At 42.7% G+C, this 71851-nt stretch overlaps 2 protein-coding genes across 2 annotated transcripts; both read left to right on the plus strand.

Moving 5' to 3' along the window:
* Positions 1-1732: 1732 nt before the first annotated feature.
* IL17RC (interleukin 17 receptor C) lies at positions 1733-35325 on the plus strand. Its single transcript, XM_039333362.1, has 19 exons — positions 1733-2156; positions 8461-8479; positions 9149-9310; positions 10350-10424; positions 10512-10621; positions 14832-14949; positions 15045-15089; positions 16582-16727; positions 18070-18129; positions 19884-19947; positions 20093-20277; positions 21742-21792; positions 22936-22981; positions 24700-24818; positions 24928-24987; positions 27037-27094; positions 28927-29022; positions 30433-30471; positions 33232-35325. The coding sequence occupies exons 1-19, from the start codon at positions 2064-2066 to the stop codon at positions 33822-33824; spliced, it is 2139 nt and encodes a 712-aa protein (XP_039189296.1). The 5' UTR covers positions 1733-2063; the 3' UTR covers positions 33825-35325.
* Positions 35326-39919: 4594 nt separating this feature from the next.
* CRELD1 (cysteine rich with EGF like domains 1) lies at positions 39920-60248 on the plus strand. Its single transcript, XM_039333361.1, has 11 exons — positions 39920-40168; positions 43171-43324; positions 43640-43722; positions 45823-45933; positions 47262-47353; positions 49429-49605; positions 51957-52052; positions 53625-53708; positions 55239-55334; positions 57788-57934; positions 59091-60248. Exons 2-11 carry the CDS (start codon positions 43190-43192, stop codon positions 59309-59311), a joined length of 1242 nt encoding a protein of 413 aa, XP_039189295.1. The 5' UTR covers positions 39920-40168; positions 43171-43189; the 3' UTR covers positions 59312-60248.
* Positions 60249-71851: the final 11603 nt, after the last annotated feature.

Raw genomic sequence — 71851 nt, forward strand, 5'->3', positions numbered from 1 at the left:
TGATGTCATAAGTTTATACCCCCTGCATTCTATTACAAGGACCAGAACTACAAGTCTAATCCAGGCCCTATCGCAGTATGCCTCAACCATGTCAACTTTAACATGTATGAACTTCAATGCTGGCTGAGAAATTTTGGGAGCTGAAATCCAGACATCTTCAAGTTACCAAGTTGCGAATCACTGTCCTACGTGATCACGGGGTAGGCCTTTCTACTAAATTTAAGCCAGGAATTGGCAGCTTCTGATTCTAAAGGACCCATTTTGACTTCAGGTCATGCCACTCACACAAAATGGCTGCTCTGGAATTTTTTTTTTTTAATATAATTTTTATTAAGAAATTTTTACATAGGTAAAAGACAAAAATGAAGGAAAACTGCATTATGAAATGAAGAAAAAATAAAAAGAGTGAAAAAAGGGAAAAGTGCAGAAAACAAAACAGTAGAAAATAGAAAGAAAAAGAAAGAAAAAGAAATCGGCAACTTCTGAATCCATTTTAACAATTATGTACAAACTTTTTGTCCCCCCTCCCTCACTAATATTGTAAAAAAATCCTTCAGCACCTTGTTCAGACTTTTTCAATCATTAAATCCATAAGTCATCATTTCACTTGTTTTTCATTTTCAACAAAAAGTCCACAAAAACTTTCCAGTCTTGTACAAGAATTTACTATTTTCCACAAAACTGCTTTGGATTACCATATAGCTATCCGGCCACTTACCAAATTTGAGAACACAATTTTCTTTCTCCTATTTTGCCTAAAATCACATAGTGGCAACAATGAATTGCACAAAATGGCATGTTATCATTCTTTTTATGTCTTGAAAATTGGATCCTATCCTAAGTTAAGGTAGGTCTCAATCTGAAGGTTTCAAATCACAATGTGTGATTCCTTTTGTTTGTGGGCTTAGTGTGTGGTGTGACCTCCACCTTTACAACCTGTTCAATAAGCCAGGACTAGAACAAATTCCCGACACATAAATGTTGTCAGTTTTTGTCCATATCTGAAAGCTTCATTTTTTGCCAGCTCAAAATCTGAAACTTTCCAAAGAGATAACATCTGGATTTTGTCTGAAATGGTATAGGGCAGGGATAGGCAACCTTGGCTCTTTTATGACTCTTGGACTTCAACTCCCAGAATTTCTGAGCCAGCATGGCTCAGCTTAGAAACCTCTCCCTTTCCCCTCAGCATGGCTGGCTCAGGAATTCTGGGAGTTGAAGTCCATGAGTCATAAAAGAGCCAAAGTTGCCTATCCCTGGTATAGGGTTTCCTGCCTGAGTGGGGGGTTGGACTAGATCAGGAGTAGGCAATCTTGGCTCTTTTATGACTCGTGGACTTCAACTCCCAGAATTTCTGAGCCAGCATGGCTCAGCTTTGAAACCTCTCCCTTTCCCCTCAGCATGGCTGGCTCAGGAATTCTGGGAGTTGAAGTCCACGAGTCATAAAATAGCCAAGGTTGCCTACCCCTGGTCTAGATGAACTCCAAGGTCCTTCCATTATTATTATTATTATTATTATTGTTGTTTTGTTTTGTTGTTTTATTATTTGCTCTCATGGCTTTTGGAAAAATGCTGAATTTAGCTTGACTGTGATTTAGGTTCCCATTACTGGCAGCCTGGCATTCAGCCTAGGTTCTTTGGCACATCCCCTGGATTTCAAGGGAAGTTCTTGCTCCGCCTCTTGGATTTAATTCTTCTTTGACGTAACCTTGGTAGTAATTGCAAAAAGGGAGGATACAGTATTTATTTACGAAGTCAGATCTGGCAAACCAAGCTAGATCGTCCCGAATTGGGCAGCTCTTTGAATCTTCTTGCTCCTGCTGATTGTGAAGAGATTAATGGCTAACTTAGCCAACCAGATCCTTAACCTGCTTGTCAGCCTAACTCCAAAGGTTGGAAATGCTGTGTGAAGACGCCAATTCCTTGGAAGAAGAAACAGAGAAATAGTGTACCAAGGCAGGATTTAAAACTTATTCTGTAGAAAGGCAGATTGTGCCATGGGAGGCACAAAGGCTGTATCATGCTGGTAATGAGTTACAAGAAGAGTGATTGTTTAGCTACCTGAGATGCAGTTACTTGCCTTGGTGCTGTTCCTAAGTCACCTGTTTTCTGCCTGCTTCCTCCTTGCGAACTCGCTGAACTCTGTCAGTTGCTCGCCGGTAAGTAAAAGTCTTGTCATCCTGGTGGGAGGAGGCAGCAAAGTTTAGAATCAAACAAAATAATCTCTAAGATCTGTTCCCTTCCTTTTCAGTGCGCTTGTATTTTGCATTATTGCTGTGTTGCTAACCGGCATTGGCATTTTGGCATCTGCAGTTGATCAGGTCTCTGACAGCTTGATTCTCTGTGGAGAAGCATGTTTATACCCCATTAGCATAGTGTACCTGTCTCGGGTGTCACTACAGCCAGTGGAAGAGGGATTATTGACAAGAAGGGTTATAGTAGTATCAGCTCGGCCAGCAAATTCTTGTATCATGATATAAAAGTTTTGGAGCCTTTCCTTAACATTCCTTAGCAGAATCAACAGTTGCTGTGATGTAGAGTCCTTGGTTTTCCCAGTTGCAATGTATGGCTGTGAAAGTTGGACCATAAGAAAGGCTGAGCGCCAAAGAATTGAGGCCTTTGAACTATGGCACTGGAGAAGACTCCCACAAGTCCCCTGGACTGCAAGGCGATCAAACCGGTCAGTCCTAGAGGAGATCAACCCTGACTGCTCTTTAGAAGGCCAGATCCTAAAGTTGAAACTCAAATACTTTGGCCATCTAATGAGAAGGAAGGACTCACTGGAGAAGAGCCTAATGCTGGGAAAGATTGAGGGCAATAGAAGGGGACGACAGAGAATGAGGTGGATGGATGGAGTCACTGAAGCAGTAGGCATGAGCTTAAGTGGACTCTAGAAGATGATAGAGGACAGAAAGGCCTGGAGGAACGTTGTCCATGGGGTCGCGACGGGTTGGACACAACTTCGCAACTAACAACAACAAGAGTCCTTGGTGCTCTCTGAGCTTGATGTTTCATTACCCAACTAGGTAACATCATCAGTGCTAGCTAACCAGGTGTTACCTAACTGGGCAATGAAATATCTACAAGCAAACAACCAAATTCAGAGAGCAGCAAGGACCCCACAGCAACTCCTTAAAACAGTAGTATCATTTCTAGAGCTTAGGTAGCAGCCATATGATGCTAAGAAATGACACAGTTATTTTAAAGAGTTGTAGGTACATGCTATGGTTGTACTCCCTTGTGGACTAAAGGAACTGTTCTAAATAATTTCTGAAATGCTGCATGTTGCTGCATTATTGGAGGCTTTCAAAACAGACTGGACAACCATTTGTCTGAAATAGTATGGGGTCTCCTGCTTAAGCAGGGGGTTGGACTAAAAGACCTCTAAGGTCCCTTCCATCTCTATTATTCCATGTTCTATGTTCAACCCCGAGTTACAAATATTCTATTCTCTTGTTCTTGCTAGAACAGGTTGTTGGCTAGCAATGCCTTATCCTGACTGTTTTTGATACCTTGAGTTTGTGTGTCGTCAGAGGTGTAGTGATACAGCAAACAGCAGGATAAAGCTGGACAAGTTATTTCCTGGGAACAAGATAAGGCATATCAAGGAAGAATGAACAAAACTGAAACTGTATTCCAAACTGATGTTGCAATACTTAATCAAGACAAAATCTGCATTTGAAGGACTACAAATAAACTATCACCATAAGTGTGAAGATGCTTCAAGAGTGAAGCCACTTGACTGGACACACAGATCTTTTGCTTCAATAGGATTAGTAGCTGAGTAGCCTTCAAAGTCTGAATCTTCTCCATGAGATAGGTCTTTCCTGCTTTGCTTTGTAATGAGAGGCAGAATAGGAGTATTCCCCAATTCCATTCCTTCAGGGGCAGAAAAATTAAAGAAGATTCTAATGAATAATAGTTACTGGATATGAAAAAGCGGAAGAGTTTTTACCTTCATTACAAGATATAATAATAATAATAATAATAATAATAATAATAATAATAATAATAATAATAATAATAATAATAATGCTTCCATCCTGCGACGATACCTGTAATACCATCAAACATCCACATCTGCCTATCCCAGGTCCTGGGTAAGGACTCGATAGGTAGACAAAATGCCAAATCCAGTCTGAACATCTGGCTGACTGTGCGATGATTGATAATAATAATAATAATACAGTTGGAAGGGACCTTGGAGGTCATCTAGTCCAACCCCCTGCTCAGGCAGGAAACTCTATATCATTTCAGACAAATGGCTGTCCAGTCTCTTCTTAAAAACTTCCAGTGTTGGAGCATTCACCACTTCTGGAGGCAGGTTGTTCCACTGGTTAATTGTTCTAGCTGTCAGGAAGTTTCTCCTTAGTTCTAGGTTGCTTCTCTCCTTGATTAGTTTCCATTCATTGCTTCTTGTCCTGCCTTCAGGCACTTTGGAAAATAGCTTGATTCCCTCTTCTTTGTGGCAGCCCCTGAGATATTGGAACACTGCTGTCATGTCCCCCCTCGTCCTTCTCTTCATTAAACTAGACATACCCAATTCCAGCAGCCGTTCCTTATATGTTTTAGCCTCCAGTCCCTTAATCACCTTTGTTGCTCTTCTCTGTACTCTTTCTAGAGTCTCAGCATCTTTTTACATCGTGGTGACCAAAACTGGATGCAGTATTCCAAGTGTGGCCTTACCAAGGCATTGTAAAGTGGTATTAATACTTCACGTGATCTTAATTCTATCCCTCTGTTAGTGCAGCCCAGCACTGCATTGGCTTTTTTGGCAGCTGCAGCACACTGCTGGCTCATATTTAAGTGATTGTCCATTAGGACTCCGAGATCCCTCTCACAATTACTACTATTGAGCAAGGTACCACCTATACTATACCCGTACATTTGGTTTTTCTTGCCTAAATGTAGAACCTTACTTTTTTCACCATTGAATTTCATTTTGTTAGATAGTGCCCAGTGTTCAAGTCTGTCCAGGTCCTCCTGTATCTTAAGCCTGTCTTCTGGAGTGTTGGCTATTCCTGCTAGCTTGGTGTCATCCGCACATTTGATGAGTTCCCCATCTATCCCCTTGTCCAAATCATTGATGAAGATGTTGAAGAGCACTGGGCCTAGAACAGAGCCCTGGGGCACCCCACTACACACTTCCCTCCATGTAGATGCATTTCCATTGAGGACCGGTCAGCCAGCTACGAACCCATCTAGTGGTGATGTTGTCTAACCCACATTTTTCTATCTTATCGAGTAGTAGGTTATGATCTACTTTATCAAATGCCTTACTGAAGTCCAAGTAAATTATATCCACAGCATTCCTCTGATCCACTAATTTTGTCACTTGGTCAAAGAATGCAATAAGGTTTTGTTATGGGACGAGAAACATAAAGTTCACCAGTAGTTCCAGAGGCATTATATCAGACGGGCGTTAATAGATGTTTAGACCAAAATTCGGCAACAGAATTATAGGCAAGTTCCCAATTGGATCTCAACATTAGAAATGTACATACGCCCAAAGTTCATTCAGTTGGGGAAAGTAATAACCTATAAAAACATATTAGATGAGAGAGGAGAATTAAAATCGAGGAAAAATCTTCAAGATGCAGGGATAGAATTAGAATGGTGGGCGTATCTCCAACTACAAGGTATATAGGAAAGACAAAAAAGAGTGGGGTATAAAAATAGAACCGACAGAACTAGATAAAATATTATTAGGTTCCCGAGGATAAAATGATTAAAAAAATATATCACTTTCTCTTAGACCAGGCAATGTACGAAGAACAGGTCAAGGAGACTATGCTAATTTGGAGTAGAGATTTTGGTTTCACTATTGACCTGAATATTTGGCAAGAACTGTGGGAAAGATATAGGAAACTCACTTTAGTTACCTCATACAAGGAAAATCTCTACAAGATATTCTATAGATGGCATCTCCCACCTACAAGGCTAGCTAAAATGGGCTCAAATATCTCACCTTTATGCTGGAAATGTAAAATAGCAATTGGATCATATTATCATATGTGGTGGGAATGCCCAAAGGCTCGTGAGTATTGAAATATGATACTAAGTTGGCTAAATGATATATTAATATTGGACTTAGAGTTAAAACCTGAACTATTCTTGTTGGGAATAACTACAGAATAGTACAATAAGGGAACAATCTATTTGCTGTTACACATCTTGACAGCAACTAGGCTTGCATTTGCGCAAAAATGGAAGAGCAAAGAAATTCCTACAGAGGAAGAGTCATTATATAAAATATTAGTACGTGCGGAAATGGACAAGCTCACAATGGTATTGAAAGACAAATGTGGATCAGTTTATTTCAAAACCTGGGATAAATTTTACCGCTGGAGGGATTCGAGGAGGACGGTTGGGATTAAAGGTTAGCGTTAAGATAGAAATATATGTTATTTTAGAATAAGTACTGTATATAAAACTTAGATGTAAAATTAGAGATGAAGAATTGATTGTAAAATGTGGAACAACTTGGTAAGAATCTATATACTGGAATGTCACGTTACATCCAATGTTTTTTAATTGTATTATAAATAAAATTTTAAAAAAAGAATGCAATAAGGTTTGTCTGGCATGATCTATTTTTGACAAACCCATGTTGGCTTTTAGTAGTGATTTGTTTGCCTATAGATCAGTGGTTCTCAACCTTTCTAATGCCGTGACCCCATAATACAGTTCCCCATGTTGTGGTGACCCCCAAGTGGGTGTGGCCACCAATAAGAGGGAGTAGGACAGCTAGGGAAAAGGGAAAAAAATGGCGGACAGCGTGGTTTGGCGACCCCCGTGAAATGGTCGTTTGACCCCAAATGGGGTCCCGACCCACAGGTTGAGAACCACTGCTATAGATGTTCGCTGATTAGTTGTTTGATTATTTTTTCCAGAATCTTCCCAGGTATTGAGGTCAGGCTGATAGATCTGTAATTTCCTGGATCCATTTTTTCCCCCTTTTTTGAAGATGGGAACTACATCAGCTCTTTTCCAGTCCTCTGGTAGTTCCCCAGTGCTCCAAGATCTTTGAAAAATATAGTTCAGTGGTTCTGAGATCAACTCTGCCAGCTCCTTGAGAACCTTGGGGTGTAATCCATCTGGTAACGGTGATTTGAACTCGTCTAGGCTGGACAGGTGCTCACTTATCATTTTCTTGCCTATCTTATCTTGTGTTTCTATACTGTTTTTTATGGCACTATTTTTGATAGATTGGTCTGTTTTTTCCCTTTGTGTAAAGACAGATGCAAAAAACGAGTTAAATAGTTCTGCTTTCTCCCTATTGCTTGTCACTTTCTTGCCACTTTCACCCACTAATGAATCAATCATTTCCTTCACTTTTTTCTTGTTTTTTACATGTTGAAAGAAGCTTTTTTTATTATTTTGACTTTGATCGCAAGCCTTTGTTCATTATGAGCCTTCGCTTTCCTCACTGCATCTTTGCAGGCATGGGCTATTTGTTGATATTCTGATTTAGTTATGTGCCCCTCTTTCCACTTTCTATACTTGTCCTTTTTATCTTTCAATTTATCAGAGAGTTCTTTATGCAGCCCTACTGGTTTATTTTGAGAGCTGTTATTTTTCCTCTTTGTTGGTATTGAGCTATTCAAAATAACTCCTCCAACTTCCTCAAAGTGACATCAGCCTTTTAGGAAAATCCCAAGGTTTGTAAAAGTTAAGGCGAAACACTTTTTTTTTGGCCAGGGTGAAAGACTTTCATAAACAACACTTTCTGGAAATACAAATTAATTGCTATGCCAAGATGAAAGACAAAATTGAAAGGGAACGGGAACAGAATCAGGTGGAAAATGGCATTTCTGAATTGCTGGTTGGGTCACATCCTGTATATTACATCACTGTGTGTTATTAGAGATCTCACTGCAGTGAGTTATTGCAGATCTCACTTATCCTAAGTTAATTATGTGTGTGTAGTTTTGCTGAAACATGTTGCACAGATAATTGGTTCAGAGGTCGTCCAGGATGCCAAGATCAGAGAGATGCAAGAGATTCAAAAAAAAGATATGACAAACATCAATTTGTTGTTTCGTATATCAGGAGAGAACCTCTAAACTCTACCAGTTTAGGCAAGTGTCTATTTGGCCTGAGCCAAAAGCCACCTCGGGGTGAGAGTAAAGAGCTAGCAGGCAGTTTATGAGTACCCACAAATAGAGGAACAAACTACAGTTCTGGAGAGATGCAAGTAGTCCTCAATTTACAACCACAACTGAGGCCAGAGTTTCCATTGTTAAGTAGAATAGAATAGAATAGAATAGAATAGAATAGAATAGAATAGAATAGAATAGAATAGAATAGAATAGAATAGAATAGAAACCAGTAAAGTAAATCTGTTGTTTTAGTCTTAGCCTGGCTGGCTATATTGTGTAATGGGAGCTAGGAAAATGGGTTTATTTTGAAAATATATATCCCGGTCATTAAACCTGCTCTTTCCTCTCTGTCCTTCTGCAGGGCCTGGGTTGTCAGCTAAGTAAGTATATGTTCTGGGTTTTTTGTGTGTGTTAAGCAGAAAGTTCATTTTCTCTCAAATTAGTTCATTATAATTGCGGTGGGTAACAATCCTCATCTCAGTCGTGCTGGTTAAGAATGGAAAGAGTTGTGGTCCATGACACCTGCATGGTGGCAAGGAGAAGAACAACTGATCTCTAAGTCATATGTGTGGTTCAACAAGGTTCATGATAGCAACCAATGTGGCTTGTCTGGAAACTAGTCAGACAGGATTATTTAGCTCTTAAGAATCATTTGGTTGCGTTTTATGATGATGATCCTGCAATATCCCTTTCTTTCGTAGATACTCACATACCAAAGGGGAGTCACTAATTATACCTTGTGATTTCATGCCAATAATAGGCAATGCCTCCTCACGCCAATAAAACATGTTGGAGAAAGAAGGGAAAAAATGGGGGGGGAGATGGGCATAACAGAGAAAAGCCATTTGGAGCCCCCTCTTAAATTCTTGGGTTCCACCCCTATCTGCAGCTGCAAAGTTAGCAGATATTCCTCCTCTTCTGCAGAACATGAACTTGCAACCACTGAAGACCCCCGCCGTTCGGTCTGCAAAGCACAGGGTAGGTTGGGCAAGGGAATTTCCTCTACTGCCCCCATTCACTTTCTCTCCCCATCCCCACCTTGCTTTCAGAAAAGGAGGATGTTCTATGTATACTTGGTGAAGCCAGATCAGATCCAGAACTAGATCCAATCCTAGATCTGATTCAGATGAACCCAAGGAACACTCTTTGGTGCCCGGAGGAGGAAGACTGCATTCCTTGCGTGCAAGTGACACTAACTCTTGGATTACTGGGTAAGGGAGGTGACTCAACCATCTGTTCATAGAAGTGTAGTTGTGTCACCTGCTAGCCTTGGGTCCTGGAGGTGTGGGGGGGCAGGAACTTGTTTTTTGGTGTTGCTTTTGCATTGGTCGGCCAGATCCTGAAGTTGAAACTCAAGTACTTTGGCCACCTAATGAGAAGGAAGGACTCACTGAAGAAGAGCCTGTTACTGGGAAAGATTGAGGGCAATAGAAAAAGGGGACGACAGAGAATGAGGTGGCTGGATGGAGTCACTGAAGCAGTAGGCATGAACTTAAATGGACTCCAGGAGATGGTAGAGGACAGGAAGGCCTGGAGGAACGTTGTCCATGGGGTCATGATGGGTCGGACACGACTTCGCAACTAACAACAACAAGGGCAGGGCAGGGCAGGGCAAGGCAGGGCAGGGTTGAAGAATCTGCCATGAAAAGCAACTGAGTAGCAGAATAGTAGCAGTAGCAGAGCTGTCAGAGCTGAGTAGCAGTAGCAGAGCTGTCTTCATCTTTGACAAACTGCCCAACCTCCCATCAATCTCATTGTGACAATGCAGATGCTTCATAGATTTTCTCTAGAAGTTAGATGGCAGATCCCAACAGGAAAAAAAAGCTCTCTCCCTGTCATGGTATAGTGATTTCGACAGAGGAGAATATTTGTAGCTCAGGGTTGAAATGAGGGGTCCTTGATACTCTCTGAGCTTGGTGGTTTTCTTGCAGGCTAGGTGACAGCACAAGGATCATTAGTTGTGGGACTAGGGCAGGGGTAGGGAACCTTGGCTCTTTTATGACTTGTGGACTTCAACTCCCAGAATTCCTGAGCCACAAATATACATTGAATTTGAAAGATTGTCTTTGCAGTGATTGGCAACAACAATATGATGATTCATTACACAAATAGCATAAACTGCTCTAACAATTTAGACTTGCACCCAAGGACGGTTGAGTCTGTGGTTTCACCGTGTTGCTTCACCTGTTATTTTTGGCAAAATAGATGCATTCCAATAACCAATGCCTCATTCCTTTTGTTTCCTTCTAGAGCCAGCTGCATTGGGTGCAAAACAAGATGGAGGAGCCAGCAAGATCAGCGAGCAGCCCAAGGGACACCCTAAGAGTGAGTAGGGTCTTCTTGACAGCAGCTCGTTACCAGATGGAAACTGTCCTTACTTTGCTTTTGATCCTGATCTCTTTCTGTCTCCAGAAATCCTGCGAACACACATTTTCCTCATGGCCCAGACCTATTCTTCTTCTCGTTGTGTTGAAGTGGAGGTTTGGCTTCCCGACGATCGGGAAAGTCAAAATAATTCCCTGGTAAGGCACACCGATTCCTAGAGGCATCCTCCCTGCTAGAGGTAGGAAGATCTAGTTCAGTGATGGTGAGCCTTTGGGGCTAGATGTGTCAAAAATTCACAAAGTCCTAACTCTGTGGCTGGGTTATTCCCCCTTCTGCCACAAAAGACAAACAATTCTTTACATATTTATTTATTCTTGAAAAAAAATGCAGTCCAGTCATGGATGGTGCTAAATATTGTATAAAGGAATGTCAAATAGTTACAAAAAAGAGAAAGAAATATCAGTGATAATGAATGTATGACATGTCTGTCAAAAGAGACACACCATGATGTTTTGGGTGACATGTCATACATTCATTATCACTGATCTAGTTATTTATTATTATATGGATTCCAGTACCTTCTCTGGAAGGATTTCTTGCCCTTGGCCAAACATACAGAAACATAATAGACAGGTGGTTGCAAACTCTACTGTTGGTTATTTACTACAACTGTCCAAATGACAGGGATGCTGTTGGCACCATACACATACACTGGAAAGAATTTTCCAAAGTCAAGGAAGCTCTTCTTAATAGAATCCCAAAGTTTCCGAGTCTGGAGTAGAAAGCAAAAGAATAGTAAGGGGGAGGTCCAAGGGTCAAAGCAGCACAGAAAGTTTGTCAGAACCAAAGAAAGTTGTGGGATTCAAGACAACATTCAAGACACACAGAATCTCACAGCCATAGTGACGCAGTGGTTAGAATGCAGTATTGCAGACTAATTCTGCCCACTGCCAGCAGTTCGATTCTCACTGGCTCAAGATTGACTCAGTCTTCCATCTTTCTGAGGTCGGTAAAATGAGGATCCAGATTGTTGGGGGCAAAATGCTGTCTCTGTAAACCTCTTAGAGAGGGATGTAAAGCACTGTGAAGTGGTATATAAGTCTAAGAGCTATTGCTATTGCTGTCTGGGTTCCCAGAGGGTTGTTGCCAACTGAGAGGCTTGGGTTTTGCTATTCTGCAAAGTAGAGCCACTGACAGGTGAAAGCAACCAGAACCACTTGTGAAGAGTCTCAACGCTAGTTTGTTGCTAGTTAACTTATGTTTACAAGACTCTCACCGGACTGACTTCATTGCCCTGGGAACAGCAAGATAAGGCTTCAGAGATTCTGGGGGAGATCAGGCAGATGCTGCTTCCTACAGTGCAGTGACTCCAAACTTCAGCCCCCTCTTAACTCCTCCGTCCAGTCTAACTGGAGATTCCACCACATCCTGGTGTCATTCATGCATACAACTCTTTTCTCTCAAGAAGACTTGTAGAGCACCTTTGCTCTGCTCTCTTCTCCCCACGACAAGTCCTTGTGCAGGTTGAAGGCGGCAGATCAGGCTTCTCATCTTCAAATGCAATGGCTGCTTCGGTTGATCTCCACCTCAGGTGCCTGCAGTTCCTGAGGCAATGGTTCATCTGGTAATTCTGGAGCAGGTTGCATATTGTCAGTCATTTCATCTGAGCTCACCAAAACAAAGGGTAATGGTGCACATGGGGCCTCCCCTCATTTTATCCTGTAAAGTAGGTGAGGTGAAGAGAAAGAAGCAGTCTATAGTCACCCAGTGAATTCCAAGGTTGAGAAGGCTCTTAACCTGAGCCTCTAGGGTCGTGTTTCTCAGTCTTGGCAACTGAAGATGTGCTGACTTCAACTCCCAGAATTCCGCAGCCAGCACGCTGGCTGGGCAATTCTGGGAGTTGAGGTCCAAATATCTTCAAATTGCTAAGATTGAGAAACTCTGCTCCAGATAACGGTATCTAATATTCAGCTTTCATGTAAAGTGAGGCGATGCAGTCTTCTAATACTAGTGGGTGTATCAAACATATCCATCAGCAATTTGACCTCAGTTCCCATTGTCCACAAACAGTGCAATGAAGTGCCATGCTAGGTCACACTGACAGAAGTTGTAGATCAAGATACTCAGAGACTGCTAGCATAAGGAAACCTGTTCTGGCCTTTAGAGCAGGATTGTGAGAAGAATTTGAGGATTATAAACTTCTCCTTGCTTCTCACAGACAAGATTTTTGACTCCAGGCATAGCCCCCAACCAATAATAATATAGCAATGTTGCTAAGGAGTCCTTTGTCCCTTATGAAAGGGATTCCATGAGTATACAAATATACATATGAGCTTATTCTGTGCAATTTGTTTTGTGCTCTATTTGTTTATTGTAATATACACAAACTGCATTGGGTAAAAAGGCTGACCTTATTCAGACTGACAGGCTATCTGATCTATTTGGAACGCTGACAAGCAGGCATGCTGGTAATCACAACCCTTGTTTGCATTTGTCTCAGCATCTATTAACTCATGATTGATTTATTTACACAGAAATCTTACCTTTCTTCCAAAGAATGCAGGCTAGCAGTCTTACAATACATTAGGCTGAGATTTACTAAATAAACTGCAATCAGCTGGGTTCATCCAATGGTCAAGTGGTTAAGGTGCCGGCCTAGATACCAGGAGACTCTGAGTTCTAGTCCCGCCTTATTCATGAAAGATAGCTGGATGACTTTGGGCCAGTCCCTCTCTCTCATCCCAATCCACCTCACACAAACAATTATCTTACATGCTCATGTTTCAATAAAAGAGAATATTTGTAGCTTGGGGTCGAAATATAGAGTCCTTGGTACTCTCTGAGTGTGCTTGTTTTCTTGTCAGCATCTCATTACCATAACATTATCAGTGCTATGGGGTATGGAGTATAGGGTTTGCTCCCTGTTTATATACAGTCGTTTGCCCTGCTGATATGTCCAGCTGATTTGGCTGATTTTCTGTTTGGTAGGTCCTTCGTTGTGGTATTTTTTTCTGCTTGACTTTTGTCTGGTGCTAATCCCTACTTATCTAGGTGTTGGTTGCCTGAAGAAGATGTGTTCTGGTTAATGTGTTGTGTTCTGTGTAGTATTTTCCCAATTGTGCTGGCTCTAGACATTTTGAACCATAGTCCTACCATATCATAGTATATTTGAAGCATAACAACTAGATTAGGTAATAGCTTTGTACCATATAGTATCAACCTTATAAATTCTCAAGACTCTTTTAGCGTTGTAACCTCCTGAGTTCTGTTAGGGAAGGGAGGTGCAGCAGCTGGTGATGTCATGGTTTGGCTTCTGTGTTGTTCTGGACCCAGAACAACATAGCACGCCACCACCATTCACCATTCACCATTCACCCTCACCAGACCCAAACCCAAGCCCAAACCCATCCCTCAGACGAAATGCAACCACCATCCAGAAGCCGAACCACGACATCACAGGCTGCTGCACCTCCCTCCGACCCCCACACAAAGCAAATGGACACACACCATGAACACAGAGCTAGACCGCAAACTCGGAGCCAAATCAAAGCCCGGTATGTTACATCACAGCCTTCTGCTCCGGACATCACATCACAGAACTCAGGAGGTTACAACACTAAAGCTCAGGATGTTACAACACAGCCTACCACCCAGGATGTTGCAACACAGAACTCAGGATATCGCTATACTAGATCTCAGGATGTCACCACACAACCCATTACCCAGGTTGTTACAACACAAAAGACTAATGGGCACACAGCCAGCACCTCAACTACTCAGGATGTTACGAAACAACCCAACAATCTGCAAACAATAACTCCAACACAGCCAACCAACCCACCTACAGCAACTAAGCCAGCACTCCACACACCCCCACCAATATTTATAGAGAGACGGCAGCTCCGATCACACTTTGCTCGCACAAGCACGAAGCCGAAGACCTCAGTCTGAAGATGACAAGTGGGACCTCGTCGAAACGTCACCAAGATACTCTCAATCTTACACGGGCAAAGACCCGAATACGCCAAGACCTGCATATGTGTGTGTGTGTGTGTGTGTGTGTGTATGTGTGTGTGTGTGTATGTGTATGTGTATGTGTGTGTGTATGTATCTGTATATGTATGTATGCATACATGTATATCTTGATGTTATTTTTGTCATTTTGTATAATTTGGCATTTCTTTGATGCTGCGGTTAATATATTGTTGTTGTTGTTGTTGTTGTCCTTGGGATGGTGACATTGTTTGGTGAGTGTTTATCTTATTTTTGAGAGTGGTGCATCAGAATTTCTGTATACTGTTTGCCATTGAAAATGACAATAAAGGTTATTCAATTCAATCCAATTCAGTCTGGCAGGCCTTGGATGGGAAAAGCTCTTTGATTTTTTTTCTCCCTCTTCCTTTCTAGGGATCTCTGCAGTATAACTGCTTCCCAGTAGCTCTCAGCGGGGAGCTGAATCTTACAGTTTTCATGCAGCCTCGCTATCATTCTGCAGGTGTGTTACAAGCAACGCAACATGGACCAGGTGAGTTCTTCAGAAATCAGTAATGAAACAACCTTTGATAAGATCAGCCTGAAACTCTCCACCCATTGGATATCTCTGCTGTGTTCTTTTCACAGACTGTACCTGGCCCAAAGCCACAGAGGCCATTCGCCTGTGTCAAGGTATGTTGCAATGCACTGACCTCCTCATCAATACTTTTCCCTCAGTGTAGATATCAGCAGGGATCTAAGCAAAGCCTGGAATTCCTTTTTGTAGCATAAAAGAACGGTAATTCTTGGATCCAACCCAATAGCCTGAACATCCAGTTGCAAACAATGATTGGAAACTGACCAAAGAGAGAAGCAACCTGGAATTAAGGAGAAACTTCCTAACGGTGAGGACAATTAACCAGTGGAACAGCTTGCCTCCAGAAATCGTGGGTGCTCCATCACTGGAGGTTTTTAAGAAGAGGCTAGACAGTCATTTGTCTGAAATGGTATAGGTTCTCCTGCTTGAGCAGAGGGCTGGATTAGAAGACTTCCGAGGACCCTTCCATATTCTATTCTATTCTATTCTATTCTATTCTATTCTATTCTATTCTATTCTATTCACCATTTAAACCATAAGCCATAACTTACAAGCTAGAATGGCTGTATCGATACAGCACATTTAGATGTGACCGTTCAAACTTACAACGGCACTGGAAAAAGTGACTTATGATAATTTTTCACACTTCTGACCATTTCAGTATCCCCACAGCCACGTGATCAAAATTTGGATGCTTAGCAATTGAGTCATTTTTATGACGGGTGCAGTATCCCGGGGTCATGTGATAAGATTTTGTGACCTTCTGACAAGATTCGCTTAACAACCGTGTTACTAACTTAACAACTGAAGCGATTCACTTAACGAGTGTGGCAGGAAAGGTTGTAAAACGGGGCAAAATTAACTTAACAAATGTCTTGCTTAGCAACAGAAAATTTGGGGTCAATTGAGACTGTAAATTGAGGACTACCTGTATTTTGATAAATAACTCAAGGCAGCGAACATACCTAATTGTCTTCCCTCCTCCTATTTTCCACACAACTACGGCCTTGTGAGGTGAATTGGGCTGAGAGAGTGAATGACTAGCTCAAGGTTACCCAGCTAGCTAGGTATTTTTTTATATAATTTTGCCTTTCTTGATTCAAACCTAATGAGATTAGTCAATCTTATCATATTGGGCCATTTACTTTTTTAAAACAACAACAACATATTCTTATTTCGTTTGTGGGTCCTGTCTTGGAGACAGTTCATACTGATGGCTCTTGCCTCATTCTCAAAAGACTTTAGATGGTGTTTTTTTTCTAAAAAAAAAAAAAAAAGGTGCCGGAACTCACACACGTCATACAACCCGCCTTGCCTACCCTACAAGGTTGCATTCAAAAAAGGTGCCAGAACTCCGTTCTGGGCATTCTATGAGGAAAAAAGCCCTGACTTTAGAGACGATATAGTTGATTGCATAAAAGAAAAAGGAATGATTGAAATGGAAAAAAAGATAAGAGAGGAACAGGCAGCCATCTTGGAAGAGTAGATGCTTTTTGAGTTCCCAGGAAACAGAAGTCCCCACTTAGATCAAACAGCTCTGGACGTCTGATTGAGCACTCAGTGCTAATGACAAATTTTGTCTTACAGTGCCACATTTAGACATTTCTGTGGGACTACAGTCGGCAATTCTACATGTGCAAAACATCCCTAAAGGACAGCACTTCAAACTGTGGCCGTATCTGAATCGGACAGACGGATTTAAAGGTCTTGATCAGGAGACTCCCAAGTTGCTAGTAAGTGAAGGTTTTCCCCAATATTGATCAAGCCTCGTACTTCAGGGTAGTCCTTGCTTAACAACAGCAATTGGAACCAGAATATCTGTCGCTAAGTGATGCGGTCATAATGCGATGTCCCATGACTTCATCACTTAGCAACAGCAATCCTGGCACTCCCGTTGCCACTGTTAAGTAAGGATCACAGACCTATAAGCGAGTACCAGGAGAGTCGCAAACAGACTGGCAGGCAGGTAAGGCAGGCTGCTTCTGGTGGGAGAAGGTGCACAACTGGTTGATGAGACACTGTGCAAATGCAATGGGTTCAGGAGTGATTGGTGCTGGGTAGGGGAGAGTGTCAGACCTGCCCTAACTTAGACATTTATGAAAGAAAGATGCTCGACTCCATTTGGTTGAAGTGATAGGTTCTTTTACTAAAGTTAAGTGGTTGCAGCGAAAGTAAAGCTAGATCTGAGTATTCCAGTGCAAAGGTTACCCTTTTCCCCTTTCCTTGGCCCTCCCCCCTTGACCGGTCCATGAGTGCCCAATAGTATGGCAGGTTGAAGTTTTGGGAACTGCTTTGATGTTAGGTGCCTCTCAATGTAGTTTCGCCTTCTGTTCCCAGGCTGTGTATCTTTAGTGGCTGGCTTATTCCAGTTTGGCACCTCTAGTTCTTGTCAGCTTGTCTCCCCTCCCCCGGTTTATCTTCCCATTCCCATGCCTGAACTTTACTTCCCCAAATTCCTTCTTCTCTCTCCCGCCGTTTTATGGCAGGATGCCAGCAAAGTGAAGAAGCTGAAGATGACCGATCTGACTATTGGAGCAACTTGCAACCTTCTCTTCTGGCTTCCCCATTGACTTGGCTTGCAGGAAGCTGGCAGGGAAGGTTGGAAATGCTGATCATGAAGCATCGCCAATTGTCATAGGTGTGAACTGGTTGTCAAGCACCCAGATTGCGATCACATGGCTGCAGAGATACTGTGATCGCTGGAAGTCAAAAGTACCCCTTGTTCAGTGCCCGGAATTATGGGATGTAGGATGGGTGGCCATATACGGCTTTGAAATAAATAAAATATGATTTTGGTCAAAATGGATGGCATATCAAGTTAATAAATCAATAAAATGAAAACAAATTAGGAATCCTACTATCCTGAAAACATCTGTGAAGTAATGGATTCTGATTTCTTCACATTTTTCTCCCCCTAACCTAGGGGGTCTTCAAACTTGGCAACTTTAAGACTTGTGGACTTCAACTCCCAGAATTCCTCAGCCAGCCGGCTGAGGAATTCTGGGAGTTGAAGTCCACAAGTCTTAAAGTTGCCAAGTTTGAAGACTCCTGCCCTAACCTATTGTTCTATTTTAGACTGGATCGGAGAATGTCAGCTTGCCAATCTCGCAGGTGTTCCCTTGTCTCTGCTTTCAGGTAAGAACAATCCTTCACAAGATCTTTTCTCTCCCATGCTTCTTTAGGCTCCCTACAACTATAGAGCAGGTAACAGAGTACAAGGTTAAGGCAGAGCTACAGTTAGAATATTTTAGCTCATTTTCTCAGCTGCAACATTTCTGGGAATTGCTTCTAGAGATGGAAAGATTCAGTTCCTGTAGAGGGTTGGTCTCTTAGGCAGAAATGCAGGGCCTTGGAGAGGTGCCAAAGGACTCACCCAGGAGGAGCAGGAAATTCTCAGAATTCCTGAAGAATGCTTCCAAGATGGGAATTGTAATTTTTTTTACCTCTAACCAGCAGCTAAAACAGAAACCAGAAGCTCCTGGATTATTCTAAATTAGGGAGAGAGAGAAGCTGCAGTCTCCAGATGGAATCGGGCCTGGAAGGACACCATTTGTGGCTCTTCCTGACCACTCCAGGATTCACTGTAGTGTAAATCCTCCAATGAAATTGTGAACCTGCCACAGATATAGTTTTTTAAAAACCAAGCCTATCTTTACCCAAAATAGTCCCATCATTATCTTAGCACCATTGTCTCACCCATACGAGCCCCAGGCTGTTAAAAATTTAGTGCAAACCCTCATCCTCAAAAAAACATTGTCTATACCTATTCTAATAGTTGACACTTGATTTTCTCAAAGAGCAAGGACTGATTTCTTAGTTATTTATAACAAATGAGATTTGGCAGATGGCAACACCTGGTCAACCTGATCTGGAGATCAGAAACAAAGCCGCATCAAGTCTAGTTCAGATGGGAATTTAGGAAGTCTTTCCGTGGTGGTAGACTTGTCTGGGGCATTAAAGAAGCATCCCAGGCCATGACATTCATACTGTGGCCAAAAAGCACTGTACGGTTATGCCGGTGAGAACACCAAGAGCTGAGCTTGACCGGAATTTTTTTTGTCTGAACCAAATAGGAGGGTAGGTTCAGATGGCCCCTATACTGTGCCTGACACCATCTGCTGAGCTATTTCATCTATGCAGCAATTCTCAGGTTAATAATAACAACAACAACAACAACAACAATAATAAAGTTGGAAGGGACCTTGGAGGTCATCTAGTCCAAACCCCTGCTCCTTTCTATGTCAGACTTCATCTCTTGGGCTTAGTGTGCAATTAAAATGGCAGTTATAGCAATTAGCAATATGCACTGATTATGCATAGGGTTGTACAGCATTGTTCATTGCCAGATAGGTCTTTGAGAAAAGTGACATCAAATGCCCTGTGTGACAACCGGAACATTGCAATCCTTAACCAGCTGTTAATGCATGGAGGATGGGAGGGCAGGGTAGGCCCCTCCCGCCCAGGAGCATCCACAGAGGGGTTCAATGAAGTCAAGATGGCGGCTGTAACTATGCCACTGAGATCCTGGGCATACCTATACAGTCTTGTGAAAGTCAGATGTATGAATAAACCAAATCAAATAGGTTCATAGATTCACACGAGTGTCCCTACACTGGATTTGGTCATGCTGGCTTAAAAATGAAACCACAAGCTAGAGTTGATTCTGAACAACTGCTACAGCTGTGGATCCAAGGGGCTTTGCTTCTCTTGAGAAGGAGTCATCCAATTTCAGTATTCTTCCCAGAAATTGATATTGCAGCAGTTTAAAAATCGGATGGATGGATGGATGGATGGATGGATGGATGGATGGATGGATGGATGGATGGATGGGGAAGGCTCTTGGGGGCCATCTCTCTGTCCCCTTATTCTCTTGAATATTGTGTTTATAGGTCTGGCCCAAGATTGAAGACCAAGCTGACACACCTCGAACTCATTTCTGTCCCTTTGCAAATGGTATGAAAATGGCATTCATTCAGTTTTTGAGTTTTTAAGGCAGATAACTATTGGCTAAAAGAAATGTAAACATATCCATATTTGGGGGGGGCGGTTTCCCGGGAAGATGGCATTGCTTTGATAGATGTGCAACCTCTCATTTCAGACCCAGCTGCTTTGGTCAGGGCCTGGGCCCACAGCCGCTTGGAAGTCCACACTTCCAGTGGAAGTTTGAGCTGCTTGGTTTCTGCCCCGTGTGACCTTCAAGGAGAGCTGGTTCCCTGCTGGCAGATGGAAGAGCTCGCCTGCCACCCTTTGCATCCCCATCTGCGTCTGGCCCTCCTTCCACATGTGAGTAGAGAAAGCAAAAAGAGGGAGGAGGAAGAGAAATGTCAATCGGAAGATGAAGAAGCAGCAGCTGAGAATTAGAAAAATGATAAGGTCTCATGTCAGTGTGCAGACGCTGCCAGGTTGAAGGGATTCTGCTAAAAATTCCCACTAGGAATTACATAATATAAACCTGGTTGCTGCAACCTTTTCTCTTTTCCTTCCCCAATTCCTCTCTTTTTTTTTCTCTTGGCTCTTTCATTCTTCCTCCCACTTTTACGCTAAGCAGCAGTTCCTTCCTTCCTTCCTTCCTTCCTTCCTTCCTTCCTTCCTTCCTTCCTTCCTTCCTTCCTTCCTTCCTTCCTTCCTTCCTTCCTCTTTTAGGAGTCTGAGGGCTGAGAAATGATGCATCTGACATCTTCATTTCTCCAGAAGAACTCTAAGAGATGGAAGAGGTGGTCAAAAAGCTCATAGGTGTAAAAAGGCGTCATTTCTAAGAGTTTGTGCCCTTAAAAATTTTTGGTGCACACATATACACCCCCTCCAAAATACGCTTTGTGATGAAAATAATGAGAGTATCGGTAGTTGTGTTTAAATGGTTAAATATATGGGAGCGTTGTTGTTGTAATTATTATTATTAGATTTTTATCCCACTTTTTAAGATACCTTTTTGTCAGTTCAATCCAGTGAACTTACTTAATACTTCTGCCTCCTAGTTTTCCCCACAACAACAACCATGTGGGGTAGGTTGAACTTAGAGAGAATCCAAAGTCTTCCAGTTGGCTTTCTGTCCAAGTCAGGACTAAAATTCAGTTTCCTGGTTTCTAGGCCTCGCCTGAATCACTACACCATACTGGCTCTATTCCAAATATATTTCATCAATTCAATTTCATTAATGAGATTTAATTTCAGTATTCCAACTGTATTTCATTAATTCAATATAGACCAGGGGTCTTCAAACTTGGCCCTTTTATGATTTGTGGTCTTCAATTCCCAGAATTCCTCAGCCAGGCATGCTGGCTGAGGAATTCTGGACGTTGAAGTTTGAAGACCCCTGAGGTAGACTTTTATTGGTGGCATTTTGTTGCTGTTGCTGTTGTTCTTGTCCTATACACTTCTTTGTCCTAGCCTTGCCTCCTTTCGAAATTCACCTCTCTGTTGCTCGGCCTCCTCACACATTCATTCATTCATTCATTCATCAGACTGGGCTGAGGGACATACTTATCCTTTGACACTGTGCACTCATGTCTTAGGATAAGCAACCTTTGGGATTGGAAGCTCGGTATGCCTGAAGGATTTGCTAAAGGGCTGGAGGATTGTAAGCATTTCATTGGAGACTTTTAGGTGTAGCCCCTTTCAGTCAGGGGAGGGTTGTGTTTTGCACATGAGCCAAGGGGGCAGCCATACAGGATGCACACATGATTTAGGCTTCCAGGCCTTTCTGCAGTAGGTTGCTTGTAACCGAACTGATTTTCCCAATGTTCATAGGAACCACAGGAATTCCCAAGACTGCGATCTCATCCCAACCTCTGTGTGCAGGTAGGAACAGAAAAATGGAGAAAAAAATGGGCAGCCTTACTTTCAGTTTCCAAGGATTCTCCATGGGGTGCATTATTTTAGCAGACATCAAAAGTCAAAAAGAGGATCTCTCATTGCTCTGAAACGGAGCTTGGACTGATTTGAAGGGGGAAAAAAGGCTGGACATCTTCAGTGACTTTTTGCTTCTTGGAGCTACTAGAGCATATGGCTGGATCTATCTCTTAATCTAGACCACAGTTTTCAACTTTGGCAATTTAGAGATGCCAGGAGGACTGGGGAATTCTGGGAGTTGAAGTGCACATATTTTAAAGTTGCCAAGGATGAAAAACCCTGGTCTAGATATATAAGGCGTGTAAGGTGCTACATTGACTACATTTCCCAGAACTGAAGACTGCTGTATGTAGCACATAGACACTGAGCTTTTTAGTTGGCACTATTAGTCATTATTAAATGAAAAAGCTTCCTATATAACAGAATAACAGAGTTGGAAGGACCTTAAAGTTCTTCTAGTCCAGGGGTAGGCAACCTTGGCTCTTTTATGACTTGTGGACTTCAACTCCCAGAATTCCTGAGCCAGCATGGCTCAGCTTGGAAACCTCTCCCTTTCCTCTCAGCATGGCGGACTCAGGAATTCTGGGAGTTGAAGTCCACGAGTTATAAAAGAGCAAAAATTGCCTAACCCTGCCCTATACCATTCTGGACAAATGGCTGTCCAATTTCTTCTTAAAAACCTTCAGTGTTAGAGCACCCACAACTTCTAGAGGCAAGTTGCTCCACTGATTGTTTTAAAAGTCTGGACATTCCTCCTTAGTTCTAGGTTGCTTTTCTCTTTGATGAGTTTCCATCCATTGCTTCTTGTCCTGCCTTCAGATGCTTCTTTGTGGCAGCCCCTGAGATACTGGAACACTGCTATCAGATCACCCCTGGTCCTTCTTTTCATTAAATAAGTAATCATGATTAGATAGTTGGGTACTGCTTCAGTGGGCACATTAATGGGACATGAAAAGAGTCCCCTGTGCATCAGTGATGTCACTGGTTAATCCTTTCAACACGGAAGCACTTCAATGCTTCCAACAAAAACTTGAACGTTATCATGATAATCTCCCCATATTCCAGCAATCCAAGTTTTCCCTCTTTGTATAGGTAAGAAGGAATGGAAGTACCTACCTCCAAACCTGCCTGCAGGATGGTAAGTGCTGATGCAGATGCATGCCTAACTGTTCCCACAATTAGCAGTTCTGTTTATTCTGCAACATTTATTTCAGCTCCAAAAACGGTTCCAGGAAGCTCTCTTTAGGTGGGGAATGGCCGAAAGCCCACAATGCAATTGTAGTGCAGCAGAACAAGCGATAACACATATAGTTCAAAAATGTCCCCTCAGAAAATTTCAAGGCACCTGACGTGATCTCATCTCAGCCATGCCAGAAGCAGTTAGAGTAGGGGTCATCAAACTTGGCCCTTTTATGACTCATGGACTTCAACTCCCAGAATTCCTCAGCCAGTGTGCCTGGCTGAGGAATTCTGGGAATTGAAGTCCATGAGTCATAAAAGGGCCGAGTTTGAAGACCCCTGAGTTAGAGGGTTAGATTCCTCAGATATCAAATTATTACATCTATCCCATTGCAACTCTATGGCACCATGTTATGTTGATTATGGTTTTATCTTAATTTAATATTTTATCTCATATATTGTATTGTCCACATACATTTTATTATATATATATATATGTATGTATGTATGTATGTATGTATGTATGTATGTATGTATATATGTATGTATGTATATATATAGGTCTTTGGTTATTCGGGTTTTCTCCCATGTAAAATTGGAAGTGTCTTGGCAACATTTCGACGAAGTCTCATTCATCATCTTCAGGCTGGTGCTTTCGGCTTCGTGCTCCTAGAAGCACGAAGCCGAAAGCACTAGCCTGAAGATGACGAATGAGACTTCGTCGAAACGTCGCCAAGACACTTCCAATTTTACGTGGGAGAAAACCTCAATAACCAAAGACCTACATACAAACACCCGCGAAAACCTCAGAAAACATATATATATACTCTCTGTGTGTGTATGCATACGTATGTATGTATGTATGTATGCTAATGCTTTATTTAAACATATTTATATATCAGTGGTTGCATGACTTTTCTAGATGCTATATATTAAATAAATAAATTAGTTGTTCCAGGACCATCACATGAAATTCAGTCATGAGACTAATTTCAGAGATTAAATCATCTGAAAAATATGGTGGAAAATGAAATGGATGGAGTGGCGGGGGGGGGGGGAGAGAGACAGAGAAAGCAGACTCACACTGGCTTTGGGGTCCTGCCTGTAGTCAGGATGAGTCTTTACCCTTGGCCAAGATTCTGATTTGGACACCACTCTTTGCCCATTTCTGCTGTTCCTTTCTCTTTGGCAGTCGATTTGCCCCATGCAAAGAGCCCAATGGAGATCGAGAACAATAGGAAGCAAGTTTCCCACAGCCATTTAAAGGGGCCTCTGCCTACTGTCTGCTCTTCGAAGGGCATTGACACCATAGCTCCCTCCCCTCGTTTTATGCGCAAAGGCAGCATTTTCCTGGCATGATGGAAAGGGTGGAGGGGTTGCAACAAACAGCAACGATTCCAAGGCCATTTTTGTATAACGCATGAACTCATCGCATGAGACATTCGCAATCAAGCAGTGTTTTGATTTCAAAAAGGAGAGGGGGCTGCGATGCAAAGCTTTCTCAGAATCTGGCTGTCCTGCTTCTTGGTTCCAAAGATGCTTAGAAAAAAAAATAGACCCTCAACAATACTGTCTGCTTTAAAATACTCTCTGGGTGCAAGAACCGAATGTTAAATTCATGAGATCTCTGGCTGAGATTAATCTTTTTTTGTTGTTGTTGCTTTGCTTTTCTCCTAGATGTCACAGGAGGTCAGCGATACTTACTGTTTCGGGAGACTCAGGATTCTCAGGGGAATTCCTTAGTGCAAATTATGGAGCAAGGCACCTGGGTGTCCACTGCTCAGATCTGCAACACAGTAAGGCCTTTCTCCAGCCTTTATCCTCCTCCTTCTGTGAGTCTGACCCTTATTGCATTGGGCAATCCAGCTCTCCTTTCATTTTTTTCCCCTCTTTCCTTCTTAACAGAGAAGCAGAAGGTTGGAGGAAGACCTGAAGAAAAGTATGGAGTTAGGAAAGTGCATGCAGGTGAGTACCAAAACAAGAACTGGAAGCCAAGGGAATGGAATGCTATGACCCAGAAAGAGGAAATGAACAGGAAAAGGGACATACTTGCTTTTATATAATGCAGGGGTCCTCAAACCTGGCCACTTTAAGACTTGTGGACTTCAACTCCCAGAATTCCCCAGCCAGCATGGCTGGCTGGGGAATTCTGAGAGTTGAAGTCCACAAGTCTTAAAGTGGCCAAGTTTGAGGACCCCTGATACAATGCATTCCAATAAAATCCTTGGTGGATGAATAGAGCTCTCCAGATGGACTCTCCATCAAAACAGAAGGCATACAACACATTGGCACTCATGTTCAGTCATTTGGTGAAGTGGCAGCTCTAGTGATGTGCCTGACCACTGAAAAGGATGTTAGGAAGAATATCTCAAGGAACAGCAGCTGAGATATTTCACCTGCCTATTTTTTTTATACTGGTGGACACTATGAGGTGCAAATCAGCTCAGACATCTCTGTCTGGACATCAATGATTAAACCAAGACTTTTATAAGAGAAGCTGAGCCTGCTGCCAAATATTGCTGCTCTAATCTGTCCATGTTGACTTGCGATGGTGGTCCTCCTATAGAGAAGTCTCTTTAAACCAAGAGTAGGGACTCTTTTGCTGGGCTGACTAGGACTTCCTTCATGGTAGAGTCCACTCTTCCCCTTTCCCTCATTCTTTTTCTGTCCCTCTTCCTGCCATCTTTACATATTGCATGCATTAAACTAAGGGAAGTGTAAGAGGTTTGAAATAACTATGTTGATTGTCCTAAGAACACCACAGCCAATGTGAAGAAAAGCTGTATCAGGTATACCTACAAAGTCTCCTGTTTTCCTGTCTTGTTTTGGGAATGCTTGAAGATTTATTTCAAATATTTCTTGTCCATGTTTTTGAGATGTTATTATTATACTGGAAGGAGTAGAACAGGCTAGTGCTGGCATTGTCTTCTGGATCACATCCTTTGTGGCGGTCCCCACTTCCAACTCTGAAAAAGGCCAATGGAAAAGAGTTTTCTTAGGGTTTGAATGGAAGCTTGTGAAATCATAAAAGCTCATGCAATCAAAGACAGGACCTTCAGATATACTTTAGCCATTTCCTAATGAAATGAAAGCAAAATCCAATCCCTAAAATTCAACTAATTTCCTTAAAACTTACAAATATAATATATCCCTTTTTCGAAGTATCAGTCTGTTCTACACCACATCCAAGATCTCATATTGTAATTGTGGAGATGCTGGGAAAGGAATGGGAGAATTAGGAATGAATGAATGAGCTGATGGGTTATGTAAGGGATTTCAAAACGTGGCAACTTTAAGACGCGTGGACTTTAACTCCCAGAATTCCTCAGCCAGCCATGCCGGCTAGGGGATTCTGGGAGTTGAAGTCCACATGTCTTAAAGTTACCAAATTTAGAGACCTCTGGCTTACGTTGTAAATAGCTACTCAGCCCAGCCAGGGAGATATTTGGAAATCTCTTGAAGTATTCCAGGAGCCGCACTATAAATGAAGATTCTTTTGGTAACTTGAACAGTGTTCTTGATGATGTGGTTCTGGCTAATGAAACATTCCAAAGAACTTCCAGGCATTTATTTTCCTAAAAGTCTTTTAATGTTACAAAATGTTGGCACAGGCACAACGGAGGGATGCTAGGATCTAAGTTTTCTTCCTCCGAGCAGTTAAATTATCAGCGTGTTCCCTCCCTAAATTAGCCGTCATATCTCACACTATCCAATTAGTGTGAAGGTCAAATGTTTTCTTCCTCTTTCTTTCCCGGGCTTTACCCCCAACGCCCCTTCTGCTCTTTATTAATCCCATATTTAACAGACAATTCTGCATATTGTCAAAAGCAAGAATATACAATATTTGCAGCGTTGACACTTGTATCTTCCAAGATTCTGTATTTAGTCCCAATAAATGTTAAAGGGACTTCACCTCAATCTAGGTAATTCTTGCTTTTTTGGTAATGTCTTTGTCTTATGTGATATTTGACAGGTGAATATTATTACTAGACAGTTCTTTATTGCTTTCCACAGGTGTGGCAAGAAGAAGGGACCAATGCTACTATACTCTGGGCATGTTCAGTGGAGCACTGTGAGTGTCTTGTGTTTGAAGACTAGGAATACTACTTAGAAACCCACCACATCAAAAAGCTAGAGTAGCAGTTACATAGAAAATGATTGGATTGCTTGTGTGGAACAGCCCAGGGAAGGGAAACAATGTGTGAAAATCACTCAACTTATATAGACTCTACTAGGGGTGCAATTTAATTCATAAGCATGTTATAAAAATGATTTTTTTCTCTAGTCATGCTTTCAAGCAATCTTTTCCAATCTGGTTTCGTGGAGATTGAGTGGGACTATAGCTTTCTACATCCCTGGCCAACATATCCAGATCTGAAATTCACCAGGTTAAAGAAATCTGCCTTTTATTTATTTATTTCAAAGATTTATATGGCTGCTCATCTTATACAGTATAGCTCAGGGTGACTAACAACAGCAGCATAGAAGACTAAAATACAAAAGCCATCGCATATAACTAAGGTATATATATTCCTGACCATTGCCTGGGGAAAGAGATCAATCTCCACTGCTTTCCGTAAAGTTAGGAGGGTGGAGGTCCTCTGGATCTTGTGGGGAAGCTGTTCCCTAAAGCAGATCTGCTATGGAGAAGGCCAATATCCTAGGTTCTGTCAAATAACATTGTTTAATGGAGAAGACCTGGAATTCAATCACCCTATCTGATTTGGTGGGACAATCAGATACCTTTGGAGAGAGGTGGTATCTCAAATAACCTAGCCCTGTGGTGGCGAACCTATGGCACGGGTGCCACAGGTGGCACACAGAGCCCTTTCTGTGGGCACATGTGCCATTGCCCCAGTCCTAGGCCTTCCGCGGGGTTTTATAATACCTTTTCGTTTTAGGCCTCTGCCGCCGTGTGCAAAAAAAAAAGGTTCAATCAATCAATTTCAACATCTCATAGGAAAAAAAAAGATGTCGCAAAGTTGGAATTGATAGTCCCACCCAGTCTGCCGTTACCACTGCAGCCACGCCCATTCAATAGGCCACACCCACCCAATGGGCCCCACCCATCTGGCACTCAACAATACACAAGTGTGTTTTGGGTTGCAGTTTGGGCACTCGGTCTCTAAAAGGTTCGCCATCACTAACCTAGCCCCATGCCATGCAGGGCTTTAAAAGTGAAAACCAGCACCTTGAATTGCATCTAGAAGGAAACAGGGAGCCAATAGTGGTGTAACATGGGCATCTAAAATTGCATGTACAAAGTATCCAAAACTGCATTGTGGACCAGTTGAAACTTCTGGGTGACCTTTAAGAACAGCCCCTCGTAGAGTGCATTGCAGTAGTCCAGTCAGGAAGTGACTAAGACAACAGTGACTGTGAGCTGGGCCTCCTGATCCAGGAATGGGCCCATATGACACACAAAATAAATTTATGCAAAAGCCACAGCTGCCCCCTTCTCCTCCAACAGGAGCTGCAAATCTAGAAAGACTCCCAAAATTGTGTATTAACTGTGTTTGGGGAAATGAGGCCCTGTCAAGAGTTAAAGATGGCAACTCTCCAAGTCCAGGGCACCCAAAGAAGTCTACCTTAAAGTGAAGCCAGGGCTATCTACCCAAGACTTGGCCTTCAGCCTTAGCCAATGGCAGGGTCTGTGGCCGGTTAGGAACTGGGCTGCACAGCTGGGGATGAGCAGTGGGCGAGTGAGCAAAATGGAAACCATCACCTCCACCCCTGGTCTGTGGAAAAATTGTCTTCTATGAAACCAGTCCCTGGTGCCAAAAAGCTTGGGGATTGCTGGCCAATGGGAAAATGACAAGAAGGGAAGGGGATGGGCCATGCAAATTGGTCTAGGACCAATTTCGTCTATAGTACTGAATTTCTTCCCTCTGTACTTTGATGCAGATCGCAGGACGTACTGGGTGCTGATCTGGTTGGTTACTCTCCTAGGTAGCTGCTCTGTTCTGCTCATTGTCCTGTTCAAGAAAGAATTGGTAAAAGGTATCCTTATTTTTCAAACAACAAATCTAGTCCAATGCTGCCATACTCAATAAGTATTGCCTCAGCTGCTTATTCCCTTGCACTTTTCTTGACTCCCTTCATCCTAATCTTGGCCTCCTGTCCGCTAACAATCCTGCCACATCTCTAATGCATTTGCCTTCCTTACCGTAGGACTTTTCATTGTACTGTATTTCTGCGGATGTTTTTCTGTTTTGCACTGCTCAAGCAATTGCACTGACTGCTATTTGGCAATCAAGCTAAGTTCATAGATTTGCTTTGGTTCAAAGATCATGGAAAACTGGCAATATGGCAGTCTTGCCATTAATATCAAGCTCAGTGTGACTTTCTCAGGGGTCTGTGAAACTAAAATTATTTGCCAGCCTATCTTGAAAAATAACACTACTAAAATCCCATCAAACAATTCAGAGAGAGAGAGAGAGAGAGAGAGAGAGGGAGGGAGGGAGGGAGGGAGGGAGAGAGAGAGAGAGAGAGAGAGAGAGAGAGAGAGTTTGGTATAGCAGTTAAGGCATTAGGCTAGAAACCAGGAGATGGTGAGTTCTAGTCTCACCTTAGCCACAAAGACAGCTGGGTGATCTTGGGCCAGTCCCTCTCTCTCAATCCTAGGAAGAAGGCCACAAGGACAAACCACTTCTGAAATCTTGATGAGAAAACTATAGGATATATATATATATATATATAGCATCCGCCAGGAGTCAACAATGACTTGAAGGAATAAAAAAAATGTGCTTTATGGATTCTGATATTTTGATTAGATATGTAATAGTCTCCATCTCACTCGTTTATTCCAGCAACATCTCTTTCTCCCACATGTTCTTTCTCCTTGGTTTTCCCCCAGGTGATCTGCTTCCTTTCATATCACCCATCTACCTTTCCCCCCAAAGAATCTTAAGGCAGAAGAGGAAGAACAAGAGAATCATCTTTTTTCTGGTGGACCTTTTCCTTCTTCCAGAAGCCAGATTCCCCACAAAATCTAATCTCACCAGACCAAAGCCTTTGTTCTCTTTAGTCTTTAATTTCTGCTCTGAATGGAATTCAGACTCCATTGCTATTTAATTATTCTTTCATCCTCACTCAACACATTCAAGTTTAAGTTTAAGTTCAGTACGATGGAGGAGCTGCGGATCATCTCCCATCTGTGTATTTGCATTTGAAGTCATGATGGCTTTTCCTAGCTGTTTAACTCAGACATTTGGGATATGAATATTTGTTATCTGATTGAATCAGAAGAAGGAAAGGATCTGCTTTGCCAAGCCTTGCTGGGTGGGGGTTTGTCCATTTTCTACAGAAGTTCTACTTCATTGTTCCAACTTAGAATTCATCCACAGCACATCCCAGATCTGGCAATGAGTAGGCTTCCAGCACCCCATTAATGTTTTTCTCTATTTACAGGCTGGTTCAAAATCCTGAAAGAAGATTACAGTTCCAGAGGTAAAGGCAACAGAGGCTTTTATAGCATTTAGAATATAAACCAGGCAATAGAAATCTCCTATCATCACTCCCTTGAACCTCCAGATTATTCTGTATCTTTTCTGATCCTCAGCCTTTTGTTTCTGTCCTGAATGGGGTTTACTGTGATGGAATGCAGTCTGGATTCCCAGCAAGGAGGGGCTCCATTTCAGAGGAGCAAGAGACAGTGAAGTTTAGATAGTTTGTTTGAGAGGAAGAAGGTCAAGACAGTTCCTTCATAGGAGTTGTTGGAGTATATCTTTAGTGATGCAAGCAGTTTGCTGTAGTTTGGCAAGATTGATGTTGGGATAAAACCCAAGAAGGCTATGTCGAATTACTTCAGAGAAGTTTCCCTTATTGTTCCTTACCTATGGATAGAAGACTTTCCAAACTAAAGTTCCAGGAGATCAGAATAGCAATAACGCTTAAGACTTATATACTGCTCCATAGTGCACACTACAGCACTCTCTGAATGGTTTACAAAGTCGGCATATTGCCCCCAACAAACTGGGTCCCCGTTTTACCAATCTTGGAAGGATGGAAAGCTGAATCAAGCTTGAACAGGTCAGAATTGAACTCCAGGCTGTGAGCAGAGTGTACCTGTGATACTGCCACTGTACTACCATGGCTTCTCCCAGAAATAGGGTGAGAGGAATCCCAGAAATGAGTGAGGGGCAGTGGTAGGATTCAGCCGGTTAGCACCACTTTGGCAGAACCAGTAGCTAAATTTTTGTTGCCCAAGCCCAGAATGGACTTCCAGAAGTGGCATCCACACAGAGAACTGATTGTTCACATGTTTGAATCCCACCACGGGTGAGGGGCAATCTCTGCTGGGTACACATTGTTACCAGCAATTCTCTAGGCCAGCACCTTCATATCTGTAAATGGGAAAATGCCACTTCCAAAGAGTAAATTCCTCTTTGGGATCAGTGCTATGCGCTTGAAAGAGAGTCTGTGTCCTCAGTGGGTGTCATTCTGGTCTCACTTCACTTTTTGCTTCTTCTTGTAGCAGTTTGCAGGCAGGTTTAGGGGAAAAAAACCCCATCCACATGCATTCCTCCAGTAACTACCATTGGAATCTGGTTGGCAAAGGATGTTTGCTAATATGCTGAGCACAGTAAAAGTGGTCCTTGGTGCTCTCTGAGCTGGGTTGTTTTCTTGCAGACGTTTCATTCAGTGTACTGATGATGTTACCTAATTTGTAATGAAACGTCTACAAGAAAACAATCAAGGTCAGACAGCACCAAGGACCCTGCAATTCAACTCTGAGCTACAAATATTCTCTTCTGTTGATACAGTAACAAAAAGAATCCTATCAAATGCCGAGACAATCTTTGTTCTACAACCATTCATTCAGTGACTACTTGAAAGTATGACAGCACTGAATGATGGGGACTTATGACTGGTCCTCAAAGATGTGGCTCTTATAGCATCAATTGATTGCAATTTCTGATGCTCCCTGCTGGCTTCCAACAAGCAAGGTCAGCGGCGAAGCTGGCAGGAAGTTGGAAATCACGGTCATGTGAGGTCCTTGCTTAATGATTTACTGTGATTCACTTAACGACATTTGTAAGTCAACGAGATCACATGATTTTTCTATGTACAATTGTTTGGCTTAGCAGTGGGATTTCTGGTCCTATATATTACTGGTAAGCGAGGACTAGCTGTACTCTCTTTTATTGTAAATTATTGTTTTTTGAGAGGAGGCAGAAGGCATAGGTCAATGATGGCGAACCTTTTAGAGACTGAGTGCCCAAAAACAGCCTCCACCCCTGCTCCGCCCCATGCCGCCTGCTCTGCCCCGCTCCCATCCCACCCCCGCTCCACCCCTATCCCACCCACCCACAGGGCCACTCACTGCCTCCACAGCCCACCGCAGATCACCATGGCGGCCCAGCAGCGCCATGGCCACGCCCTCCACCCGCACCACGCAGCATCAACTGCATGCGGTGGAGCGTGAGGGCGGAGTCTTGTCCCCGCTGCCCGTCTGCTTTGCGCAGACCGCACTCGGGGGTGACTCTCCTCCAAGGGAGCTATTGGTGAGGGGCTGTGGGGGGAGGTGGGGCTGGGGCAATGGCGTGCGTGTGTGCCCACAGAGAGGGCTCTGAGTGCCACCTCTGGCACACGTGCCATAGGTTCGCCACCACTGGCATAGGTGTCTAGCACAACTGTGAGCGAGATGGATACAGCATTCAGTCATCAGCCATCAAAAGCAAGCACTAATTGGCGAGACGAAAGAGTCTTTTGTGCTCAACTTATGAGTAGAAAGAGCAAGTATAGACTAATTGGCTCTTCTCAGATGGGCAGGACTCTCAAGCATATAGATCTCAAAATACACAAAACAGGCCAGTCATTTTCTCTGGGTTGTGGATTCAGAAGGTTTGAGAGGCGAATTGTCTGAAAGACCCCTAACAATTGAATCAATCACAAGTTTTTATCAATATATTATCGGTCATTAAGATCCACTCCAAACTCTTGATGGTTTTGAATGCGAATTTTATGGTTGCCCTTTGGGAAATCAGCAGTAGATTAAGAGAAAGTGCAAAGAGAAAAAGGAGAGTTTGGAAAGTGAGGGGGGGGGGAATTGATCTTCAACATGCAGAATTTGCAGTGAGGACAAAGCATCCAGATATGAGAGAGCCGCTTGAAGGAGCTGGGTTAGAAGGAAATAAGTGAGATCTAGAATAGGAAGATTTATCTTTGTTCATGGAACATCTCAGATCCCTCTCTTTCTCACTGCAGGAACGCTTCAGGGGCGACGTATCCTCCTTCTCTACTCTCCAGATCATGAAGGCTATGAGCGTGTGGTGGGCACCCTGGCAGATGCACTGACTCAGCTGCAACTATCTGTATCTCTGGAGTTGTGGAGCCGTGGGGAGTTGGGGTCCCTGGGACCCATGCAGTGGTTCCATGCACAGCGACGCTTGGTGCTTCAAGAAGGTGGCGTTATTGTGCTGCTCTTTTCCCATGGTGCCGTGACCAGTTGTGCAGAATGGCTGGGCTGGCTACAGAAAGACCCTTGGCTCACCTTCAAAGCAAACGGCGCATTCTCGGCTTCCCTTAACTGTGTCCTGCCTGATTTCCTGGCTGGTGAGGCCAGGGCCACCTATCTTGTTGGCTGCTTCGAGAAGCTCCTTCCAATCGACGAGATCCCTGACCTCTTCCGTTCTGTGCCTGCCTATCCTCTGCCCTCTCAGCTCTTTAGCTTCTTGCTGGCCCTGGCTGGCCCCAAGGTAAGACACAAACAGAAGAACAGCCTCAGGAAATATGCAGAGTGCATCCGCAAGAGCCTGGAACAGGCGGTGCATGAATGCCAGCAAAAGTACCCCAGCTAGTAGAGCCTGTAATTGCTGCCTCCCCAGTTGGAGAGAAAATGCATTCTGTCACCATTCTTGAGGAATAAGGAGTAATAAGGAATAAGGCTTTCAGAAGTAAGTGCACTGACATAAAAATACTGTATTAGTTTTTCCAACAAGTCAGAGTGGCCAGTTTGTTCCTCTAATTTGGAAAGGTATAATGAGGCTGAACCATGGATGGGAACTTGTTTTGCAAAGCGCTTCAAGTGATAGGTACCTATTTATGTGGCTGGTGAAGGTAAAGAGGTTGTCATCGTATTCCTGAATGGTAACCAGCCAATAATATGAAGGGACACCATCAGTAGATCCAGAACAGAGGATCTCCAAAGGTGTGGGCCTCTCACCTTCATATCTTGCTTTGGAGCTGCCTTGAGGCAACTGCATGGCCAGCAAAATGCAATAACGATAAAGAGACGCAGAGCACTTCATGAAATGGATATCGTGCCTTCTGAATTAGCTGCTCAGAGCATCAAGGGAGCCATAGCGAAGTCTGGGCATGGCTTGGTTTTGAGGCAAGTGTCTTCAGGTTGTGCACTTGTATCTCAGAAGGTTAGGAAAACATCTGAGAATGGTGACACTGAATTTTGGGCAGACCCGGCTACCTCAGCAAGTTTGGAAGGATGTTTTTATTGGTTTCCAGAAGGTTCCATCATATGCTTCGCACAGCCTTTATTTAGAAATGAAAAGGACTTTTGACAGGTGCCAAGAGGAACTTTTATCAGGGTAATCACCCTCACATCCTGCTTGCCATACTGTCATAGGCCACTGCTGAGGTGGACTAGAATAATCTTTAGTCATTCCAGTTTAGAAATAATGTTTTCCTCCTTCTCCTGACACAACACTTTCCATGAGGAGAATTTAGGATGTATCGAGAAAAGAGTTTAGAGACGATTAGTCAATGAGAGCAATTTGCTCGGCTTCTGGAAAATCTGCTCCTTCCCTGCCCAGAAACTGAGCCCCTGTACTGACCGTTTTGCCTTTGATTGGAGGACAGACTTGGTCTGTGTCGGGGAAATTCTTTTTATTTATTTATTCTGTGGATTTTATTATTATTTTAATGTCTTTTCATTTGTTTTAATCGTTTTAGAATTTTAGAACTGTAAGCTGCCCAGAGTCATTTCGTTGAGTTGGGCGGCTATAGGAATTGAATAAAACAAACAAAGGTTTCCTTCAAGAAGGAGAAAGGAAAGCAAGTACCAGAGGCACAACAGAATTCCCTGGTCTCTGGCTTCGTATTTCAAATTAGCTTTTTTTGCTCATTTAAGCAGACTTTTGGGCGAAGGGGAGAACTGACACAGGCATATTGATCCTCTGTTTCTTTGACAGAAGATGTTCTATAGGTAGCCCTTGTCTTACCAACATTCATTTAGTGACTGTTTGAAGTTATAACGGCACTGAAAAAAGTGACTTTTGACTGTTTTTCACACTTACAACCATTGCAGCATCTCCGTGGTCAATATAATAAATATTTTTTCAGATGCTTCGCAACTGGCTCATATTGATGATGGTTGCAGTGTGTCCTGGGGTCATGTGATCCCCTTTTGTGATGTTCTCACAAGCAAAGTCAATGGGGAAGCCAGATTCACCTAACACCCATGTTACTAACTTAACAACTGCAGTGATTCACTTAACAACTGTGGCAAGAAAAGTCGTAAAATTGGGCAGAACTCACTTAACAACTGTCTCACTTAGTAACAGAAATTTTGTCCTCAATTGTGGTCGTATGTTGAGGACTACCTGTACAGTACTTTCTTCTATTGCCCTTTGCAGATGAATGACCCTATGAAGCACATTAATAACACTACCATCTAGAGCTGAATTACTGTAGATGCAGACGATTGATTCAATACTCTAGTGCAGTGTTTCTCAACCTTGACAATTTTAAGGCATGTGGACTTCAACTCCCAGAATTCCACAGCCAGCAATGCTGGCTGTGGAATTCTGGGAGTCGAAGTCCACATGCCTTAAAATTGTCAAGGTTGAGAAACACTGCTCTAGTGAGAAGAAACATGCTGCAAATAAGAACAATTAATACTAAATACATAAGTTGTCAGACTTATTTATGTCATAGATACTCTCATAAAATGACAAGAGAGATGGGTGTGGATAGTCACAAAACACTCATATATGAGAAAATAAATGGGTAAGCCTGCTGTTGTCTTTGCAGTTTTCCAGGGTGTTCTACAGCCTTCTCCTCTTAATCCTGGACTTTTTCTTCTGAGAACTCTTTTCAAACAAAATTCCCCCTTCTTATTTTCCGAGGATGCCTGTGGAGTATTTCTGGGGCCCTAAAGCATAATTGGAAAGAAGTTCTATTTGCTAGAGTTTGTTTTTAGGAGATGCCAGCTGCTCTTTCATTTAATATTTTTTTAAATAAAATCATTTTAAAACTCAGGTGGAGATGACTTATTTCAGAGTTTCCTCATTCCATAGAAACACGAACAACAAACTGTACGACTGGTGGTCTTTTCCAGAGTGAAGTGTGGGCGAACTGTTTCACTAACACAGGGGTAGGCAACCTTGGCTCTTTTATGACTTGTGGACTTCAACTCCCAGAATTCCTGAGCTGGCTCAGGAATTCTGGGAGTTGAAGTCCACGAGTCATAAAAGAGCCAAGGTTGCCTACCCCTGCACTAACAGATTGAACCAACGGAGCATTTAGTTATTTCTTTTACATAGATTGAAAGAATATCTTATTCCCAAAGATGCCGGATACTTTATGTTTGATAAAAACAGGAACAAGAAAAAGAAAAACCATAAAACTGAACAAAATGTTACAGGGTTCACTATGTGCCTTGTCCCAAAGCCTGGAAAAATGGCCAGATTTTTTATACTTTTCAGAACGTTACCAGAATTGGAGACATATAGCTCTCTGGAGGATACCTCTACTTTTTTTGGAATGATTGCAGCCTGTTTTCAGGGACATCTCGGGGAGGGGAGAAGGAGTAAATGCCAGTTTCTGACAAAAATGTCATCAATTGTGATCACATGACCGCAGGACTCTGCAAAAGGCCTTAAATGCAAGCTGGATGCCAAGTGTCCAAAATGCAGTCACATGACTGGGAGGGGGCACCATCGGAACTTTGAATCTGGATCTTAAGTATCGTTTTTCAGGGTCCTTTGTTACTGTCTTCTGAACAGTCAGTAAGCAACCAGTCATAACTTGAGTCCTTTCAAACTGGCTTGAGTCAGCTCTGTAGCTGCCATCTTGTCTACCATCTCTGTTATTACAGGATGGACAAGAGGAACCAGATTGGAAGAGATTTGGAAGACTTAAATCCTCCCCAAAAATCCAGTCAAAGGGCCCAGCTGCTCTGCATGCAGAGACTAGCACCACTGGAAAATGTGTGGACTTCAACTCCCAGAATTTTCCATCGGTCGTGGCTAGGGAATTCTGGGAATTGAAGTCCACACATCTTCAAATAGCTAAAGATGAAGAACACTGGGCTAAGGAAAATACATTCCCACTGAGTCTTATTGGCCACTGCCATCCCTGTTATAATAAGGCATATTCCATTGCCCTGCCTGCCATCTGTATTTTCCCAGTGAGTCTCCACTGATCTTCCCGTTATTTTACTGAATTGGCTTTTAATCCCTATAATGAAAAGACAGAGCAATATTATTCTACATTATTTAAAACCTGAGTGGTTGTTGAATATCTACTTTAAAATGTTTCTCTTTTAATTGTCTTTTTCTTCAATTGTTTACTATATATTTAAAATATTCACAAATTGTTTTCATCCTGTGATCTTGTTGTACACCACTCCTACAACCATCACAATGAATTAAAAAGAAATGCAAGCTTTCATTAATAATTAGAAATTCCCTTTGATAAACAAAATGGTACCACACCAACAGTTTGCATGAAGGAAACACTAGTCTAAAGAAAAAGAGGCCTGTCCAGTCTCTATTTGATGTTCCTCTTTCGTATGTTTTCTTTTAATTAATTTGAAACACTTGTTATTACCACATTCAAATACCGGAGCAAGGAAGGGCATCTCTTCAGTCTACTTTCCAGAACAATTATTCTGTTCATGTTGTAATAGGCTTGGATGGCACAAAATCTGAGCAAATATTATATTTTTTGTTTTGTTATATAACTGATAGAATCTTCTGTTCCACTTTTGACACAATGAGTCTTTAAAATACTACAAACTTCAGTTGTCCCCTCCCACACTTCATTTTTCAATCTGGATGCCTTTAGTACTTTTTCTCTGATGCTTATAAATGTAATACTATCTGTACTACTACCAAAAGTACAGTACTTCATGCTGGAGCTCTTCAAACACACTGGTGTATACAGACTCACTGAATATGTAGATATGAACTGGAGACAAATTGTATCCCAGTTTAATGATAGAAATCTTTTTCTGATTGCTTTGTATACTTTTTTCTTTCAGAACTCTAGCTTCTCTCCTTTTCATAATGTGCTTATTCATGATTCAGCTGAATATTCCAGCTTTGTACAGTATGTTATGCAGAACCAAAAATTAACTGCACAGGCTGAGTTTAAACACTATTCTAGGCTAAATGTGATTTGCTGGTTTATGATTCAGTGCATTTATTTATTATATTTTTTTATTCCATCTTTATTATTTTATAAATAACTCAAGGTGGCGAGCATACCTAATATGCCTTCCTTCTCCTATTTTCCCACAACAACCCTGTGAGGAAGGTTGGGCTAGGAGAGAATGACTGGCCCAAAGTCACCCAGCTGGCTTTCATTCCTAAAGCAGAACTAGAACTTACAGTGTTCTGGTTTCTAGGCCAGCATCTCAACCACTACTCTATATATCAGATTCTCTCAGTGTACCCAGGAACACAGTTACAGTTTAGTAGCCATTACAGGAAGAGAGATGTCTTTCTCTATGGCAACCTAAGATAAACTTTGATTTGATAATTTCACAAATCTGAGGAATGCATGAAGTTCTCACTTTGTACTTGCATTGTCAAATGAAAAGTAGAAGGAATGGTATATCTGTGCTGGAGAGCTATTGGGTAAATCAGTGTTTTGCCAGCTCAGTAATTTTCAAATAGATGGAGCCAACCTGGGAATCCTGTGAAATTAAAATCCACACATCTCAAAGTTGCTGACCTGACTGAGGAAAGTCAAAGGGAGGTACACAATTTGATGATTTGCACTTGATTTGGAGTATATTGTCACTTCTAGCCAGTATGGCCTAGGGATATGAGGATTATATGCTAAAATATTTGGAGAATACCAGATGTCTTATCTCCTTTTGTAGATAGGTTGGGGGGAGGGGGTTAGAAGAAGGCAATGTCTTGCCTTTTTCAAATGGTAGTTTTTCATCAAAGTGGCCTTTAAGTATTTCAAGTCCTTCTCAATCTGGGGAGGCTGATTCATTCCGTTGGGAAACTGACCTGAATTTGAAGGGTTTTCAAAGCCTCCCAATGCAGCCTCCTCCATGTACAGGTTTCTACCTGAACCTCTAGGAGTGATGCAATTTCTGATCTTCCTTCATTTTTTCTTAAAGTTTTTTTTTTCCCCAGAGGTTTCTCCAGTAACTGCTGTAAATGGGATTCCCCCGTCCATTTTACAATGAGGAAGATATTTCTACTATTGAAATTGAGGCACAAATTCGCCCAAATTCATATTTACATACCCAAACTTGATGTTTGCACAGCTGCTTCGTGTCAAGCAAAAGTTTACTTGGCAGTAACCGCAAAATGCAGATTCTACTTTTAAATGCATGAGATGTTAAGTTAAGCAAAGGCTACTGGCGACAGTGTTTATGCACCCCCGCCTAAATCTTATCTCTTCTACATCTTCCCAAAAAGGCAGAGAATTAAAAAATAATAAATTCAACGAATCTGTAGGGCAACATAGTGGAAAAGACAGGATTATGAGCTCCCCGAGGCGTTTTGGGCTCAGAGTCAGAAGACTGTGTTCAATAGCCACAGGATTGTTTTGTCCAGATTGTTTTTAAATGGAGGATGAAATATAATCCCGTTCCGGCAACACCTCCAGCCCTCGCGACTGCAGAGGAGCACAACCGATCGCCTCCGCCGCCTCTTTAAGCGCCTTGACAGGTGCTGCTCCGAGGGGAACTGAACGGAGCCCGCCTATTGGTCGTTGGAAGGCGAAGTGAATGATGTCATCGTACACAGCCCGATATCATTGGCGGAGAGAGGAAGGGTCGGCTCCCTGATGGCGATCTTGCGGTCGCCAAGGAGGGAGGGGAGGAGCGCTGAACTGCGGCGGACCCGGGAGTCGCCTGGTGTGCGAAAGTGGGCGCTGCATTTCCTGGCCTCCCCCGTTGGCTCGCGCTGCTCTCCCGAGGGGCGAGCGGGGGAGAGGCAAGGTAGGTTTGGAGCCCCCGAGCGAGGCGTGGGGCGGTGGGTCAGAAAAAAAAACACGTTTTTCTTGGAATTGTCTTCGGAGCTGGGTTGGCCATTCGGTGGCACCGGGGGGTGGGGAGGCTTCAGCTTTTCCTGCCTGCAGAAATAGGGAGGGCGGCCTCGGGGCGTCTCGGAGGGAAAACCTTCGCTGCATCCCTCCTTTGGAGGTGGAGCCGCTATGCAGAGAGGTCGGAGCAGGTGGAATCCCGTGTCATCCCGTTTACGTGTCCCCTGGTTCTCTGTATCGATTACTGCCATCAAGGCGTTTTCGACTCCAGCGACCACACTGATAAGTCTTCCAACATTGCACCCATGGCCACAGCAGCTTGGTCCATCCACTTAGCTGTTGGTCATCCTCCTCTTCTCTTTCCTTCCACCTCTTCCCAATATTACAGACTTCTCCAGGGATCCAGGTCCTCACATAATGTGCCCGACTGTAGGATCATTTGAGCCTGGTCATTTGTGCCTCAAGTGAGAACTCTGGATTAATTTGTTCAATGATCCATTAGATCCTGAAGTCATAATTGCCTTTCTAAGGAAGTGGGTATCAGCTGACATCCGTATTGTGTTGTGGTGGCTTGCCGCTATAATCTGAGCAATACGGAACTAGCTTGTAACATATTTCCCAGGTGTGCTTGCTTATAACCTCCATTGGTAGGGCCGGGCGACAGAGTGAATATTGGTTATTGTAGGCTGAGGAATGGTGGGAGTTGTAGTCCAATGCTTTTGGAGGGTGTCTGGCTAGGAAGATAGATTTGATGCCATCTGCTGGACATCAGGATTCTCCATACCTACAGCACCTTTAATGTTTTGGGTATCTCTTGGTCATTCGGATTTTTGCCTTTTACTTTAAATTGTTAGAAGTTTAGTAAGGTGCCATCAATTTGTTGAAGAATGCGATGCATCTTCTTAATGTCAGTTTGCAAGTCAGGGGTTTTAGATCAAGTAGCTTGATCTGGCTGTTACTGCTGTATCTGTGACTTTTATATTTATGATTAATGCCTGCCTAAAATGTGTTTTGGGCTGTTGAATTAGGTTTCTATATACTGCTGATGCTATATGAGGAAATGGCAGAAGCCCAAGGCCAAACCTCATTCAAAAGTGTAATGCATGTTTGTTGGATTTTGGTACTACCAGATTGTGACAGTTTTTACTTCCTGATGTGGTTGTGACTTGTTAATTTTAAAAAATATAAATTGGACCTGTTATTTTCAGTTTATATGACTTGAAAGTAGTTTATATTAGTGAGCATGCTTAAGTGGGCATTACATCCTGGATAATTGGGATTAACACAGCTCCTGTTTTCCAGATTATTTTGCCTCACAAAGCTTAAGTTTCTCCACTCCCAACAATGGGAATATAGAGAAAACAATGTTGGAGGTGCACAGAAACCATACAGCAGCTGCCTGACAGCTAAATGGCTCTTGGGGAAGAGATTACAGTTATCCACTTACTTTCCAAAAATGTCTTAAATGTTCCAATATCTCAGGGGCTGCCACAAAGAAGAGGGAGTCAAGCTATTCTCCAAAGCACCTGAAGACAGGACAAGAAGCAACGGATGGAAACTAATCAAGGAGAGAAGCAGCCTAGAACTAAGGAGTAATGTTCAGACTTTTATTACAATCAGTGGAGCAACTTGCCTCTAGAAGTTGTGGGTGCTCCAACACTGAAGGTTTTTTAGAAGAAATTGGACAGCCATTTGTCCAGAATGGTATAGGGTCTCCTGCTTGAGTAGGGAGTTGGATTAGAAGAACTTTAAGGTCCCTTCCAACTCTGTTATTCTGTTACATAGGAAGGTTTTTCATTTAATAATGACTAATAGTGCCAACTAAAAAGCTCAGCATCTATTTGCTACAGAGAGCAGTCTTCAGTTCTGGGAAATGTAGCCCACACATCTCAAAATCATACAGAATCCCTCTGGATATAAATCAATAATAACAGGGAAGAAGATGGTTGTCCTCCAGTCCTGTCTGCGGACTTCCTAAAGACATTTAGTTCCTTAGGAATGCTTGACTGGATAGGTTTGGGACTTATGTAAATCTTTCCCTGATTTCCCTTCCTCTGGTTGCCTCTGTTTAGTGGACATAAACCGGTGTTTCTCAGCCCCAGCAGTTTGAAGACATGTGGACTTCAATTCCCAGAATTCCCCAGCCGGCATGCCTTAGAAAAAAGCTGGCTCCTTTCAAAATCTTCCTTTGCATTAGGGGTTTTCAGACTTGGCCCTTTTATGACTTGTGGACTTCAACTCCCAGAATTCCTCAGCCAGGCACACTGGCTGAGGGATTCTGGGAGTTGAAGTCCACAAGTCATAAAAGGGCCAAGTTTGAAGACCCTTGCTTTACATCCTCTGGGTTTTTCCTCACTTGCCCAGGGCAGAAGTATGTCTTAGCAATTTTTTTTTTACTATGTTCCCAAGCAAGATTTTTTCTTCCTTGTGATTTCGAGAGAGCCTTGAAAATCTCATTCTGTTTTCTGTTTTTTCTATCTTTCTCCTTTCTTACTTAATATTGTGAGGTAAGGTAGAGGAGCAGTTGAGATATTGGACTAAGACTATAGAAACTGAGGGTGAAAGATACCTTCAGGCATGGAGATTGAGTGGTTGACTTTGGCCCAACCTTGGTCTCTTGACCTAAGTTCCCTTGTAGAGTCATTTTTGGGGAAACTGAATATATGGCTAGATATGTGATCTTGAGTTTCTGGGGCGAAGGGGGGGATATAAGTGTAACAAATAAATGAAGATCGTTTGACCTTGTCCAGTTGCTTCCAACACATCTTACAGCATGACATTTTCAGATCCCAACTTCTTGTGGTTAAGGTTTGGGTTGTCACCCTGCAAATCAAGAATACAGATGTGGGGGTTATGCAGAATAATCTTTAACCCAAGTTGCCACGTATCTACCGCCTAGGAGTCTCTTGCTCCATCAGCTTCTCTTGTTGATCTCGTAAACATTCCTCTTTCTTCCAGTCTTGTTCCTGGTCTGAAAATGGCTTTTTCCAGGATGAGGGTCCCACCTGCTCTGTTCTCCTTCCTCTTGCTATTCCAGTGGATGCCAAACTCTGGTAGTTCCCAGCAAGATACCTGCCAGACCTGTCGGGGTCTTGTCGACAATTTCAATAAGGTGGGAGCCTAGAAAGGATCTCCAAAATGGCTTGGGTGTATGTAATTATGATTAATGCAAAGTGGACATCCCATTTAGCTGGGTTTGCTAGGCATTCATCTGCCCTTCCTCCCCCCCCCTTCAGTCTCAGAATAGGATTTGGGGAGGAGGGAGCAAATGCTGCTGAGAGAGGTATGGAGATGTATAGAGGACGAGGGGCAGAAAGCAGCAATGGAGGTGGTCGGTTTGCATTGCATGGGGTTGAGGGCTGCTGTGCTGGGATGGGGTGAGAAGACCAGCTCTGGCTTTGCTGTGAGGCTTGTCCTGCCTTCTCAGGGTCTGGAGCGGACACAGCGAGAGAACTTCGGGGGCGGGAACACAGCCTGGGAAGAAGAGAAGCTTGCCAAATACGCCAACAGGTGATTTGAAGGCTGGGCTGCAACAGGCCATTGGTGAGATGTTGATACTGCAGACTCCGGGCCATACCAGTATCTTCGTTGGAAAGTAGCAACCTCTTACTAGCATCCTGATTGCATGAAAGCCAACAAGATGGGCCTTGACACCTAAGATGAAGTCTCTTTAATAAAAACAACAACAACCAAGGCTATGATAACTCATACAGTTGCTTCATTTTAAACGTTATTGTGGAAATTCTGACAATACCCCAGTTGCCAGAATCTTTATTGCAGCTGGAGGCCAAATGATAGTGTTAACCTGTCTTAAAGCCCAGTTTATTTTCTTAGGACAGAGCTTCCCAGCCTTGGAAACTTTAAGAAACATATGCATTTGTTTTGTTTGTTATTATTATTACTAGGTTTTTTTTTTTTTAAAAAAAAACTTCATAGGACCTTTTTTTACTCTTCATAACAATAACAAACAAAAAAAACCCTAAATGAATACATATCCATGTTGTCCTTAAGCATGGATGGTGAGATGTGCGGCATATAAATATAATAAACTAATAAATATTATTGGATAACAGTTCCCAGCATTCCACGTGATTTTGAATTCTGGCAGTGATTGTCACCTCAATGAGGCATTAAAGATTTCCATTAGCTGATCATGATATGTATGGCTGGAATAAAAAATTACTTTTTCTCCCTTAAGAGGTAGCTAAGCCTGCTATTTCATTAAGAATATCAGAACATTTGGGAATATTTCAAAGAGTTATAAAGAATGAGCAAGTTTTAAATTCAGCACATTTACAGGGTATTGTCCTCACTTGCCTAAAAGGAAATATCAGTCAACCTAAGATTTATTTCTATGTATATATATACATATACATACATACATACATACATACATACATACATACATACAGAGATTGTGTAGTGATGAATCATATGGTAGGACATAAATGGAGCTCAATCATCTCTAAAGTTATACTCTTCATTATTTACTAGAGGTCCCAGATAGGAAATGCACATGGACTCAGATAGCTGGCTGGGAATTATGTCATTCTAATACTTTTGGGGGAAAAAACTAATAGAAAAATAGTACTTGAGCTGGTTAATAGATTGAATTGCACCAACGCAGATAGATTTCATTTCTGCCAGTTTTAACTGAAAAATGAGCACACAGCCAGAATGCAATTTTTTTTTCCTTTGTGGATGTCATCATTAATTGGCTGGGATGTTTTCTATATAGATACCCAATCAAATCTGGGATTCTTCATGTGCCCTCCTTTCTCCTGTAACCTTCCCTGTGCATCCTTTATGAATACACCAAGTTTGTTACTTTTTTCTCCATTTTAATTATCCATTGTGTGAGTTTTGGTTTTAGTAAACTTGAAAGCTTACCTTAAAAAAAAAAAGCTAACAAAGATACATTGCAACTTTTTATCCTTTTTTTCCTCTCCTTACAATATATCTGCAGTGAGAAGCTGATTGCTGCAACATTAATTAGCTAAGGAAATGTTCCCTTGCTTGACAAACACCTTCCATGTTTGTTCCATGCTCCCACAGCTGTTGCTCACAGCGTCCCCCGAGTCACTTGCCTGTCATTTGGCCAGCTCCTGACTTGACTCTGGGGAGGAAGGAAAGCATTAGAGATTGGCTGCTGGCCCAAAGAATATCTGGATGAAATATTGAGAAAGAATATGAAGTTCATTTAAGTTCCCTGTATGAAAGGCCAATGCAGGTAGTCCTTGACCATTCGTTTAGTGACCGTTCAAAGTTGCAACGGCACTGAAAAGCGACCTATAATCATGTTTCACACTTATGACCGTTGCAGCATCCCCACAGTCACGTGATCAAAATTCAGATGCTTGGCAATTGGTTCATATTTACGACGGTTGCAGTGTCCCAGGGTCATGAGACCACCTTTTGCGACCTGCTGATAGGCATAATCAATGGGGAAGCCCACCCATCTTCAGTCTGCCAAAGCTGAATAACCCTGGCTCAGAGGGATGACAGAGGGCTGTTTTGGTCAAGCAGGCAGGGTAGACTTTCTAGGGCAGAACTCTGCCTTGCCTTGTCCAGCTTCCTCAATTCTCATGTGGTCTCTTTCTCCCCTCCCAGTGAGACACGTCTGTTGGAAGTACTGGAAAGTGTGTGTTCTACATCAGATTTTGCCTGCCACCAGCTGCTGGAGCGAAGTGAAGACCACGTAGAACATTGGTGGTTTCATGAGTGAGTCAAAAAGAGGAGGATGCTTTAACTTACTTAATGTGGAAGAAGCTCAATCCGGAGGCTTATTTACTACAGATCATACCGGTATTTCCCCCACGTTAGCAGGAGGAAAATTCAAGCCATGGGGTTGGAAGGAGGAACGTCAATGATCCACATAATTCAGTAGGCAAAGTTAAATAAAAAAAAACAAATTCAGAGATAGAATATCTGCTTTGTCTGCAGAAAGCATCTCCGGGTAGACCTTGGAAACCCCAGGCACCACCTCTAGTCAGTGTAGACCAATGGCCCATAACCTTTCTGGCACCAGGGACTGGTTTTGTAGAAAACAACCTTGGCTCTTTTATGACTCATGGACTTCAACACCCAGAATTCCTGAGCCAACCATGCTGAGGGGAAAGAGAGAAGTTTCCAAGCTGAGCCATGCTGGCTCAGGAATTCTGGGAGTTGAGGTTCACAAGTCATAAAAGAGCCAAGGTTGCCTACCTCTGGACTAAGAGATGGAAAGGAGGAGGTTGCAACCTAGAATGGCCACGGGACTTGGGTTTGGCTAGTCTAAAGAAAAGAAGAAATAGGAGAGACATGGTAGCAGTGTTCCAGTATCTGAGGGGCTGCCACAAGGCAGAGGGGGCCAGGTTGTTCACCAGAGCACCAGAGGGAAGGATGAGAAACAATGGTTGGAAACTGATCAAGGAGAGAAGCAACCTGGAATTAAGGAGAAACTTCCTGACAATGAGGACAATCAACCAATGGAACAGCTTACCCCCCAAAATTGTGGGCACTCCATCACTGGAGATTTTTAAGAAGAGACCTGACATTCACCTGTCTGAGACGGTATAAGGTCTCCTGCCTGAGCAGGGGGCTGGACTAAAAGACCTCCAAGGTCCCTTCCAGCTTCTACTCTACTCTACTCTAGTCTAGTCTAGTCTAGTCTAGTCTAGTCTAGTCTAGTCTAGTCTAGTCTAGTCTAGTCTAGTCTAGTCTATTCATTCCTGATCTGAGGTGGAGCTGAGTCAGTGATACTAATGTTGGAAAGTGGCTGCAAATACAGCTGGAACTTTGCTCGCCTGTCATTCACATCCAGCTGTATTGCTCAGTTCTTAACAGGCCATGGACCGGTACTGGCGTGTGGCCCAGGAGTTAAGGATCCCTGGTGTAGACAATCCTGTGGTGTATGGACCCATGATCTGACTTTGTATCTGTTTCCATCTCCTGCCCAAATACTATATAGCTGTTTCATTATTGGGAGTTGTACAGAGCTTGTATAATTGATAAATTGCAGCGTGGTGGAATGAGGAGCGGCAATAACCAGAAGATTTTTTTTTCCTTAGGCAGCAGCAGCATCCAGACTTTTTCCAATGGCTGTGCATGGATACCCTGAAATTATGCTGCCCATCTGGCACCTATGGCCCTGATTGCCAGAGTGAGTGTTTCAAAGGCCCCTGGGGTTTATTGGAGGGGATGCTCCAACAGCCTTTGTGCATCTCAGATCCTTACCTCATCTGTGGATCCTCCAGAATCTGGCTGGAGCAAAGACTCCAGTTATTCTCCCTGATTTAATTTCTTAATCCACATATGAGCTAAGGGTCTGAGATATACTCCTGCGATTCTTAGAAGAATATATTTTCAAGGGCCTTCTGCTGATTCTGTAACCAGGAAACATTTCTGCTGGCTACTTGGCTGGAGATGAGGAGAGTTCCAATATTTCTAGAAGGCACCAGATGGGGGAAAGGATCATGAAAGTGTAATAAACAGATCTGAGATGGTTTGTTTTAATACAGATAGTCCTCATTTAGCAACCACAACTGACCAGCACGTCTGACATTAAGTGAAGCAGTTGCTAAAGTGGAAAATCACATGACTGCAACTGCTTTCCTTTTCCCCATTCCTCCACTGTTTGGCTTTGTTATCCTACACTTGGGTAATTAACAAGAAGGGAATTAATATTTGCATTTCCATTAATTGGGTAGGAAGGGATTGCAAGAGAATAAGCAGCCACACAAGGAGGAATACACATTGAAAGCGATGCAGATGGCAGTCGTGAATGTGCTACGTGTGGGTATTCTTCACTGTGTGCCTGGCTACTCTCTTGCAATCCCTTCCTTTCCAATATCTCCACTTTGCAAGAGGAGGATGGGAGAGAGGGAAAAAAATCCATTTCTGCAGGCAGTCTCTCTGCCTGACCCATTCCTCCTCCACTCACAGAGTGGAGAATTGGACAGTAAGCAGGCACACAATGGGGAATACACTAGGCGATTTGTGTAGCACACTTGTGGTTGCTGATGCCAGTGCCTTGCTCTCGATGTGTATTCCGTATTGCGTTCTTGCTTCCTCTCTTGTAATTCTTTCTCTCCAATCCTCCATTCTGCAAGAGTAGGGGAAGAAAAACAAGAGGTCAGGCACAGGACTACACATACTGACTGTAATGGTGATCACATAACTGAATGACTCTGCAAAGTAGTAAATGGTGGCATTAGTTGTAAAGTTATTTTTTCAGCACCACTGTAACTTTGAACAATTGCTAAACAAGGCAGTTGGTAAGCGAAGATTACCTAGGATTTCCAATCATTTGAAAAAGAGTAATATTCAGTCACTAATTCAGTTGGAAGGGATCACTCAGGCCATTCAGTATGGGAGTCCAAAATAAAATATCTCTGACAGATGGAAATCCAGAGTCTATTTAAGTGCATCTAATGGAGAGAAACCTTCCAAGGCAATTGAGGTCCAGAGTCCAACTGCTTTTCCTGTTAAGAAATGTTTCCAGTAGCCAATCAGAATCTACCTTCCTATAAATTGAGACCAGTAATCTACATCCTGCCTTCTGGGGGGACAGAAAATCAGCCACAGGTATGCTCTTTGTGACAGCTTTCAGATGCTAGAAGAGTGTTAATAATCCCCTTTCCAACTTTTCCTCTCAGAGTTAAACATTTCACAATCTCTCCACATACAAATTAGCTTCCAGTCTTTCTTTATTGTCTTTCTTTGAGCTCTTCCAGTTCTCTGAATCCTCTGTAAATTGTGATGCCCAAAATTAATCACACTAGTTAAGCACTCAGTTTCTTTCCCCATACATGAGTGGCTGGCCATATAGGATGGATGGATGGATGGATGGATGGACGGACGGACGGATAAATGCAGGGCTTTTTCTCCTAATAGAACGCCCAGAACGGAGTTCCGGCACCTTTTTTGGATGGAACCTTGTAGGGTAGGCAAGGCAGGTTGTATGACGTGTGTGAGTTCCAGCACCTTTTTTTTTTTTTTTAGAAAAAAAGCACTGGATAAATGGGTCACCTGATGGGATAAGGAGAGCCGGTCCGCTTGAAGTGGTGGGGGTGAGACTTGAATCTTTAAATACTGAAGTTTTTAATGAAAATTCTTAACATTGCAAAATGTAGGTATCTGGAATGGGAAGAAAAGGTGAAGTAAGAAATCTGAGCACTGCAGAGTTAGAGCCACGCTACATGTTGGTTTCCGCTTCTGATTTCCATCTCTCCGCAGCCTGCCCTGGGGGTGCCGAGAAGCCTTGCAGTGGATATGGGCAGTGTGATGGTGAAGGCACACGTGGGGGCACTGGCCTCTGCATGTGCCAGACTGGCTACGGTGGTCCCTTTTGTTCTGAGTGTGGAGATGGCTACTATGAAGCTGCTCGCAATGACAGCCACCTGGTATGTGCGGGTATGTAGAGTGTTTGTGCTGGGCTGGGGAAGGTCGTGGAATTGTCATTTTGTAATCTCTTGGGTGTGGTGGAGAAGGCATTGGGCCAGAAATCAGGAGATGGTGAGCTCTAGTCCTGCCTTAGGCACAAAGCCAGCTGGGTGACCCTGGGCCAGTCACTTCTCTGAGCCCTAGGAAGGAAGCAACGGCAAATCACTTCTGAAATCTGGCCAAGAAAACTCCAGGATGTAATCCTGGCAGTTGCCAGGAATCAATAAAGCCCCTTTCAGGTTAATACTACCATAGATGGTGTCTTTCTGTAAACAATGTCCCTCTTCCCTTTATATCCTAAATCAGGGGTCTTCAAACTTGGCCCTTTTATGACTTGTGGACTCCAACTCCCAGAATTCCTCAGCCAGGCACGTGTGGGAGTTGAAGTCCACAAGTCATAAAAGGGCCAAGTTTGAAGACCCCTGTCCTAAATGGTAGCTTTTGTTCCAAGCTTTGGCCGTTTGAAAGGGAGAGAAGAGGAGGGTCTGAAAATATCTCTTATCTTCTTTCTAAATTGAATATAATAACCATTATTTTTTAGGAAAGATAAATGTTTTGAATTTAAAAGCTACCCATCTTACATTTACATTCTCTGAACATGGGTAATTAATCTGTTCATTGTTTATATTTGCTTTCCATGTCTGCTTTATACTTTCCAGTCTTCTCCAATAAGTATGATAGATATGAAGCACGACTTTGTTGTAGTATAACATACAGTGTCTAGAAAGTACTAAATTAGGAAGAGAGCCAGCCTGGTGTAATGGTTAAAACACCAGGCTAGCACTCAGGACACGGTGAGTTCTAATCCCACGTTAGGCACAAAACTGGGTGACCTTTGACCAGTCCTTCTCTCAAAAGAAGGAACCATCTATAATGCATTGATTATAATCATTGCTGATCTATATTAGCCATGTGCATAAAATGAAAAACAGAGGTTTCTCCGAATGTTTCAAGTTTTCTGGCCCTAGAAAGTGCTCCCTCATTTTTCACCCTCAAGCCACATGTAGAGCCACACTGGGTATGAATTACCACTCAATTGCAGAAAGTTCAATTAAGAGGATGATTTTGAAAACACGATCAATTCCTATAGAAAATAACGGGAACACATCTTTGCTTTTGCTGACTCAAAAATCGCTTTACATTAGAATCTGTTATCAGCCGGAATGATAGATTAAAGGTTTTTTAAAAAAAAATTAAATAAACCATTTGGTCACCCGGTCAGCAGCTTATAGGACAAAGGTGGGAGTTGATCTCCTTAATTTCTTTTTCATTAGCACAATTCCATTTTTATTTTTAAAAAAACCTCTGTCCTTGATTAATTTTACTGGCACCCATGTCTTTAGCAAGCAGAACATGTAATTTAAAAAAAAAACCCAGGCCCAGTGAAGGAACTATATTTTTTAGTGATGTTTTTCTTACACATAAGAAGAGATGCTTTCTGCAAGAAATAAAGAAAAGGCAGAGGAATTTCTGGTATTTCTCTTAGTGTTGTAAGATAATGATTAACATTACCCTTATAACAACAAACAAGAACATGCAGCGTTTCTCTCTCTCTCTCTCTCTCTCTCTCTCACACACACACACACACACACACATCCCAAACGCAACCAATTAGCTTATGCCAACCTAGAAATGTTTTATTTTAAATACAGTCTACTTTAAAGCTTGCAAGAGCAAGCAAATCAAAGTTTCATAATCAACCAAGTCAATACTATATTTACAGTTACATTTATAGTACCTTAGCAGCATTTAGCAATAGCAACAGCACTTAGACTTATATATACCGTTTCATAGTGCTTTACAGCCCACATTAAGCAGTTTACAGAGTCAGCATATCCCCCCCCCCCAAACAATCTGGATCCATCTTGCCGACCTCGGAAGGATGAAAGGCTGAGTCAACCTGGAGCCTGTGAGAATCGAACTGCCAAACTGCAGGCAGTCAGCAGAAGTAGCCTGCAATGCTGCATGCTAATCACCATGGATCGTGTGTTGCTTTATGTGTGAAAAGAGTTATACCACACACATACTATAAAATAAAGCTCAACGCAAGAAATAGGCGATCTCCCCATCCCATCTACCCATCTCAAAGCATCCCAAAGCCAAGTTAAAAATAACTGTAGTTTACGTGGCAGGTTGGCAACGTAAACTACAGTTGTTTTTAACTTTGCTTTTTGCATACAACTTCTTTGCATACAACTTTGCTTTGCACACCACTGGGAACAGCGTTTTCTTCAGCCCTGTGCTGCTTTTGCTTCTCAAGTTTCCACCTCACATCAGTCGTAGACTGTGTTCCTTTTCACACAATTCTGTCTCCCACCCAGAGTGCTACCGGGCCTGTGGGCGCTGTTCAGGCCCTGAGGAGACCAGCTGTCTACGCTGCAAGAGAGGCTGGATGCTGCACAACCAACGATGCATCGGTGAGCCTGTGGCCCTGGAAAGGTCTGGAGTTGCTGGGTGATGTTGGAAAAGGCAGACTTCCTTCAAAGGCCTGCTTCTACTGCATATGGTGCAGGTAGTCCTCAATTTATGACCGATCACTTAGCGACCGTTCAAAATTACAACAGGCTCCTTAAAAGGCATTTACAAGCCAATTCCTCCTCCCCCCCCTTGCAGTCACATGATTGAATTTTGGGCACTTGGCAACTGGTCGGCTCTTTGCAGTGTTCCGCAGTCATGTGACCACGATTTAATGACATTTTTGCTGAAAACACTCCATAGTGAACAAAGGGTTCACTTAACAACCAGCCCACCTGCTTAATGACTGCTGGAAAAAAATGGTCACAAAATTGAGTTGGTCACTTTATGATTGTCGTGACTTACGAGAATAATTCGGCAGGCCCCATTGAGATCATAAGTCAGAGACAACCTATAATAAATTCAGTAAATAATCGTGAAGATAGATAGTCCTCGACTTAGGACCACAATTGAGCCCAACGTTTGTTGTTAAGCGAGACAGTTGTTAAATATGCTTTGTCCCATTTTATGACCTTTTTTGCCACAGTTGCTAAGTGAATGGCTGTGGTTATTAAGTTAGTAATACGGTTGTTAAGAGAATCTGCCTTCCCCGTTGACTTTGCTTGTCAGAAGGTCACAAAAGGTGACCCCGGGATACTGCGACCGTCATAAATATGAGCCAAGCATCTGGATTTTGATAACCTGACCATGGGGATGCAGCTGCCACGGTTATAAGTGTGAAACATGGTCATAACTCACTTCTTTCAGTGCTGTTGTAACTCCGAACATTCGCTAAATGAATAGGTCTAAATTGAGGTGTACCTGTATCGTGTTTTTAACTGTTATATATGTATATTTGGATGTTATAAGCCAGGGGCCCTCCATCTTGGCAGTTTTAAGACTTGGGGACTTCAACTCTCAGAGTTCTGGGAGTTGAAGTCCCCAAGTCTTAAAGTTGCCAAGATTGAGGACTCCTGTTACAAGCTACCTAGAGCAGTGGTTCTCAACCTGTGGGTCGGGACCCCATTTGGGGTCGAACGACCATTTCACAGGGGTTGCCAAACAACGCAGTCCGCCATTTTTTCCCCCCTTAGCTGTGCTACTCCCTTTTATTCTATTGGCTTTTGAAAGCCAATAGAATAGACTCTGTTGAATAGAGTCTAATTCTATTGGCTTTCAAAAGCCAATAGGAATTGTCCAGGCTGTCTCTGCCCTGCTGAGCCCGCCAAAAGTCCCATTCTGCAAACGGTGCTGCACCAGTTGAGTAGTCCTCGACTTACGACCGGTTGAGTAGTCCTCGACTTACGACCGGTTGGGGGGTCACGGCATTAAAAAGGTTGAGAACCACTGACCTGGAGTCTTTTACAGCAGGTAGCCACAATAAATTTAGTAAATATTAATAAGAGAAACAGCAACGTAGAAGCTCAAGGAAGAATGTAAGATTCCTTCATGGGAACTGAGAGAGAGAGAGGGAGGGAGGGAGGGAGAGAAGGTCTTCTGCCTCCCCTATCTTGATCTCTCCATCTTTCTTACAGACATAGATGAATGTGGCACCGATATGGCACACTGTCGCAGCAACCAGTTCTGTGTCAATACAGAAGGCTCCTATGAGTGCCGAGGTAAGAGATGAAAACTTCCAAAATGAACCGTCTGTTGCTGTAGGCAGCCCTCGAACCCATTCAGGAAGCAGACCTGCTTCTGCCGGAGAAATGGGTCTTCGGCAGATGATCTGATGTTTCCGTTCCTCTGGGTAATGTGGGAAGCCATGCCATGAGCACATCAACCCTCGTTTGTCTTGCCTTGGTGCATGAATCCTGGTAGGCATCAGACTCTTCATGGGAGCAAAACATATGCAAAAATGACATGATCTCCCAATTGAGGACACTGTTTTTCCCATCTCCCATAGGCAGACATTCTTAGCCAGGTGGGCAGATTTACCTCTATAAGAGCAGCCTATGTTTCAGTCGTAAGCAGGAAGTAGTAGACGGACTGACGCTTCATGTTAGGCTTACTACATTTATTTGTGCATGTGTGCCTTTGAGTCAGTTTCTTACTGTTAGCAATTGCCTGGGCCAGGGGTAGGCAACCTTGGCTCTTTTATGACTCGTGGACTTCCGTTCCCAGAATTCCTGAGCCAGCCATTCTATCTGTTGCTACACCCCTTTTACTGGTTCGGTTGCTATGAAAGAGATTTATTTTGGATTATAAGAAAACCCTGGAATCTATCACACAGGAATGGTCTAAGCCAGTGATGGCGAACCTTTTAGAGACCGAGTGCCCAAACTGCAACCCCAAACCCACTTATGCATTGTCGGGTGCCGGGTGGGTGTGGCCCATTGGATGGGTGTGACCCATCGGGTGGGTGTGGCCCATTGGGTGGGCGCAGCCTCAGTGGTAACGGCAGACTGGGTGGGACTAAAAAGTTCAATCAGTCAATTCCAACTTTGCAAGATCTTTTTTTCCCCACGAGAAGTTGAAATTGACTCATTGATTGAACCTTTTTTTTTTTTTTGCACACGGCGGCGGAGACCTAAAGCAAAAAGGTTTTTTAAAACCCAGCTGAAAGCCTAGGACTGGGGCGACGGCGCGCGTGCCCACAGAGAGGGCTCTGAGTGCCACCTCTGGCACCCATGCCATAGGTTCGCCACCACTGGTATAAGCTGGGGTAGGCAACCTTGGCTCTTTTATGACTCGTGGACTTCAACTCCCAGAATTCCTGAGCCAGCCATGCTGAGGGGAAAAGGAGAGGTTTCCAAGCTGAGCTATGCTGGCTCAGGAATTCTGGGAGTTGAAGTCCATGAGTCATAAAAGAGCCAAGGTTGCCTATCCCTGGCCTGGACCAATCCCTGCAATTTTCTTTGCAAGGTTTTTGGGAAACAATTTGCCTTTGCCTCTTCCTTCTTCCTAAGGCTGGGAGAGAAGGATTGGCCCAAGACCACCCAGCTGGCTTTGCACCCAAGGAGGGGCTAGAACTCACAGTCTCCTGGTTTCTAGCCTGATACCTTTAACTGCTGTGGTTCATACAAAAATAATGTTCTGATATTTCTCCCTTACCTTTTCATTCAGCCAGCTAGCCATCCAGCCTTACTTACCCCTAGGGGTCAATGCCTAGGCCCAGCTCTTCATTTTGCTCTCTACTTTCTCTTTAGACTGTGCCAAGCCTTGTATTGGCTGCATGGGTGCTGGGCCTTCTCGCTGCAAAAAATGCAACAAGGGATACCAGCGAGATGGTGTCAAATGCCTTGGTAAGTTCAAGTATCACCCCTTTCTGTGCAAGTGTTCCTATCAGGAGTCCTTGGCGCTGTCTGAATTTGGTTGTTTTCATGCAGATGTTTCATATGAGCAATAGCACTTAGACTTGTATATACTGCTTCATAGTGCTTTACAGCAGAATTCCCCAACGTTTCCAGCTCTGTGGACCAGCAGTGGGGGGGGGAGAGGGGATAGTTCTGCATGAGTGGTGGGCAAGGGCGCAGGTGCGTGCAGCTCTGTTTGTGCAAGTGGCAGGCACACATGCCAGCCACTCACGCAAATGGAGCATGCACACGTGCTTGCCCGCTGCTCGTGCAAGTTGGGATGCGCACGCACGTGCATGCTCACTTGCCACTTCCACGGCCTGGCTCTGAATGGCTCAAGGCCGAGTAGTGGGCCACAGTCCAGGGGTTAGGGACCCCTGCTTTGCAGCACTAAGCGGTTAACCCAGTCAGCATATTGCATATTGCCCCCAACAATCTTAAGTCCTCGGAAAGATGGAAGGCTGAGACAACCTTGAGCTGGTCAGGATCGAACTCCTGGCAGTGGGCAGAGTCAGTGCAACACTGCATTCTAACCATTGTTCCCCCATGGCTTCTACCCAGTTTCATTACTCAAACTAAGTCACATCATCAGTGCTAGTAAGGAGTGGGGTTTACTCTCAGTTTATGTTCTGGTGGCTTGCCCTGTCAGTGTTAGCGGGGGCGGTCTTAGAGATTCTTTGACTGGGCTGTTTGCCATTGGCTTTTTTGGCAGTTCCTTGGCTGGGTATTCCTATTCCTGCATAACTGGGAGGCAGCCAATCTTCTGGGCAGCCTAGAGGACTTGGTCTGTTAAAGCAGCAAGGACTCCTTTAATTTTAACTTTGGGAGTTGCTGAATTGTTGCAATCTGTTTTCCTTGGACTCCAGATGGGGCTATGGTGGTTGGCTCTATCCCGGAAAATACTCTAAATTGGCCCCAACCCTGTTAAGCCTTTCGTAAGGTCCTAAAATCGTATCTGCATTTCGGTGCCTGAGAGGCTGAATGTGTTCAGGGCCCCATTGCCTGGTTGTATTGCCAACTGGCCAAGTATCTTGGATGTGTGTGTATATAATCTGGATGTCTTTAGTGTTTTTATTGGTTTAAAATGTTTTTAGCATTTTGGATGGTAGGGTATTTTTTGAACTGTATGCCGCCGAAAGTCATTGACTGAAATGGGCAGCTATAGAAATGGAATGAATGAATGCTGTGGCAGCTGTAGTTATTGCCAATCAATACCTGCAAATTCCTCCCCCATGATTGCATCAAAGTTAATATAATTAATCAAATGGCTGAAGTCACAAAAATCCACGTGGGGAATGCCAAAAATCTCATGTAAAATGTCAGAAGATTTCCGTCTTTTTCCACAAGAGTTCTGACGGGTGGGATTTTGCAGGATCTGGTTGCTTTCATTGGGGAGTTCGCTGTGAAAGAGTTACTGATCACTGAACTAGGGTCTAAAGAGTAACCTGAGGTTTTGTCCTTTGGCAGGTATGCAGCCCAGCCAAAGAGGGAATAGAGGAGTTCCAGAAAAAGTTGTAGGAAAGCCGTGGAATTATGGATAGAAAGTTTCAAGGAATGAACTGAAACACATAGAGTTAAATAAAGAGGTGGATCATAGTTGGCTATCGGTAAGGGTAGTCCCTGACTTACGACAGTTCGTTGAGTGACTGTTCAAAGTTACAACAGCACTGAAAAATGTGACTTAGGACCATTTTTCACACTTAACAAGCATTGGAACATTCTCATGGTCACATGATCAAAATTTGGCTGCTGGACAACTGACTCATACTTATGTCCTGGGTCATGTGATCACCTTTTCTGACCTTCTGACAAGCAAAGTCAATGGGGAAGCCAGGTTCCCTTAACAACATTGTTGCTAACTTAACAACTAGAATAATTCACTTAACAACTGTGTCAAGAAAGGTTGTAAAATGGGGCTAAGTTCACTTCACAATTGTCTCGCTTTGCAACAGAAATTTTGGGCTCAATAAGTCCAGGACTATCTGTATTTTGTCATGGCATTTGAGCACTCAGCTCCCTTTTCTCCAATTGTTAATCCCAAATGTAACAAGCTAGTGGAAGAAGAGGCCTGAGAGCTCACGGCAGGTAAGATATAGCATATAAAATATGCAAACCTTATCTGGATTGATTTGCTAGGCCACAGATTTTTTTTTCCCCTTGTTTGGAGCAAAGCCCGAATTTAGATTTGTCCTTCGACACTTGAAATCTGCTGAATCAAGGTTAGGAAAAGCAAGGATTTACTGGGTTAGAAACGGTGAGTGAAGAGCAGCAGTTGAGCAGGGATGATGACCCTGCAGAGCTCAGAAAACATGGCTGCTGCATTGGTGGATGAAAATGGGAAATACAAAATGGAGGAATTTTAGCCAATATGTTTATGATTCTATGACCTTATTGGCTCCCAGATGTGGATGAATGTGCTGGTGAAGTGGAGGAACCTGTGTGTACGGGCGCCAACGAGGTTTGTGAGAACACAGATGGCAGCTATCGCTGTGTTTGCGCTGAGGGACATCTACGCAAAGAGGGGATCTGTGTGGAAGACAAACCCCCAGGTAAAAGTTAGTAGGTGCATTTTATTTTTATTTATTTATATCTCGCCTTTGTTGCTTTTGCAAATAAGGTGACCTAATACTCATTCCTCCTCCTGTTTTCCCCATAACAAGAACCTTGTGATGTAATATGATGTGGGTTGGGCTGAGAGAGAATGACGGGCTCAAATCCAGCCTTCTTTCATGCCTAAGGCGGAACTAGAAGTCACAGTCTCCTGGTTTCTAGCCAGGTGCCTTAACCACTAGACCAGTCTGGCATCCTTGACAGCTCAAAGCTTCTTGCTGTGCAGTAGCCATAATTCTGTCTAGGACCAGCTTTGGGATCCGTCTTCTTTGTCGTTCTCTGCTCCCTGTATTCTGCAGACATTTCCTCACAAACCCGCCCTTTCAGGAATAGTTGGGGTCTACAATTGAGTTAAACACAATCATCCCAATCAGAATGATATTCCAAATGAGACACACATTTGGATTTATTTTGGAGTAAATGAATTGTGGAATTGAGCGGCACGGTGCCTAGAGGTGGAGCTCTCGCCTCACTATCAGGAGACTGTGAGTTTGATCCTGGGTAGCAACAGATATTTCTCTCTCTGGGAACAAAGAAAAAACATCTGCTGCGAACTCCATGTAGGCATCAGGAAGAGCATCCAGCCAGTAAATGCTCAGCTCTATTCAGTTGCCCCAACTCCACCCTGAGGCAAGGGATTACAGCAGGGGTAGGCAACCTTGGCTCTTTTATGACTCGTGGACTTCAACTCCCAGAATTCCTGGGCCAGCTCAGGAATTCTGGGAGTTGAAGTCCACGTGTCATAAAAAAACCAGGGTTGCCTACCCCTGGATTACAGGGTTGTTAAAAGATAAAAAAAATGAATTGTGGAATTACTACTTAAATATATTTCTGAATCAAATTGAGGCTCAGTTTTTACATAGCGGGCAGGGGAAGGGCGAACCTAGACCAGTGTTTCTGAACCTTGGCAGGTTTCAGATGTGTGGACCTCAACTCCCAGAATTCCCCTTGATGGCTGGGTAATTCTGGGAGTTGAAGTCCACACATCTGAAACTTGCCAAGGTTCAGAAACACTGACCTAGAGAGCCAAACTGCTCCAGAGCTCAAAACCTGACTGCCCTTGCCACTGCTGATGACCTCTTTGTTGCCCCGCAGATGCTCCCGAAAAAGGATTCTTTGACGACATTACAGATGACGAAGTGGTTGTGCTGCAGCAGATGTTCTTCGGGGCCATCATCTGCGCGCTGGCCACCTTGGCTGCCAAAGGAGACATGGTCTTCACTGCCATTTTCATAGGTGCCGTCGCTGCGATGGCCGGCTATTGGATGTCGGAGCGCAGCGACCGCGTTCTCGATGGCTTCATGAAAGGCAGATAGGGCTTAGGCAGGGTTCACTCCCTTACCTGCTTCCTGCCTCGGAGAGCCAGCTGGGGGGGCAGGAATACCTTGACCCCCTACCCTTTCCCCCTTATCTTAGCAGGTTTGAAACCAGGAGATGGGAAACACAACCTGCATCCCCATCTGGCCTAAAACAAGCCTTGACTTTCTGAAGATACGCTGGAGGGACAAATAGGAGCTGGGAAATCATGCAGGCCTATCACTGAGAGGTCCTGACAGGTATTAGAAGGGACTGGATACCCCTTAAGGAAATTTGAGGTTCAGAAGACACCGCCCCTATTATTGTCCAACTGACCCACTCTCCATGCATGTTGGATGATCCTGGAAGAGTTCATCCCAATAAGCTATGATCTTTCCCACTTGGGGCTGCCAAGGCTAACTGGAGAAAAGCTCAGCTCTTTGGGTTTGTGTTGGCGTGGGGTGGTTCCCTGCTGGCTTTTGGGGAAACCTTGTCCTTTGGCTAAGAGTTGACCTACACATTGCATTGAAGGAAGAGAGAAATGGCAGCAATACATTGTTAGAGTGTTCCGCTTCAGGTAGGATCCAGTGTTTGGGCTGACCTCAGAATCACCCTGTATTGAATCAACCAGTATCACAAGAGATAGCATAATATAAATTTAATAAATACCGTATTTTCCGGCGTATAAGACGACTTTCTAAACCATGCAAATCTTCTCCAAAGTCGGGGGTCGTCTTATACGCCGGAAAATACGGTAACAATATATATACACTTATTTGTGTGGTCAGAAGTGGTACATTTCAAAATTTTCTCATCTGCATAATAAATGTATGGGCTTGCTCTCACTCTGTTGGGGGCAGCTTGGAAGGCGAAGGAAATTGAAAGAGGCCTGCATGTCCACCTTTTCGCTTTGCAATTCTGTATCTCAGGAAAAATAAATGTGTCTAAACCCACGCAGCTCCTACCATTGCACCCTCTCTGTCTCACGTGCCAGTGGTTTTTGTTCTGCCAAACTTGTACACACAAGGTTCGAAACTTGCAATTTCGCTTCAGCCTTCACGTTAAAAGAATTTTTGGAGAAGACTTGAAGAAATGTCTTCTCCAAAATGTTCCTCTGTCTCTGTTTTCAAAAACCACATGAGCCTTCTCCAAGTTTTGTCGGTCTTTTCTCATGCATGAAACTTTGATCCTTGGACTATTGGACAGGAATGAGTGGAATTTCAACTAAGACAGCTTCAATCCTCTCCTAAGGTTAACTTGTTTGCTTGCTTGAGCTTGTAGGCCACTCACTTCCTTATTAACTCTAGATGGCTTATCGAAATAAAAGGAAAACGGCTAAACAACAGCTAAAGCAAACCATAGAGTGTTATTTTAGAACAAATGTTTAAACCATTGTTAAAAATCAGAACAATTAAAGGCCCTGAATAAACAGGTATTTTGCCGATGGTTAAAAAAAACCCCTCTCCTAAACTGTAATGAAAGAAGACTTGTTTCAATTTAAAATACAGTTTGTTCCACAATGTGGCCCTTTTCACAGAGAATTAATCAGCTGGAAAGGAGGCCTAATTTAACCACTGCTCAAGCAGGAGACCCTACCATTTCAGACAAGCAGCTGTCTGGTCTCTTCTTAAAAACCTTCAGCAATGAAGCACCCCCAATTTCTGAAGGTGACCGTTCCACTGGTTAATTGTCCTCACTGTTAGGAAATTTCTTCTTAATTCCAGGTTGCTTCTCTGGAATGGATAGGATAGGATAGGATAGGATAGGATAGGATAGGATAGGACAGAATAGAATAGAATAGAATAGAATAGAATAGAATAGAATAGAATAGAATAGAATAGAATAGAATAGAATAGAATAGAATAGAGACTTTGGAGGTCTTCTAGTCCACCCCCTACTCAGGCAGGAAATCCTATAACTATTTCAGAGAAATGGTTGTCCAATTTCTTCTTATCAACCTCCAGTGATGAAACAGCCACAACTCCTGAAGTCAAGCCGTATCACTGGTTAATTGTTCTCACTATTAAGTTTCTCCTTAATTCCAGGTTGCTTCTCTCTTTGATTACTTTCCATTGTTTCTCTTCTTGCCTTCTGGTGCTTTGGAAAATAAGGTGATCCCCTCTTCTTTGTGGCAGCGCCTCAAATACTGGAATACTGCTAACATGTCCCGCCTAGTCCTTTTCTCTAGACTTGCCATATCCAAATTCTGTGAATGTTCTTCATATGTTTGTCTCCAGGCCTTTAATCATCTTACTTGCTCTTCTTTGCACTTTTTCCAAAGTCTCAACATCTTTTTTTGTAATGTGATCAGAACCGGATGCAGTATTCCAGGTGTAGCCTTACTAAGGCTTTATAAAGTGGTACTAATAGAAAAATATTAAATATTTTAAATATGTAAATATAAATTTTAAAATGATAAAGCATTGAAGTTGCTCCATTGTTGATCTAAGTGGGGGGGGGGTGGACTATTTAAGAAAGCAACAAATGGCATTTCAACATGAGATTAAGGTGAAGTCTGTTAAAATTTCTGAACTATTTTCAAGAGTCACCATACTAAAAAACCATAAAATAATTTAACCTTGAGGTTACCAGAATTTACAGTTATGTGAAAAAGAAAGAACTCTTTGAATTCTATGGTTTTACACAGTGCTTTTTTTGTAATAATAAAAAAAAGGTTCCAGAACTCACACACGTCATACAACCCGCCTTGCCTACCCTACAAGGTTCTATCCAAAAAAGGTGCCGGAACTCCATTCTAGGCATTCTGTGACAAAAAAAAAAGCCCTGGTTTTACATATCAGGACATAGTCATGCAACAGGACAGTGATCTCAAGCACACCAGCAAATCTACAACAGAATAGCTGAAAAAGAAAAGAATCGAGGTTTTACAATGGCCCAGGCAAAGTCCAGACTCAACCTGATTGAAATGCTGTGTATAAACAAATGGCCATAAACCTCAATGAACTGAAGCAATGTTTTAAAGAAGACTGGGCCAAAATTCCTTCACAACAATGTGAGGGGCTGATAAAGTCATTAAGAAAATGATTACTTCAAGTCATTGCTGCCAAAGGTGAGTCTACAAACTATGGAATATCAGGTGTACTTGGTTTTTCACATATGGCCTCTCCATTGTGGCTTCCTTTTGTAAAATAAAAGAGGACATGGTGTTATATGTCATGTATTTTGTTCATGTGAGGTTTTATTTACCTACTTTTAAAAACTGCTAAGGACCAGATGATTTTTACTGTGTCCCGATTATGTAAAACCATTGAACTCAAACAGGATGTACTTTCTTTTTCACATGATTGTAGGTGACCAAAAATGCAAACCTTAAGAAGTGTGCAATACTCTCCAGAGGTCTAGCCTCTGAAATCAGTAACAACTCCATCGTGTTCATGCAACGTTTCAAGTTTAGTTTGCAGCAGAGAACATAGAAGTGATACATGATAGATAGATATACAGTAGATCTCTGGCCCATGGGCCAGATGCATCACGCCCAAACCACGCCCACCCCATTGCCAGCAATGGGGAAAAAGTTGCGATACGCGATACGAGTTTCACATGCCTGATATAGATGATAGATAGATAGGCAGGCAGGCAGACATGACATGACATATAACATGACATATGACATGATCACATGACTTGAACATAGATCAAGGTGTGAAACTCACTATGTCACATGACGTGTCATGACTTGCTGCAACTTTTCCCCCCTTGCCAGAGCAGGGGTGGGTACGGCTTCCGCATGAGGCATCTGGCCCATGGGCCGGCAGTTTGACACCCCTGACATATATGATAGAAGGATGGATGGATAGATGATGTGATAGTGGAATTTTCCTCCAATGGGATTTTCCCATGTATTTTACCAGGAAAATGTGCAGCCTAGAAAAGTAAATACCCTCCTAACCATACCCAAGTAAACTGAGTTTGTTGGTGACGTCCATTTTGCTGTACGGGTTCATGGTGACTTAACCCTAACCCTAAGTGGAATTTTCCTCCAATGGGATTTTCCCATGTATTTTACCAGGAAATATAGATAGGGCAGGCTAGAAAAGTAAATGCTCTCCTAACCATATCCAAGCACTCTGATTTTCTTGGCAATGTACATTTTGCTCTATCAATTCATGGTGATCTAACCCTAACCCTACGTGGAATTTTCCTACAATGGGATTTTCCCATGTATTTTACCAGGAAACATAGATAGCGCAGCCTAGAAAAATAAATGCCCTCCTAACCATTCCCAAGCACTCCGAGTTTGTTGGCAATGTCCATTTTGCTCTACGAGTTCATGGTTACCTAACTCTAACCCTAAGTGGAATTTTCCTCCAATGGGATTTTCCCATGTATCTTACCAGAAAACATAGATAGGGCAGGCTAGAAAAGTCAGTGCCCTCCTAACCATACCCAAGCACTCCGGGTTTGTTGGCGATATCCATTTTGCTCTACGACTTCATGGTTACCTAACCCTAACCCTAAGTGGAATTTTCCTCCAATGGGATTTTCCCATGTATCTTACCAGAAAACATAGATAGGGCAGGCTAGAAAAGTCAGTGCCCTCCTAACCATACCCAAGCACTCCGGGTTTGTTGGCGATATCCATTTTGCTCTACGACTTTATGGTTACCTAACCCTAACCCTAAGTGGAATTTTCCTACAATGGGATTTTCCCTTGTATTTAACCAGGAAACAGATAGGGCAGGATAGAAAAGTCAGTGCCCCCCTAACCATACAGAAACACTCCAAGTTTGTTGGCGATGTCCATTTTGCTGTATGAGTTCATGGTGACCTAACCCTAACCCTAAGTGGAATTTTCCTCCAATGGGATTTTCCCATGTATTTTACCAGGAAACATAGCGCAGCCTAGAAAAGTAAATGCCCTCCTAACCATACCCTAGCACTCCGGGTTTCTTGGCGATGTCCATTTTGCTCTATGAGTTCATGGTTACCTAACCCTAACCTAAGTGGAATTTTTCTACAATGGGAGTTTCCCATGTATTTTACCAGGAAACATAGATTGGGCAGGTGAGAAAACCTAGTGCCCTCCTAACCATACACAAGCACTCGGGGTTTGTTGGCAATGTCCATTTTGCTGTATGGGTTCATGGTGACCTAACCCTAAACCTAAGTGGAATTTTCCTCCAATGGGATTTTCCCATGTATTTTACCAGAAAACATAGATAGGGCAGGCTAGAAAAGTCAGTGCCCTCCTAACCATACCCTAGCACTCCGGGTTTGTTGGCGATATCCATTTTGCTCTACGACTTCATGGTTACCTAACCCTAACCCTAAGTGGAATTTTCCTACAATGGGATTTTCCCTTGTATTTAACCAGGAAACAGATAGGGCAGGATAGAAAAGTCAGTGCCCCCCTAACCATACAGAAACACTCCAAGTTTGTTGGCGATGTCCATTTTGCTGTATGAGTTCATGGTGACCTAACCCTAACCCTAAGTGGAATTTTCCTCCAATGGGATTTTCCCATGTATTTTACCAGGAAACATAGCGCAGCCTAGAAAAGTAAATGCCCTCCTAACCATACCCTAGCACTCCGGGTTTCTTGGCGATGTCCATTTTGCTCTATGAGTTCATGGTTACCTAACCCTAACCCTAAGTGGAATTTTTCTACAATGGGAGTTTCCCATGTATTTTACCAGGAAACATAGATTGGGCAGGTGAGAAAACCTAGTGCCCTCCTAACCATACACAAGCACTCGGGGTTTGTTGGCAATGTCCATTTTGCTGTATGGGTTCATGGTGACCTAACCCTAACCCTAAGTGGAATTTTCCTCCAATGGGATTTTCCCATGTATTTTACCAGAAAACATAGATAGGGCAGGCTAGAAAAGTCAGTGCCCTCCTAACCATACCCTAGCACTCCGGGTTTGTTGGCGATGTCCATTTTGCTCTCCAAGTTCCTGGTGACCTAACCCTAACCCTAAGTGGAATTTTCCTCCAATGGTCTTTTCCCATGTATTTTACCAGGAAACATAGATAGGGCATGCTAGAAAAGTAAATGCCCTCCTAACCATACCCAAGCACTCCGGGTTTGTTGGCGATATCCATTTTGCTCTACGACTTCATGGTTACCTAACCCTAACCCTAAGTGGAATTTTCCTACAATGGGATTTTCCCTTGTATTTAACCAGGAAACAGATAGGGCAGGATAGAAAAGTCAGTGCCCCCCTAACCATACAGAAACACTCCAAGTTTGTTGGCGATGTCCATTTTGCTGTATGGGTTCATGGTGACCTAACCCTAACCCTAAGTGGAATTTTCGTACAATGGGATTTTCCCATGTATTTTACCAGAAAACATAGATAGGGCAGGCTAGAAAAGTCAGTGCCCTCCTAACCATACCCTAGCACTCCGGGTTTGTTGGCGATGTCCATTTTGCTCTCCAAGTTCCTGGTGACCTAACCCTAACCCTAAGTGGAATTTTCCTCCAATGGTCTTTTCCCATGTATTTTACCAGGAAAGATAGATAGGGCATGCTAGAAAAGTAAATGCCCTCCTAACCATACCCAAGCACTCTGGGTTTGTTGGCGATATCCATTTTGCTCTACGAGTTCATGGTTACCTAACCCTAACCCTAAGTGGAATTTTCCTACAATGGGAGTTTCCCATGTATTTTACCAGGAAACATAGATTGGGCAGGTGAGAAAACCTAGTGCCCTCCTAACCATATGCAAGCACTCGGGGTTTGTTGGCGATGTCCATTTTGCTGTACGGGTTCATGGTGACCTAACCCTAACCCTAAGTGGAATTTTCCTCCAATGGGATTTTCCCATGTATTTTACCAGGAAACATAGATAGGGCATGCTAGAAAAGTAAATGCCCTCATGACCATGCCCAAGAACTCCGAGTTTGTTGGCGATGTTCATTTTGGACAGGGTTAGGTCACCATGAACTCGTACAGCAAAATGGACATCGCCAACAAACTTGGAGTGTTTCTGTATGGTTAGGGGGGCACTGACTTTTCTATACTGCCCTATCTGTTTCCTGGTTAAATACAAATTTGGATGAATGGCAAAAGGGCATCAACAATTTTATATGGGCCGGAAAGAAACCAAGCATTAAGTTTAAGATTTTACAGGATGCTCGAGAAAGAGGAGGACTTAAGGCACCTAACTTGAAATAATTTTATGATGCAGCCCCTTAACTTGGTTAAGTGATTGGCTTAATTTAACAAATAAGGATACTTTTTTTTTGGAAGGTTGGGATTTAATATATGGTTGGCATGCATACCTGATTTTTAATAAGAAAATTGATCGGACTTTTAAATCACATATTTTGAGGAATGCCCTACTTCATGTTTGGAAAAAGTATTATTACAGATTAAATTATAAAATACCTATCTGGGGGATTCCCAGACATGCAATTGAGGGAACTTCAAAGGGGACAAATTTTGATAAAATCTCGTATAAAGAATTGTTAATTTGGTCTGGTTCGAATTGGCATTTGAAATCCCTAGATGTATTAAGGCAGGAAAATATCCTACAGTCATGGTTTCAATATTTACAAATAGTGGATAGATGGACTGTAGATAAGAAAGAGGGAATAACATTAGAAGACAAACAATTGGTTATTCAGATTAACAATCAGAGTCAGGCTCATATAAAAAGAATTTACAATGTTTTATTAGAGTTAGACTCGGAAACAGAATTGGTTAAAGATTGTATGATTAAATGGGCTCAAAATATACAGGAACCGATTTCATTGGATTTATGGGAGACAATTTGGACTAGAAATGTTAAATTTGCACAAGCTCAAAATTTGAGAGAAAATTTTTATAAAATGTTTTATAGATGGCATTTAGATCCTAAAAAATTATCTTGTATGTATCCTAATATACAGCCCAAATGTTGGAGATGTGGCAATAAAGATGCGACATATTTTCATATTTGGTGGAATTGTAAAAAGGTAAAGGCTTTTTGGATTATGATTTGGTGGAACATTCAAAAGATTTTTAGAAGGAAGATAAAGTTCACTCCTCAACTATTTTTATTGGGTATTTTTGTGGACTTAAATGATAAAGAAACTATTTTGATGTTGAATTTATTAACTGCTGCAAGGTTATTAATAGGTTTATACTGGAAGAAAGATTCTTTGCCTACTTTAGAAGAATGGGTATTTAAAGTATCTAGTTTTGCAGAAATGGCAAAAATTTCTGCTTATTTAAAGGATCATATATGTAACGATGCTAAGAAAAAGACTCAGGCATGTCTTGAGCACAGGTTTTGAAGCTGCATGACACAGCTTCACACACCTTGACAAACTCTGAGTTTATTGTTGACATACACAAGAAAGATATATTACTGTATGGAGAAGATGGATAGATTATATTCAGAAAAAGTATGGAACTAAAAAGTTTCATTTATTTTATGAATGAATATTGTAGTAAATATTATAGAGAATTTTCTTATAGGTTATTGGAGTTAAAGGTTAAATATGATATTTTCTTTTTTTTCTTTTTTTTCTTTTTCTTTTCTTTTTTCTTATTATTATAATTTTTTTTATTATTAACCCTGTATTCTGCTCTGGGAAGTGAAGGGAGGGGGGTTGGGGGTGGGAGGGAGGAAATGTGGGGGGGTAAGTGTAATATAGATAATGGTTGCTTATAGGGGTGCGGCCTGGGCACTCCCCTTATGCTGCGTTCATGGGTTTGATAGGGATGAGAGGTGAGAAAGTGGAGAGAGGAAGTAGGGCAGTGAGAGGAGAGGGGGAGGGGAAGAGAGTAGGGTGGGAAGTGAAAAAGAGGAGGGAAGTAGGGAATGTTTTAAGAGAGGGGGGACGCAGCCTGGGGGGAGTGGGCAGGTCGTACCAATGGTTATGAATTTATCTTATTTCAAAATTGTATTGTATTTTTTTTATAATGTTTACATAGAAAAAATAAAAAACTTTTAATAAAAAAAATGTTTCCTGGTAAAATACAAGGGAAAATCCCATTGTAGGAAAATTCCACATAGGGTTAGGATTAGATCACCATGAACTCAGAGAGCAAAATAGAAATCGTCAACAAACTCAGAGTGCATGGGTATGGTTAGGAAGGCACTGATTTTTCTAGCATGACCTATCTATTTTTCCTGGTAAAATACATGGGAAAATCTCATTGGAGGAAAATTCGACTTGGGTTTAGGGTTAGATCACCATGAACTAAGAGAGCAAAATGGACAATGCCAAAAAACTCAGAGTGCTTGGGTATGGTTAGGAGGGCACTGAGCTTTCTAGCTTGCCCAATCTATGTTTCCTGGTAAAATACATGGGAAAATCCCATTGGAGGAAAATTCCATGTGAGGTTAGGATTAGACTACCATGAACTCGTAGAGCAAAATGAATATTGCCAAAAAATTCGCAGTGCTTGGGTATGGTTAGGAGGGCATATACTTTTCTAGGCTGCGCTATCTATGTTTCCTCGTAAAATACATGGGAAAATCCCATTGGAGGAAAATTCCACTTAGGGTTAGGTCACCATGAACTCAGAGACCAAAATGGATATCACCAAAAAACTCGGAGTGCTTGGGTATGGTCAGGAGGGCACTGACTTTTCTAACCTGCCCTATGTTGCCTGGTAAAATACATTGGAAAATCCCATTGGAGGAAAATTCCACTTAGGGTTAGGGTTAGGTAACCATGAAGTTGGAGAGCAAAATGGACATCACCAACAAACTCGGAGTTCTTGGGCATGGTCATGAGGGCTGTCAGAGGTTCCGACTAATGAAGCACTTCAAAGAATTTTCAGGCATGTTTCCTAAAGTCTTTATTACACAGCTACAAATTGCCGGATACCATCATGGACGTATTGATGCCAGAATCTGACTGCCTCTTGCTGGCATCAATCTTTTCTTGCTAAACCCCTCCCTTATCTTGAAGTCACAAGTCACATTATCCAATTAGTGTGAAGGTCAAAAGTTTACTTCCTCTTTCTTTCCCGGGCTCCCCCCCCCCACTCTAAGCTATGGATTAACCCAGTAAATACCGGACAGTTTTGCATATTGTCAAAGCAAGAATATACAGTATTTGCAGCATTGACAAGGGCATTTACTTTTCTAGCCTGCCCTATCTATGTTTCCTGATAAAATACATGGGAAAATCACATTGGAGGAAAATTCCACGTAGGGTTAGGATTAGATCACCATGAACTCAGAGAGCAAAATAGAAATCACCAACAAACCTGGAGTGCTTGGGTATGGTTAGGAGGGCACTAAGTTTTCTCGCCTGCCCAATCTGTTTCCTGGTAAAATACATGGGAAACTCCCATTGTAGGAAAATTCCACTTAGGGTTAGGGTAGAGCAAACCATGAACTCGTAGAGCAAAATGGACATCGCCAACAAATTCAGTTTACTTGGGTATGGTTAGGAGGGCATTTACTTTTCTAGGATGCACATTTTCCTGGTAAAATATATGGGAAAATTCCATTGGAGGAAAATTCCACTTAGGGTTAGGTTTAGGTCAACATGAACCCGCACAGCAAAATGGACATCGCCAACAAAATCGGAGTGTTTCTATATGGTTATGGGGACACTGACTTTTCTATCCTGCCCTATCTGTTTCCTGGTTAAATACATGGGAAAATCCCATTGTAGGAAAATTCAACTTAGGGTTAGGGTTAGGTAACCATGAACTCATAGAGCAAAATGAATATCGCCAACAAACCCGGAGTGCTTGGGTATGGTTAGGAGGGAATTTTCTTTTCTAGGCTGCGCTATCTATGTTTCCTGGTAAAATACATGGGAAAATCCCATTGGAGGAAAATTCCACTTAGGGTTAGGGTTAGGTCAACATGAACCTGCACAGCAAAATGGACATCGCCAACAAACTCGGAGTGTTTCTGTATGGTTAGGGGGGCACTGACTTTTCTATCTTGCCCTATCTGTTTCCTGGTTAAATACATGGGAAAATCCCATTATAGGAAAATTCCACCTAGGGTTAGAGTTAGGTAACCATGAACTCATAGAGCAAAATGAATATCGCCAAAAAACCCGGAGTGCTTGGGAATGGTTAGGAGGGCACTGACTTTTCTAGCCTGCCCTCTCTATGTTTCTTGGTAAAATACATGTGAAACTCCCATTGGAGGAAAATTCCACTTAGGGTTAGGGTTAGGTCACCATGAACTCATAGAGCAAAATGAACATCGCCAACAAACTCGGAGTGCTTGGGTATGGTTAGGAGGACATTTATTTTTCTAGCCTGCGCTATCTATGTTTCCTGGTAAAATACATGGGAAAATCCCATTGGAGGAAAATTCCACTTAGGGTTAGGTCACCATGAACCTGTAGAGCAAAATGAATATAGCCAACAAATTCGGAGTGCTTGGGTATGGTTAGGAGGGAATTGTCTTTTCTAGGCTGCGCTATCTATGTTTCCTGGTAAAATACATGGGAAAATCCCATTTGAGGAAAATTCCACTTAGAGTTAGGGTTAGGTCACCATGAACTTGTAGAGCAAAATGGACGTTGGCAACAAACTCGGAATGCTTGGGTATGGTTAGGAGGGAATTTTCTTTTCTAGGCTACGCTATCTATGTTTCCTGGTAAAATACATGGGAAAATCCCATTGGAGGAAAATTCCACTTAGGGTTAGGGTTACGTCACCATGAACCATACAGCAAAATAGACGTTGCCAACAAACTCGGAGTGTTTCTGTATGGTTATGGGGGCACTGACTTTTCTATCCTGCCCTATCTGTTTCCGGGTTAAATACATGGGAAAATCCCATGGGTAGGAAAATTCAACTTAGGGTTAGGGTTAGGTAACAATGAACTCATAAAGCAAAATGAATATCGCCAACAAACCCGGAGTGCTTGGGTATGGTTAGGAGGGAATTTTCTTTTCTAGCCTGCACTATCTATGTTTCCTGGTAAAATACATGTGAAAATCCCATTGGAGGAAAATTCCACTTAGGGTTAGGGTTAGGTCACCATGAATCCGTACAGCAAAATGGAAATCTCCAACAAACTCAGAGTGTTTCTTTATGGTTAGGGGGGCACTGACTTTTCTATCCTGCCCTGTCTGTTTCCTGGTTAAATACATGGGAAAATCCCATTGTAGGAAGATTCTACTTAGGGTTAGGTTAGGTAACCATGAACTCATAAAGCAAAATGAATATCGCCAACAAACCCGGAGTGCTTGGGTATGGTAAGGACGGCACTGACTTTTCTAGCCTGCCCTCTCTATGTTTCCTGGTAAAATACATGTGAAAATCCCATTGTAGGAAAATTCCACTCAGGGTTAGGGTTAGGTCACTATGAACTCATAGAGCAAAATGAATATCGCCAACAAACCCGGAGTGCTTGGGTATGGTTAGGAGGGCATTTACTTTTCTAGCCTGCCCTCTCTATGTTTCCTGGTAAAATACATGTGAAAATCCCATTGGAGGAAAATTCCACTTAGGGTTAGGGTTAGGTCACCATGAACTTCTAGAGCAAAATGGACATCGCTAACAAACTCAGAGTGCTTGGGTATGGTTAGGAGGGAATCTACTTTTCTAGGCTGCGCTATCTACGTTTCCTGGTAAAATACATGGGAAAATCCCATTGTAGGAAAATTCCACTCAGGGT

Source organism: Crotalus tigris, unplaced genomic scaffold (assembly GCF_016545835.1).
Source record: "Crotalus tigris isolate CLP2741 ecotype Arizona unplaced genomic scaffold, ASM1654583v1 scf7180000024474.295514, whole genome shotgun sequence".
NCBI classification, from domain to species: Eukaryota; Metazoa; Chordata; class Lepidosauria; order Squamata; family Viperidae; genus Crotalus; species Crotalus tigris.

Bases quoted from the DNA above. Each gene is read 5' to 3' on its own strand.
- IL17RC (XM_039333362.1), top strand. From the start codon at position 2,064: ATGCAGTTACTTGCCTTGGTGCTGTTCCTAAGTCACCTGTTTTCTGCC. The intron at 21,793-22,935 runs GTAGGAACAGAA...CTCTTTGTATAG, and splicing joins ATCCCAACCTCTGTGTGCAG to GTAAGAAGGAATGGAAGTAC. The intron at 24,988-27,036 runs GTGAGTACCAAA...TGCTTTCCACAG, and splicing joins AGTTAGGAAAGTGCATGCAG to GTGTGGCAAGAAGAAGGGAC.
- CRELD1 (XM_039333361.1), top strand. From the start codon at position 43,190: ATGGCTTTTTCCAGGATGAGGGTCCCACCTGCTCTGTTCTCCTTCCTC. The intron at 45,934-47,261 runs GTGAGTCAAAAA...TTTTTTCCTTAG, and splicing joins GAACATTGGTGGTTTCATGA to GCAGCAGCAGCATCCAGACT. The intron at 49,606-51,956 runs GTATGTAGAGTG...TCTCCCACCCAG, and splicing joins CAGCCACCTGGTATGTGCGG to AGTGCTACCGGGCCTGTGGG.